Raw genomic sequence first — 72,089 nt, forward strand, 5'->3', positions numbered from 1 at the left:
AAGGATATTTGCCGCCGTAGGCAAAAAATTTTTTGCCGCCCCCTCCCCCCCCCCATATGTCTTGACTTCCCCTCCTCCTCCCTCAGTGGTCCTTACCTCCCCACCCCCGTGTTCCTTCACTCCCCCCCCCAGTGGTCCTGACTCACCCCTCCCCTAGTGGTCCTTACCCTCCCCTCCCCTAGTGGTCCTTACTTCCCCCTCCCCTCCCATAGTGGTCCTTATCCCACCCCCTCCCTCTCATAGTGGTCCTTATCCCCCTTCTCCCTCCCATAGTGTTCCTTATCCCCCCCATCCCTCCCATAGTGGTCCATATACCCCCCCCTCCCTCCCATAATGGTCCTTATACCCCCCCTCCCTCCCATAGTGGTCCTTATCCCACCCCCTCCCATAGTGGTCCTTAAACCCCCCTCCCTCCCATAGTGGTCCTTATACCCCCCTCCCTCCAATAGTGGTCCTTATCCCCCCCTCCCTCCCATAGTGGTCCTTATCCCCCCCTCCCTCCCATAGTGGTCCTTATCCCCCCCTCCCTCCCATAGTGGTCCTTATACCCCCCTCCCTCCCATAGTGGTCCTTATACCCCCCTCCCTCCCATAGTGGTCCTTATACCCCCCTCCCTCCCATAGTGGTCCTTATCCCCCCCCTCCCTCCCATAGTGGTCCTTACCCCCCCCCTCCCTCCCATAGTGGTCCTTACCCCCCCTCCCTCCCATAGTGGTCCTTACCCCCCCCTCCCTCCCATAGTGGTCCTTATACCCCCCCCTCCCTCCCATAGTGGTCCTTATACCCCCCCCCTCCCTCCCATAGTGGTCCTTATACTCCCCCCCCTCCCTCCCATAGTGGTCCTTACCCCCCCCCCTCCCTCCCATAGTGGTCCTTATCCCCCCCCCCCTCCCTCCCATAGTGGTCCTTATCCCCCCCTCCCTCCCATAGTGGTCCTTATACCCCCCCTCCCTCCCATAGCGGTCCTTATACCCCCCTCCCTCCCGTAGTGGTCCTTATACCCCCCCCCCCATAGTGGTCCTTATACCCCTTTTTTTTTTTTTATTATTTCTTTTTTTTTATTTATATTTTTTTTTTTCGTCCCCCCTCCCTGCTTGATATATGGCAGGGAGGGGGGCTCTCCTTCCCTGGTGGTCCAGTGGCAGTTCAGTGGGGGGAGAGGGGGGCTGGCAGAGCTGTAACTTACCTTTCCTGCAGCTCCTGTCAGCTCTCGCCTCCTCCGCGCGATCTGTGCAGCTCACTCTGTCAGCTCACAGTGTAAGTCTCGCGAGAGCTGCGGCTCTCGCGAGACTTACACTGGGAGCTGACCGAGGTGCTGAACGGACGGCGGAGGAGGTGAGAGCTGACAGGAGCTGCAGGAAAGGTAAGTACAGCTCTGCCAGCCCCCCTCTCCCCCCAGTCTGTATTATGGCAATGCAAATTGCCATAATACAGACTCTGACTCGAGTATAAGCCGAGTTGGGGTTTTTCAGCCCAAAACATGGGCTGAAAAACTCGGCTTATACTCGAGTATATACGGTATTTGGTGTTAATTGATGGCATGGAAATCCCTGTGTTAACATCCATAGATTTTGCAGTTTAGACAAACTATTTTTCAATTACTTTTTTTTTTTCTGAAAGAAATGCAGACTAAACATTCTGTTCTTTTTTTATTTGTTAGACAGAGATTTAGGTGAGGCTAGGTAATTGTAGATTTTGCTAGCTTTAGTGTACCTATAATCTTAATTTTATTAATGACAGGAGGCGAGTATTTGCTTAAGTCTCTCTTTACTAGAACTCCACAGCAGCACAGAAAAACAACCAATCAGAAAAAAGTTAGGTACTATAAAACTCCCCTCCCATGCATCATTTCCTCTTTCAAGCTGCGACAAAACAGAACAAAAGGCAGAAAAGATAATGGGGAAGAAACAAAGTCCTAGATATAACGAATATGACAATGTCCACCATCCGAGAAACTGCCAAACCAGATAGTGTTGATGGACTGTAAACTGAAACGAGAGAAAAAACAGAGTCGAACAGGTTGGTTAGCCAATGAAATGTACTCTGAACAAACATGTAGGTACCCAAAGTAGCAACCAAAATTACCGTAACCTGCATAGATCCCAACCTTACTTATGAAAAACAGACATAAGAACAAGTGACAGATAGCAGAGATGGCAAACAAGCAGAGTTGCATACGTACCTGATGAATTCAAATTATAAATTTAAACAAGGGAGGGATAAGAATGGGTGGGAAATACTCGCCTCCTGTCATTAATAAAATTAAGATTATAGGTACACTAAAGCTAGCATAATCTACAATTTTTTAACATGACAGGAGGCTTCGTATTTGCTGTTTTAACGCTAAGCCAACAAATCCAATGCTGTTTGTTTCGCTGGTACCCATTCCGTGCGATATTAGAGCAATCCTAAATGCACCTTCCAACTGCAAGAAGTGACAGTAGACAGATCGATGAAGATGCCAGCTGAGGAAGCACCCCAAATACGGAAAAACACCATCCGCTGATAGATCTATTGCACGTGGGGTTACGACCTGTGTCCTAGCAGCCGGTCCATGAGCTGCCAAGCTGACCTATTAGCCATTTTTACCGTAGGTGTAAACTGCCGAAGGTCATTTGCGGACTTAGGGCCGTGAGAAGAAACCGCCACCATGTCTCGACTCTTGATGTGGAAGGTGACTCCTCTGATCGTACCAGGATCACCGTGCGATGTGGCCTTGCAGCCAAACTCCAACCTCAAGGAATGTGCCTAAGTCCACCACCAATTCCATAATAGAACCGAGTAGAGTCTTTTCCTTCCCTCATGACCTACCCGGTGAGTTGTCTCATCCGATAATAAATTTATTATGCAGGCAAGCGTGTGGTCAAAACTAGCCGTATCCCAAGTGATTCCAGTATTCCAAATGGACTGTGTAATCCGCAGCTGAGGTATAGCAAGGACTCCCAAAGGACTTCCAATCAAGGTCCCATACTGAACTTGTGTGGTGAAAACGGTAGTCGATTATTCTGGGAATTGTGAATACCAGAAATATTGAAAAGGATGGGAATGTAAACCGGGTTGAGATCTCCATTCAGATATATCATCGTCTAAGATTGATAAGATGTCCGGATCCAATGGTGATTGGGACCTGTATAACAAAGAAGAGTCCTCATGTGTTGTAGTGAGAGAGTGAAATAATCCGATCACCCGTTTGTACGATCCTGTTCCATGCCCAACCTATCAAAATTTTTGTAGGGGTTTCTGGTCTACACGCCACCTACAAGATAGGGTAAAATATAGTGGGACCCTTAGATCCCTGTATCTCTGACTGTCCGGGCATGTATCTCCCAGAGTAGGCCCTAGGTTAAAGGACCCAGGAATGAGAATTCGAGAACCGAAGTCAAGGCCTCCCTGAAGAGGAATACCTCCCTTTTTAGCTTGGAGTACCGCGAACACCTAGCATTCTCTAATATGCAGGCAAGACGTAAAGTCCCTTCACTCAAGACAGGTGACTCCAGAGAGTAGATATAATGAAAAAACAAGGGTGAAGTTTCAACCATCCTAAGCAGGTGTAGTCTCATTTGAGAACGTTGACAGCCCTATCTGAGCCTGCTACACATCCTAAACAGTACTCCAACGGTAGGTTGCGTCCCAACTTGTGATGTCTGTGTAGGAGCTGGGATACACAGGGTTCCTCCATAGAGATCACCGTAGGTTCCTTGATGGTAGTTTAATAGGTGGGTAGTGAGAACTATAGAGTAGATATAGAGTATAGAAGGAGGGCCCATATCGGAACCATGTTCTCCAGATATGTGCTCAGAAGAGTAGAGGCAGGCCTGTCATCTTATCCCAAGATTGTAATGACCAGGGAATGCAAGTCAACCAAGGATTCCAGTCTTTCCATGCGATCCAAGCCCACGGTGTACCTGCAGACCAGGTTGCGGGCTTTCCCTAGTCTTGTTACCCGAGCAAGGCAGTGCCCGTTTGCTCTATGAAGGCCTCAGGATCTCATGTCATCTTGACATGGGAAGAACTGTCTGCGCAGCTTCTTCGCCATGGTCTGAATATCTTACACAGAGTGCAATTGTCTGTTTGATATAGTGCAGATTATACCTAAACCTGCACTCTTGTAATAACTGAGACTCATCTGTAGCCGTACCGTCTCCAGGAGTGTGTGTAAATAATCGGGGAATCCCCCCCAGTAGTACCTCTATTTCTCGTGTGGGATACCGTGGTCCGGATCCAGTAGATCCATTATAGGATGTGAAATAGAGGGATCCAGTCTAGCTACGTGTACCCTGCACGATCAGGCAGCCCTCTATAATGAAATCGGTAGCACGGTCGTTAGATCTAAATGAATGCCGGAGGCACGCCCTTCTATGCAGTCTCGTTGTCCTGTACAGGTACAAGCCTGTGTGATGAACAAACGGACCGCACCGTAGTGTGTTGAGAGTATGAGAGAGCCGCACTCTTATATAATGTGACCGGACTCCGTGCCAGCGTCCGGCTGATAGCATGAGCGGGCCGCACCGGTTAATAACCAAACATTAGAAGTTTCCTTCCATGTCCGGTTCCCTCTATGTGCATGTGTCACTCAAAACATGTCCTCTGCATCCAGCTCAGTATCGGGCTGAGGTTGAGCGAGGGCCGCGCCCTCTAAGCATGAGTCGGTGTCCGGTTCAGTGTATGAGAAGGGTTCGCTCCCTACTCGTGAAAATAAAAGTATCAGTCTCGGGCCGAGGCGATGGAGGGCCGCACCCTCTTGCAATCCAAACTAGAGTCCATTAGAGACTCAGAGTGACCAACTGCGGTGGTACACGTTTACTAATCTCAGCATAAAGGTGAGGTCCTGAGGTGGGCCTTTCTCTGACCACGAGATCTCCCCGAATGGTTCACCTGAGAGATTGTGTCCACTGGTAATACACCAGACCGATAGTAGATGGAATAATATACAACCTCGGGCCGTGTCCATCCTTAACAGGAAGGGATGATGAGAAAATGCGATCTTTGGAAACAAAGATGGAAACTATCAACGGACCGCCCGGATCCCGTGCGCGCGGGATCCAGGATGATCGTCGGTAGTCTGAGGAAAGCTGGAGACGTTCTCCGCAATCCACGAGCACCCGGGAGGTCAGAGGAGGTCAAGTCAGGCCTCTCGACGACCCGAGCCATAGGACAATAGAAAGGTACAAAAACAAGAAACGACAAATAATGTAGATAACGTAAAATACGTACCTCGGAGAGAAGTTAATTAGTCGATCGGAAAAGCAAGTCAAGTAAACCCAACTGAAGGGGTCAGGAGTTAACATGACATAGGAAATAACTACCAATACCTAAGATGGATACCGGAAAAGTAGCTAAAGTGTTAGTTGCTGAAGGCAAGGAAAACGTGCTCCCCTGTTGTCTTCTGAGCACAAGTCCCTGTTTGTGCGAAATTCCCCTTGGAGATGATCCGCCGCCGGGTTGGTGTAAACCATGGTTGCATACCCGTGAATCTTCATAAAAGCTTTGCCCCTCAGAGCATGAGGTGTAGGGCCTTTACCTTTCCAATCAGATTTAGGTGCCCGTATCCTGGTGTCCTCTTGGATAGTATGGCAGCAGTGCTTGCCTGGACACCCACCTATCTACATGTAAATAATGGGTACTGAGCATTCCTCAGTGATATTTCCCCAGGCCTGCGGCCAAAAGGGGGGTTCAGGCACAAATAGATCAGGCCACCAATGGTCTCAGGTAGATAAGGCCAGACAGAAAGGCACAGACATAGCAGGCCAATCAAATGGGCACAGACATAGCAGGCCAATCAATGGGGCACAGACATAGCAGGCCAATCAATGGGGCACAGACATAGCAGGCCAATCAATGGGGCACAGACACAGCAGGTCAATCAATGGGGCACAGACACAGCAGGCCAATCAATGGGGCACAGACACAGCAGGCCAATCAACCGGGACTGGCAGTCCCTAAATGCCCAGCAGGCAAAAGGTGGTATTTCAGCTGTATTGGGTATAAGTTGAAGTTGATCCAGTGATTATAGTGTCAATAAAAAAGATATACTGAGTGATACATTCCTTAGACTGAATGGGTACGCACCTGCACATACAGATCTGTTTGAGATTTCTTATCTTTATACATCATATCACCTGAAGAGTCTTGTACCCATGGTCTCTTTCAGGAGTAGGGCTAAACAAAAGCCAACCTAATGAATCTCCATATAGAATAGTATCAGCATAGACCAGGTCTGCTTAGCTTTTAACCTATGCCATGGACAGTGAATTCATACCAGAGTAGTCTCATCTGAGACTCCATAGCTGGACCAGCATATATCTATTGTGAAGCACATCAATCCTAGAGTTAACTAGCACATTGACTCTGCATACACCCTGTACAGAACCTGTATAACTGCGTTCATATATACTAGTAACTCACAGTAATCTGAGATATACACTGTCAGTAAAAATTGAGAGAAAGCTGTGATACACACTGAAAAAACTCACTGCAAGTGGTGATATATATATATATATATATATATATATATATATATATACACACTGTCCTTGAAAACTCACAGATACCTGGGATATAAACTGTATATCTATAGCTAAACTACAGGAAACCTGTAAAATCAGCCGGTGAATCCCTGCAGGGCAACCTTGACGAGATTATAATGTGCATATACTGCGTGTCTCCTGTGTGTATGAAATAGGGATAGTTCCATGACACACACCCAGAAAAACACATGTCAAAGTCAACCAGCACACTCAATAAAAGGTGATTTCTAAAATGGATATTATTCTAATAACATAACAAATAAACATATATAGTCAGACTGAAAAAGGGGCCAATAGTATGACAAATCTGGAGATTCCAGCAATGAGTTATTTTAAAATAACAGATCTTTAGCACATGGATTTCTGCAAAGTTAGAATCTTATTAGAAACTCACTGTAACTTAAATAACAGTAACCAAGAGCCTAAAACAGGGGGAAATTACAGGGGAAGCAAACTGAAAAGCAATCCCCAGGACCAAAAAGACAGATAATCCCAAATAAACTAAATATAAGTAATATCAATCATAAATAAATCCCAAAGCCACCCACTATAAGCAGGATGCAGTGGTACTCTGACCTGTACTGTCTGCAGAGGAGCAAAGAAAGAGGAAATTATGCATGGGGAGGGGAGTTTTATAGTACCTAACTTTTTTCTGATTGGTTGTTTTTCTGAGCTGCTGTGGAGTTATAGTAAAGAGAGACTTAAGCAAATACGAAGCCTCCTGTCATGTTATAAAATTGATGCTAACAGGTGATAACTTAACAGTAGGAAGAAAAGCAAAGTGGAAGAGACAAAGGATTCCTTGACCGTGGTTGTATTGGTGTTCTAGAATTAAAACTGACCGAGGTCATGATTGCCATGATTGTAGCAGAGTTAAGCTTTGAACATAACAACAAGTTAAAGCAAGCTATTGTCCTGGGCCTATTAATGGAAAAATCCATTCCATGTCACTTGTAAAGCAATTTAGAACGGGATCTGGGGTTGTACATGTAGCAATATTATCAGGGTAACCTGTAGTTATTGCCAAAAAAAAAAAAAAATTAGGTGATAGTCCTTATCTGATTGCTATCATGACAATTTCTAAAGATTCAAGAGTTTATGCATGTCTGAAATTGTGGAGATTTGAGAATGACATTCTAAATTTTATGTAAAAAAACAAACAAACAATTAGCAAACATTCTCCACCTTAACTAATTTCCAGTTTGGCTATTATGGTCTAGAATTTTCAATTCCCTCTACGATTCTCTTAGGTTTAGTTAATAAATCCAGAAACAGTAGCTAGGAATAGACTAGAGGGGGTGAAGCCAATAGTTATCTGGATGTGATGAAGGCGGGACAGATAAGGGGGTAACCCTTTGTTCAATATAGGAGTATGTGAGAGGAGGTCAGTCCGTGGGTAGAGATTTAAGAATTTAAATCTTTATTTATGATATATTAAAAATGGGAAAATGAACAACACATATGAACATAGTGAAAATTAACCTAGGTCAAATATTAATAGGGGAGAGGGAAAACATATATAATAATGGACGTAACAACGTGAATACGCTGGGTAAAGATTAGTCCAAAGGTAGAAATACCCTAAAAAAATTCCACAAATGCTGAAAATACAGATATAGTAGAGAGAGCAAATGAGAGAAAAGAGGAAACACTATAATTTTGCAAGGGATACAAATAATCTGATTTTAGTCACAACATCTTGTGAGTATATCATGAAAGAAGAAAGAAGATAGTGTAACATTGAATATGTAGTTGCAACGACACACAGGTGGTGATTAACCCGTGTAATGTGATGTGCTGCAACAAAATGTCAACTAAATTTAGTATCAAATGCTATTGTGGACCAATGAAATTTTGCCCAGATATCAAAGCCAGGGGTTAATTGAAACGGCTGAATCAATTATATAGGCAGGATCTGGATACACGGAAAATATCTTAACTAAACAAATATAGTGATGTGGTGTTTAGAGATAAACTGCCTAATAATCTGGTATATCGGTTGTAATGCTGTTCTGAGGAGGAGAAAAAATCCAGCTGTGCCTTCGAGGGCACCTATCTGGTGTGAGATGTCTAGCTAGCTGCCTTAATCAGGAACCACTATAGTATCAAATGAAGGTGTTAAGGCTGACTGTGCCTTCGAGGGCACCTATCTGTAAATCGATTGCTAACTAGCTATCTACCTCCAGGCAAGATCCGACGGTCCGAGAGTTGACCCTAATCACCACTTTGCTATTTATCAAGCAAGGTGCAGCAGGTATTTGCTGCTGGAAACTCGGGGAGATGATATAACGTTTGTCAAGGTTGGTGAGAAGGGTCTGAGTAGTGGAATGAGCCCCGACGCGTATTTCACCTGTCTGCGGCTCTTCAGGGGGAAGTGTCTCCTCCGGTGGTTCTGGTTTAAATAGCCCGCCCATTGCTACAGTTAAGATTGAGATGTTGCTTGATGACGTCATCCGGAGTCTGCCGGTTACAGTGGTTTCAAGGGGGGAAAAATTTATCGCAGACAAAATATTAGATGTTATTAATCAGGAGAACGAGGTGTCTGAGGCTAACTTACCGTAATTAGCCTGATGGTCGGGTGTAGCTTATATATACATAGAGCCGAGGATGTGCAAAAGTATATAGTCATTATGTTGCCTGAATATGTAGAATATTAATAACCAGGGGTTAGAATGAGCCTTAAAGAGGATTGTATAATAATATCAAACTGTATAATAGATGTGATGGGGGTGACAGGGCAGGGGGGGGGGGGGTGATAAGCAATATTTCTAGATATAACAAAATCAATTGGAAATAATCAGAAAGTCATGTACTGAAACACAAAATAAGTAATAACCATAGACTAACACAAACTGAGAGTGCCATTAATTGTGTATGAAAGAGGTATAATTAAACTCCTCGTTTAACCCTAAGGGGGCCAGAGTTTTGAAGGCCACTAAGATTGCTTTTGTACCTATAGCAGCTAGGAATACTCTCAGAGAAGAAATGGTCTAGAAATATAGAGCCATTGCTTTTCAGGAGAAGGAACATTGGAAGCTCATTCATAGGGGGAATGCCCTACCAGTTTTTAAAGGGAAAAAAAATTGCTGTAGTTGAGAAACACTAAGATTCGTGTTCTAGGGGAAGTAAACTAAAAAATATGTGATAAAAAGCAGATTAACATACAAGAGACATTGCCTATATGTGTGTTAACATAAAATCTGTGTCTTTAATTCTGAAATTGGTTTCAGTTATTCAGGCCCTTTAACATGCAAAGCATGTTAAAAAAAAATGGGAAAGACTTGAAATCTGTCCTGTTTCAGTAGGTTTTGCACATGCCTAGTCTCCTTTAAGTTGGCATTCAGGAGCTTCCCATTGTGTTGCGTGGAGTCATGCAACTGGCCTCTCTATTCAGATGCAAATCAATCTATAACTTTTTTGACATGCATTCTTCAGGATTGTTTTTTTGTTATTCTGTCTCTCACTGTTAAAGTACACCAACCATTCAAATTATAGACTGATCATTTCTTTGTCAGTGGACAAACGTTCAAAATCAACAGGGGATCAAATACTTTTCCCCCTCACTGTATTGGTTCATAACATACAGTATCTCACAAAAGTGAGTACACCCCTCACATTTTTTGTAAATATTTTATTATATATTTTCATATCACAACACTGAAGAAATGACACTGCTACAATGTAAAGTACAGGTAGTAAGTATACAGCCTGTATAACAGTGTAAATTCGCTGTCCCCTCAAAATAACTCAACACACAGCCATTAATGTCTAAACCGTTGGCAACAAAAGTGAGTACACCCCTAAGGGGAAATGTCCAAATTGGGCCCAATTAGCCATTTTCCCTCCCCAGTGTCATATGACTCGTTAGTGTTACAAGGTCTCAAGTGTGAATGGGGAGAAGGTGTGTTAAATTTGGTGTTATTGCTCTCACACTCTCTCATACTCGTCACTGGAAGTTTAACATGGCACCTCATGGCAAAGAACTATCTGAGGATCTGAAAAAAAGAATTGTTGCTCTGCATAAAGATGGCCTAGGCTATAAGAAGATTGCCAAGACCCTGAAACTGAGCTGCAGCATGGTGGGCAAGACCATATAGCAGTTTCATTTTGGTTCAATGGTCTTCCAGGGCAACCCATACGCAAAGTCATGCTAAAGTGCTTTCACATGATGAAAAACGCCCTAGGGCCTTATTTAGAGCCCTACCGTGGAACACAGGGGAGGCACTATGTCTCTCCAGTTTATCATTATATGTAGTGATATGTCTTCCCTCCTTTAAATAATATCCTTACCCAAGCCCATATGTGGGGGCACAGGGCTGTTTATGTTTTAATACAGTGAGCAACTGATGGCAGCTTGCTGTTTAGCATACATGCAACCATCTATGGCATGGTGACTCCACAGGCAATTTTTAACGAATGCCCACTGGCTGCTAGTGTTACCAGCAGGCAAATAGTTAAGCCCTAATTCTGCAGCAAGTGGCCATTTGGTGTTTCAGATGTGAAAGCTCGGATTTCAGTTTTTCAGTAGAATTGCCCAAACAATTCTCCAAGTCTAATCCTTATCTCTTTTTTCTTAATAATGCAGTCCAATTTAATTTGCATAGTAGAAGTTAGTCTTTATCCTCTCACCTACTAGACACACCAGCAATTGACAGTATTATATTTTAGTGGAATTTCAACATAGTTAGATATATACTGAATTGTCTGAAATGGAATATGTAAATTCTTGTCCAATCTCTGAATCTGCTTCTCAAATGCCTTTAGTAAATAACAGAAGTGTATGAGATGTGAGATACCTTTATGACATAATGCGGTAATGCTCCTTAAGGAGTTCTCTTATGTCATCCAGTTTTCTTTCTATATGATGTTTCCATGTAAATGTCTCAGCACAACCATATTTTAAACAGCTTTCCATTGTCTATCCAGGCAAATGATCTGTAATACAATGTATTCACTGAATACCCAATGAAGGCCTTTTGCATTTTCTTCTTAACATCCATGAGGTATAAAACTAATGGTCTATTACCGCTCAGCACCACAGGACGGGAAAAGGAATAGCAGAATCCCAGTGGGAGGTATATCACCTGCTGCATTGCTACCCCTCTATCAGATTTGACACACTGTATTTCTCACAAGTATATAGTAAACACAGTGCGCCTGCTGGGAGGATCTAACGTTTCTTTTAGAAACTCTGTTACTTCTATCCTGACTACCATGCAAAACAAGTTCATTTTCAGAATGTGTACAGCAGCGCGCCCTATGACGGCACAATGCTGCAAATGATCATTATTTATTTATTTACATATTTATTATTTTCTTTTAACACTGTGGCTAGTTTGCTTATTGTTTGGGAAGTAATTTCTGAGCTAGTCAGACAGAATTTAATAATGATTAATGTAAATTCAAAAAATGTATTTCTTTAAATTGGATAATGGAAAATTGTGTATATTTTACCCGTGTGGATGGCTTCCAATTGTCACAAATGATTTTGCCTGAATTTGTCGCTACATATAAATCCTTTTGTAGAATTTACATAAAGTAGATAAGTATAAAAGTCTAAACACGTTTCGCTTTAATTCTATATTTTGAGAAATTTAAATAAGGATATTATAGACACTTTTCATTTCATGTTGAACAACCTATGGACAGAGAATAATATTTGACCAATTTACTGATTCATGCTTGTTTAATGCGACACTATAAACAATACTACTTTATATTTTATACCTTTTGGACTAAATAATTAGCTATATGCTTCCATGCTCAATCTTACATTTTTAAAAACTTACAATCTTTGGAAGAGAAAGAAAATGCAAATGTTTTGAAGCGTTCGGCATATTAACCCAACATCCTCTGCCCCACCTCTTTATTTCTAGAATAATAATTTGCTGGTATCTGAGCAGCCCCGCAATGCAACCCTACGTGTCTCTTTTTTCTAAGTGGACTCTTTTTCAAAACACGGTTGTACATATGCTCAAGAGCTGTAGCAAATGCTTCTAGCAGTAGTTCATAAATACAAAAGGTGATGAATGACCTACAAAAAACTATTAAACCCCCATCTGAGGCTATAGATAGAGAACTTTGAAATATGCAAGTCATTCCATCCATCTTACACAGTGTGAAGAACAGGAAGTTTGATAAACATATAGGTGTAAGTTATATTGTGTAGGGTAAAGATTGCCATATTTCTAGGAAGAAAAGTATACAGCTAGCGCCCCAAGGCATGATTGGACATGATGTACACAGAGATCAATCATAAACACATATCCACCAACAGGTCAGTCCAAATGTACATCCACTGCTGCTGGATCACATGTAGTGTTATGATGGAACATGGAAAGCAGGCCATTAGGAGCATGCTCTGTGTTCTATCGTAACTCTGTCACTACACTAAGTGTTGGCCACTGTAAGGTGGAGTGAATAGTGAGAAATGCAAGGAGAGAAAAGAAGGGTATGAGAAAACACACAGGGAAATATAAGGGAATGAATGGGGAGATACAAAAGGGAGGGTAATTGTTTGCGGTTCCGCAATTTTTATTTTGTTCTGAAGCTCCAATTTCCTCTCGTAGCAATGCTTTCGACATCATTATTTTAAATCTTCTACATTCCAAGCATTTGGTAAATAAGAAGAGATGCTCATCTATCGTCATGATCAATAAGGGAGCCTAGAGACCCCTTTGGGTTATATTATGGATTACTCCAAGAAGAAAAAACTCACAGGCACTCTAACTTCAAGCCGCAGGCAGATTTATTATGACAGAATGCAACGCAACGTTTCGACCGTAAAGGTCTTTTTCAAGCTGAAAAATACCTTTCCGGTCAAAACGTTGCGTTTCATTCTGTCATAATAAATCTGCCTGCGGCTTGAAGTTGGAGTGCCTGTGAGTTTTTTCTTCTTGGATTATTGTACTGGGATTGCTGGTCCTGCTCTGGAGCACCCTTGGCCGTTGGGACTGAGTGCGGTTCTCATCACTTACTGTGCTCAATATTATGGATTACTGTCATTTCAATACTAAATGAGAGCAGCAAATTTGGTGTAGGGTGAGGGTAGTGAGTGTGGAATACTCCTACGAAAGTTACACTAGGAAACTAGGGTTAGTAATGCACACTACCGTGTACTTAAACCTGATTTCTGCTGTAGAATTTATGCTCACCATACTGACAATATTTCAATAAGTTGTAAATCATGTTTCTATAGTTTCTATGATTCTCTGGTGGATTATTATATATTTTTTTCCTTTTTGTTACACTACCAGAGTTATTCGCTATAGTTGAGAACACTAAGTAAATTCAATTTGAATTTCAAATTCAAGGTAGACATAGCTAACTGGAAACAATTAAAAAATAGTTACAATTCACTTTGAATTCTCACTTTAGTGAATAATCCTGTGCTAGTTTACGCTAGCTAGTAAATGGAAAATGTTTTTATGAATTTGTTTTTTGCAAAAAAAACACAGTATTTTCTTTTATTTGACAGACAATCACTACAATACAGTGTTAGCTTGCATCATTTCAGGTATGACTGTGTCCTTAAAAAGCTAAGTTATTCTATTTGATACTAAACCTTAATATTTGTTAAATGCATTTTATACTTTTGCCTCTGTTCCACATAAATATTAATTTAGGCCAGACTTAGATATTTTGCATTGACCTATTTTGAATTATGCTGACTTAGCATCAGCATTGCAACAAAAAAAAATAAACAAAAAAAAAAGGTAATTTCAACAGCTTTATATTTAGGTACACTTTTATAAAATGCATAATTCAGGGCGCGTTGGTAAAATGAATAGTGCAGGGGAGACAATGTAGCCACATCGTACACTAAAATAAAGTCTTAGTTTTGTGCAAGCTACTTCTTTGTGAACTGTCAAAGGGGTAATTTGGCAACTGATTTGGCTACGAATATCACTTTGGAGTATTTGTATTCATTAAATATGCATACAAACTTGTTTAAATTAACTACATATGTCAATATCTGTGTTTTACTTGTTGTGACTCAGATTTACATGTGTCAGTATAATTAGGTAATATTGATCTTTTGTCTGATTGCCCCAATAAATCATTGAACATGTCACTGTCATTAGGCCACCAATTAGTACTGACCTAAAGTCCATTTCAAATGCCACGTCTAATAATCTATTAAGCTGATATATTTCCAAGTGATATTGCTTTGACCTATTGATATAAAATCAAACAAGGAGTTTTTGTAACCTTCAATGGCTTTATTTTCTTTTTTTGCAGTATGTAATTTAACCCCCTAAACTCTCACATGTTTTTTTTTTCTCCAGTTTAATTTCTTTTTATTTTGCTAACCAGCAGCCTCAAACCCATTGGACATGCCCATGTGTTAAAGTACCAGGGGTGGTGGGAGGTACATTTCATTCTCAATGTCTTACATAGTCCTTTTACTAGTTTTAGTTTTATCTCTTGCGGCTACTTCCGAATGTAGCTGTCCATTGAGTAAAAAACATATACAACGACTGCATAGACTGTGCTACCAAACATTTCCCTTCTAAACCCATGCATGTATTGTCTTGGTTTTAGAGTTGAAAAGCATGAATAAAAGAATATTAATATATATATATATATATATATATATATATTATATATATATATATATATATATATATATATATATATATAAAACAATGGAAAATCCTTGCACACAGGCTGTAAATTTAACAGGTACTTGCCGGGTGCTCACCTTGGGACTTTCAATATCCAACAAGAAATAGTAATGATAGCACTCACGGTCTTCAGTTTAAAATATCTTCTTTAAATATCTAACATCCTTGTTAGCGAATCTACAATACATAAAACATTAAACAAGAATGGATTTCATGGGAGGATACCACAGAGGAAGCCACTGCTGTCCAAACAAAACATTGCTGCACGTTTACAGTTTGCACAAGAGCACCTGGATGTTCCACAGCAGTACTGGCAAAATATTCTGTGGACAGATGAAACCAAAGCTGAGTTGTTTTGAAGAAACACACAACACTGTGGTGAAAAAGAGCACACCAACATCAAAACCTCATCCCAACTGTGAAGTATGGTGGTGTTGGCATCATGGTTTGGGGCTGCTTTGCTGCATCAGGGCATGGACGGATTGCTATCATCGAAGGAAAAATGAATTCCCAAGTTTATCAAGACATTTTGCAGGAGAACTTAAGGCCATCTGTCTACCAGCTGAAGCTCAACAGAAGGTGGGTGTTGCAACAGGACAATGACCCAAAGCATAGAAGTAAATCAAAAACAGAAGCTCCAGGAGTTCATGACAAAAGTCCAGGGTAAGGAGTGTTTGTCACAACAAATAAGTAGGAGGCTTTTTTTTTCTTTTGTACATATGTTGCATTTGAAAAAAGCAAAAAAATTCAAACACAACAAATTGAGCTTTTTATGCTATTGTGCTTCAGAACTATGAAGGGATTTATTATATTTTATTGTATACCTCCACATGCACTTATTTTTGTTTTGTATGTACATATAAATGCTTTTATTTTGGTCGAAATATCATTAATTAATATTGTTAATATATGAAAAATTAGAAAAAATGATCGGATTGACCATATAGCCAAAATACAGACACCATTGACAAAAAACAATGTGTAATAAAGAAACAATGGCAAAGTTATACAGAAAAGAGAAAGTGGAAGTTGATGAAAGTTTAGTTTTACAGAACTCTACAGCAGCTCACTTTGTGACTTAACAAAGATTTACAGCATGATGACATGTTTCTATATAGTGAAGTTGTTAAAGAGCCTACAGTGTTCCTTTCATTAACCACAGGTGGCTCCTGCATGGTCTAGACCAGGGGTAGGCAACCAGGGCCGGACTGGGATAAAAATTCGGCCCGGGCATTTTTTTATCACAGCGGCCCACTAAGAAGGGGCGGTGCAGAGAGGGTGTGTTTTGTCGTCACTAACGACAAACACGCCCCCTTCTCAAAGTGCAGGCCAGGGCAGACCATGCGCAGAGCTCTGCTAAAGAGCTCTAGCATGAGAAAAAAGCCCTGTATTTGTTCTGCACAGTGCAAGCAAATTTAATAACATGCTTGCACTGTGTTTCCTTGCAACTTGTCTCTGGTGTCTCTATAAATGGATACCAGGAGACAAAAATGCCAGGAAAGAGTATTGTGCATGTGTTTGGAGCCTGCTTGTGGGATTGTGTGTGTGTGTGTGTATAGAGTGAACTGATTGTGGTGTGGTATTGTGTAATAAGGTCGGTTTTAGTCGTGTTGTGTTTGTGGTGTAATGTAATGCATATGTGGCTAGGGTCTGTAAAGAATGTGTGTATAGGGGATGTAGCAAGTGTGTGCATACAGGCTATAGTGTGTGTGTGTGTGTGTATATGTGATGTAGTGTTTGTAGAGAGTGTGTGTTTAGGGGTGTAGTATGTGTTTGCTTACAAGGAATCTAGTGTGTGTATAGGGTATCCAGAGTGTGTATGTCAGGAATGTAGTGTGTGTGTGTGCGCGCGTATATATATATATATATATATATATATATATATATATATATATATATTATATATATATATATTTGAAAGTATTGTGTATGTGTGTGGTGCAGTATGTTGGGGAGGTTCGGTGTGTATGTGAGGGGTGCAGTATGTGTGTATGATGGATGCTGTGTGTGATGTGTGTGAGGGTGCTGTGTATGAGGGTGCTGTGTATGATGTGTGTGAGAGTGCTGTGTATGATGTGTTTTGTGATAGTGCTGAGTGTGATGTGTGTGAGTCCTAAATGTGATGTGTGTGAGAGTGCCGAGTGTGATAGTGCTGTGGATGATGTGTGAGAGTGCTGTGTGTGATGTGTGTGAGAGTGCTGTGTATGATGTGTTTTGTGATAGTGCCGAGTGTGATGTGTGTGTGAGTCCTAAATGTGATGTGTGTGAGAGTGCCGAGTGTGATAGTGCTGTGGACGATGTGCGTGAGTGCTGAGTGTGATGTGTGTGAGAGTGCTGTGTATGATGTGTTTTGTGATAGTGCTGAGTGTGATGTGTGTGAGTCCTAAATGTGATGTGTGTGAGAGTGCCGAGTGTGATAGTGCTGTGGATGATGTGTGTGAGAGTGCTGAGTGTGATGGGTGTGAGAGTGCTGTGTGTGATGGGAGTGAGAGTGCTGTGTGTGAAAGTGCTGTGATGGGTGTGAGACTGCTGTGTGTGATGGGAGTGAGAGTGATGTGTGTGAGAGTGCTGTGTGTGATGGGAGTGAGAGTGCTGTGTGTGATGGGAGTGAGAGTGCTGTGTGTGATGGGAGTGAGAGTGCTGTGTGTGAAAGTGCTGTGATGGGTGTGAGACTGCTGTGTGTGATGGGAGTGAGAGTGATGGGTGTGAGAGTGCTGTGTGTGATGGGAGTGAGAGTGCTGTGTGTGATGGGAGTGAGAGTGCTGTGTGTGATGGGAGTGAGAGTGCTGTGTGTGAAAGTGCTGTGATGGGTGTGATACTGCTGTGTGTGATGGGAGTGAGAGTGATGGGTGTGAGAGTGCTGTGTGTGATGGGAGTGAGAGTGCTGTGTGTGATAGTGATGTGTGTGCTGTGTGTGAATGTTAGAATGGATTGAGTGTTGGGGGGGTAAAATAAAATAGTAGGCATTATGTCCCCCCCTCCCTTCTTATCTTTAGCCTGGGAGGGGGGGACCGGCATGCTGGTGAGTGGGTGGGGGGGACCGGCACTCCGACACCATCCCTGGTGGTCCAGTGGTGAGTGAACTCTAGCCTGAGGGCTAGAGTTCACTCTCGCGAGATCCGGTCGTTGCCATGGCAACGCGCCGGATCTCGCGAGAGGAACCCGGCGGAGCTGCAAGATAGAGCTCCGCCGGGTCCTCTACCTCCCTCCCCAGCCGCAGGTCTCTCCAAGGGGGCCGGTGAGGGAGATCTATGATCTCCTCACCGGCCCTTCATTGAAAACAGCGGGGCCGGTGCTCGGATAGTGCCGGCCCTGCATAGACCGGCAGGGGAGATCCTGGGACCTCCCCTGCCGGCCTCGGCCCATGGCCACCGCGGCCCACCGGGCATTTGCCCGGTGTGCCCGATGGCCAGTCCGGGCCTGTAGGCAACCTTTTAGCAGCACTGTGCCGATATAGGATTGTGATGTCCCGTAGCGTGCCGGTCCTATTTTATTTTAAAATGAGGTGTGTATGCTGCCGTATCCTGCTTGTGTTATTTTTACTGTAATTGCTTTGTATCGTTGTATTTGTGTGTATATGCAGGGCCGTCTTTAATATTGACTGGACCCTGGGCAAAGCATTTGTTTGGGGCCCCCTGGACCCTGTCCCCCCTCCCCAGGCATGCAATCACGTCCTCCACCTCAACGCAGTGGCGGACCTAAAGTAGAGAGGTGCAAGAATTTTTTTGGGCCTCCCTGTTGCACGAGTGATTAAAAGGTAGATCCCCATCTGTCGTGCAACTCCAGTAATGCATTGACAGCTGGGGCTCTACCATTTAACCATGTTTCCAGGTCTTAGCACTAAGCGTTTTTTGTGTGTTTGAATGTAAACAGGTTTTTGTATGGAATATGTTTGTATGTGGTGTTGGCGTGACTGCAAGCATGTATTTGTGTAGTGTTGGTTTTTGAATGCAGGGGTGTATTTACATATAATTTTGGTGTGTAACACAGACATGTGTTTGTAGTGTTGAAATTTAAATGTAGGGGTGTATTTGTGTGTAGTGTTAGGTGTGAATGCTGAGATGTATGCACATATACACGAACACAGAGATATATACACACTGAAACACACACACAGACATACTGACACACACACACACAGATATACTGACACAGATTTACTGACACACACACACAGACATACTAACACACACACACACACGCTGACACACACACACACAGATATACTGACACACAAACATACTGACACATACACAGATATACTGACACACAGATATACTGACACACACACAGACAGACATACTGACACAGACATGCTGACACACACACACACACAGACATACTGACACAGACATACACACATACAGATATACTGACACACACAAAAATTACACTTTTAAACCCACCCTCCAGTTTCCTACCTTTCCTGCTGGTGGCTGAAGGTGTTGGGAGTTGAGGTCTGGCTCTCTCGGCCAGCCCCCCTCCACTCTGCCTACTCTTCTTTCCCGCATGCTCCTCTCTTTGTGTGATAAAGTGATGCACGGCCGTCACTTCCTCTCAGCCTGTTGCCAAAAAGCAAGGGGCCCGCTCGCGCTGTTAAAGCGCCTCAGTGCGCCACCGGGACCCTGCTGACAGAAGCCCACCGGGTGGCCCTTTGTGCACGGGTCACCCGGTGGGCCTCCTTAGTGTGCGGATTACCGGCCGGGGGTTAGAAATAGTTGAGGCCAGCGGTGCTCACGGTGCAGCTGCCTAGTTTGCCCCACGTTAAAGACGGCACTGCGTATATTAGCTATTATATTGTATATGTTCATGAGTAGTTTATGGTATTGTGTATGATACATATGAATGTGAGTTGTGTATGGTGGCTGCTTGTGGAATTGTGTGAATGGATATGTCACATTGTGTGTTTGGTAGTATGTGCGGGGGCTGTTTGAGGTATTGCATGTGAGAGACTGCATGTGGGGTTGTGTGCATGTATGTGGATTGTTAGTGGTGTTGTGCAGATTATGAGTATGTTTGTGTGTGGAAACCAAAGAAAAACATGTTACTTGCGCTCTATCCTTTATCCCTATGTATTTTTAAAACAAATGGAGGTCTTTTAGTTACCTCCAATGGCCATGAGAGGGGTGTATATAAAAAAATACCCCTTTCTGTCTCATTAGAGATTTTTGCCAGAGGCTCAAGGAAGCAAGGTGAATGGTTAGAGGTAGGACCCACCCAGGGGGGTCTGCCTTGATGTGGCAGGTGGGCTCAATCCTCTCATGGCCATTGGAGGTAACTAAAAGACCTCCATTTGTTTTAAAAATACATAGGGATAAAGGATAGAGCGCAAGTAACATGTTTTTCTTTGGTTTTTACTATGTATTGGGGCTGATGTGTACTGTGGTCATTGCAGCCGCCCAGTAGTGATGGGAGTTGAGCGCAGGACTTTTCTTTCTGTCTATGTTTGTGTGTGGGCTGTCCGTACTATTTGGATGAGGGATTACACAGGAATCCAGGATTCTGCATTCCTGTGTATATCTAGCAGTCTGGGTGGCTTCCCTGGGTTCCAGTGGGGACCAGACTGGCCAGGTACATGTCAAGGACAGGAGCTGCAACAGCAACTGCGAGCTGCTCTACTACAGTGTGGATTCCTATTCACAAGTGCTGTGAGGAAGTGATCTGAGATCACTTCCTCTACGTGCTGAAATGCATAAATTGAGGATTGTCCTTCACCACCTTTTCGGATTAGCAGATATCTGAAGTTTTACTGGGACTCCTGATAGGCCAGAGCCTATTTGTTTCTTGCAGCCTTGAGTGCCGTGCAAAGACACCTCGAGTGCCGTGCATGGCACTAGTGCCGTAGGTTGCCTACCTCTGGTCTAGACTCTAGAAGGCTATTAACAGGAGATCAAACATTATAAATTAAACAGACTGTGCAATAAAGGAAGTTTAACCCCCTAAGAACACCTGACATGTGTGGCATGTCATGATTCCCTTTTATTCCAGAAGTTTGGTCCTTAAGGGGTTAAACATGACATCTCTCTTTACAGGAAGCATTTAGGAAGTCTTTGCAAGTCACATGCAGAGAGGTGTGATTAGGGCGGCACAAACAGAAGTGATTTAACTCCTAAATGCCATAGAATTGAGCAGTGAGTTCACAGGGTCTAGTCCAGGGATAGGCAACCTTTGGCACTCTAGATGTTTTTGACTACATCTCCCTAAATCCTCTTACAGCCACAATGCTGGCAAAGCATAATGGAACATGTAGACCACAACATCTGGAGTGCCTAAAGTTGCCTATCCCTGGTCTATTTTATACACTAAAGATGCTTCATTAAACTAAAGTTGTTTTTGGTGCCCATAGTGCCCATTTTGAGGTTAACCTATATTATATTAGTTATATGTTTTTAACTATACATTGTATATACATTGTACTGGGCCAGATTATAAATTGTATCTGTTTAAATGAATATTGGGGCTAAATATGTAGCGGTACTTACCCTCTCAGGGTAAAAAGCCTTAATAGAGTGTGACTTCTCTCTGTTCACTATGAAACCTAAATATTTTAGAAAGTGAACATTGAATCTAACCTGAGAGTGCAGTCTGGAAGCTGAATCGCAAAAAATCAATAAGTCTTTTAGGTATATAAGGCACCAAATGCTCTTGGATCGCAGGTGAACCAGGAATGGTTTCTGAGACCAATGGGATGACAAGTAAATTGGCAAGCTCTGGGCTCATTCTCGTTTGGCATTTGGGTCCAGCTGAGTGCCCTGTTACAGGGCCAGGGGTGAGAAATAGTTCTTTGTTAGTGCTCCAAGCAAGTCCAGAAGCTTGTCTTGGGTAGCCTTTAAACCCGTTTCTTTTTCTTTATGGGGATCACGTCCCATCCGGGACATGAAAACAATGACTGCTGTGTTAAATTCCGGTGTGTTGGCAATTTTATCAGGGAGTAGATGTTGCGGGTTGCATACTTCCCATTCTGGTGGCTTCCTGAGCCAGAAATTGACAAATCTGGCCAGATAGTCATGTAGGCTTATGATGACCTTGGGTGTCGGATAGAATGTGGGTCAAACAATGTGTAGCCAGGAAAATTCCATACTCAGCTTGAAAAAAGCACGTATGTGTATAACTCCGATGGAGGGGTTCACCCACAATGGTGAGATCTGTTTCTAATTTCTCCTGAAGTGGTATATCACTGTAGTGGTTGACTATTCAGTTACTGATATATTATTATTATTATTATCATAGTAATGATATCGACATCCTTTACTAGGGGGACCATCAGACACATCATCTGTTTTACACAAACAGATAAAAGGGACTTTAAAGCCCAGAATGTGTCCAATAACAGAAAAAAAATTACAACTGGCATTATTGTGGCATGTCTTGAGGCAGTCAGATTCATGAGCAGGAGGATTTATCAAGGAATACATGCACATTCATTACTCTTAAATAAAGAAAAACAGGATATCATTTATGTTAAAATTATATATGCATTTATGTGACAAAATGATTAATTCTTGCATTGTGCACTCACACAGTTGCCATTTCTCAAACTCATCTCTGAGGTTTGACCCCTCACGGCTCCTGTAATTGACCCATCATAGTTGCCTGTCTTACCACATATGTTGATAGGTATCACACGTCATTTGGATATCCAGGGTGAAAAACAATTTTCTTGGGAGATTGTATTCTCAGTTCAGCTTGAGTGAAGCTGATGATAGCTAGTATATTTTGTATTTTTGCCATTTAGAAGAAGGCTGGCACAAGCTCAAGCTGGCGAATGTATCTAGCTCTTGCCTTTAGACATGAGGCCTCTAAGGCCTTTATTAGGGCAAATAAAAAAGGAGGAATTCCATCCATAGCCTACATGAAAGGTCCTACATGAAAGGCTAGATTTCCCAGTCATAGTTTAAATAAACAGATGACCTTAAATGTATTAGGTTTCCCTCTTTATTTTTGCTTTGGTAGTGTGCTTTATTTTTGCTTTGGTAGTGTCAGGATTACTAGTTGATCCAGCACGCAGAATTATATCACACCTAGGACTAAGGATAATGTCTAACCGGACCTTAGAATGGCCGGACTTAACGTATCCAAGAATAGTCAGAATACTTGCCGAGGTCAGAGATACAGAAGGAGACACAATGATGAGGGAAAGCCAAAAGTCAAGTATACCAGAAATCAGGGAAGTCAAAACGAAGCCAAAGTCAAAAACCAGAAGAATAAGCTCAAGAACACACTCTCGGATAACCAGCAAAGGGAAACCACGACAGGGCAATGAGTAAAAGGAAAAATTTGTTTAAATAACCCTCCTGCAGATCCGATTGGCTGTAACTGGCCTTTGACCCCAAAACGTGCGTGCGCATCTTTTTCGTGACGTCACACGCACATCAACGCCGTCATTACCATGGGCGGATGTGGGGCTACAATATGGAGTGGATCCAAAGCAACCGGCGTCCACCAACATGCTGCAGAAGTCAGGTACACTGGCGCAGGACTGCTGAGCGGCACCTCCATTATTGCCAGGAAGGCAATTTCCACCACAAATGCCATAAGGTGAGGATGAATGCATGACAGATAGCTATCCTCTTTCTTGTCAGCTGTGGTAACACCATATCCACACACATACAGCACATATGTTGACAGCTAGCATGCATAGGGGATATATTTTGGTATTATCTTATTTTCAAAGATTTTATACATGGATTATGCAAATAGGCTTATTCACTAAAGTGACAATTAAGTTTGCCTACTTTGGCCTGAAAATGGAAATTCTCTTTGAATTCATATTGAATTACGGACAATTCTTACATTAGTGAATAACTAATGATTATCTTAATATATTTTCCAGATTTTTTTCAATATTTTTTACATGTTTTCCATTTTTCATTTTACTATTTCATCATGAGTTTTTAAATTATTCTTTATTTTTCCTTTTGCTTGGTTTATGATATGTTCGTCTTCATAGTTATGCATGCATGTTTATAGGGTTCTTCCAAGTATCGTATCGGCCCCAAGCTTCACTTCAGATCAAAGTATGTACACTATACGGGGATCCTGAGCACATTTTGGGTCGTGTCTAACTGTGTTCCAGTACCTCTGTGGAGTGCATATGCGTTGCACACCTCAATGAGTAGTGTTTGTGTGGCTGTCATACCTTCTACAATTGTGTATGTAGTATTACATATTGGTTATGCAAGGATCCTAATCCTAATAGCTCTGATCATGCGTGCATGTTTATATACATTTTGTTTATCTATTCATTGTAGGACTTATGATAGTATGTTTATGCTCTCAAGGTCTTTTCATTTTTGAAGGATTGGAGTCATTCTGATAACATGTGGGTGGCCACCCACTTCCCAGGTGTAGATTGTCTAGTGATTTTGATTTCGGTATATATATATATGCTACACTCCTTTGTGGTTATCATTCCACCCTTGACAAAGACTTACAGCCAGAATGGTTGGGAGCATTATTTTGATATCCTCTTGTTTTTCTTATCAGTTCCTGATATGTTAGGTAGGAATTCAAGGAAGCACAGCTAGATGGTAAATGTGCACACACAGTTTATTGAAGGACAAAACAAACTTTTAGGGTCTCCCCTTTATCAATGTCAGAAATGCCCTCCTGATAAGTAATCTTGTTCCTCTTGTACATCCATGTGTTTTGTCATATTTTGTTGTTAAGTATTTTGCAGTGTGTGCTTCATTGTGTCTTTTTGTCTTTTATTATTCATCTTTTTTCTTTTGAATTTTGTGATTTATGTCATCTTTGGATATTGACATATTGTTAGTTATAGTATTTGTTTTTTGGATAATTGTATACTTTATGTCATAGCAAATGTTAAATAAGGATTACTTATAATTTACAGGCTATTCGCCTCTTTATTTTTCATTGTGTTCTTTATTGACGCCATAGGGGCCAGGGTTTTACATGAGCACCTATTTCCCGTTTGGATATGTTGGTTTTGTTTATGCTTTTTTACTTACAGGTTTAACTGTGTGTCTTCCATGTTAATCTTTTGTAGTGATTCAAATGTTACCAGGTGTGTGACAAAGGTCTCAATTACATTCCTGGGAAATTTGGTATTATGTAGCAGATACTGAGTGCTCTTCTCTGAAGGATTTCTGCCTATTCCAGATTAAACTCCAGTTTTACAGCTAAATTGACTTTGGCAAATATCCAATTTGACCACTGTGTACAATTAAGATATTATTTATTAATTCATCCCTTGGGTGCACATTTAGTGCTCACATAACTTTAGCCATGAAACCCTTGGGTATTTTATATATTATATGTGACTTCTTGTGTTCCATTTAAATCTCTAAGTATGTTTTACGAGACAAATTCACAGAGCATCAATGTCAGATTGTTAATCTCTGTCCAGATGTTTCTTTTCGTCTTCTTTTGTTTTAATATGGAACACTAGTAAGAAGGAACAAGCGAGGTTGCATATATAAATAACATTTCTTTAAACTGTCTTCTAAATAAGTGACTCCCTGTACAGTTGGGTATCTCTTGAGAGGTCCAGAAGAAAGACTTTTTTTGTGGATACTAATCTCATGGGCTGTCAACAAGAACAACATTTTTAGCCTTTTGTACACCATCTTAGATGCCTAACCTTAGAAATGATGTGATCTATATCTTTTGTGCCCATCTTTGGAGACCTCAATGGCCTATGTATGACAAGCAAAGGCTCCTTGTGTCACAAGGCTAATTGGCTTCCTGTCCTTCGATGACATAGGTCAGATAGTCCACTTCTCATCTCTATCACTTTGCACAGACCAGTCATCAGCTGCTTTGCATTCATCCATGGTTCTGCCTTCTCCTCGTGCACAGGCTGTAACCTTGGAAATGCCATCCCCGCCTATCTGCCTCCTGCACCAACCTCGTTAATAGCATGAATTATTTAGCTAACCAGAATTACGTGAATGTTAATCGTGTTAAACTTTATTTATAGAGCTGCCTTTCGAGAATTCATCTCCCAGCTCTTATCAATTAGCATAAATACCAGAGTCAGTATAAACACACACAGCTGTCAGAGTGCAGTTTGACAAACACAGCTTCATCATTGTCTAAGATTTCTTTTTTATTCCCATAGCATTGTGCAACAATAAATTTATCTCTCCGCCCTTCATGAGACACTGTTAGAAAAATAACATTTGAATTTCCAAACGACAACAATAGTTAACATAATGCAAATATTATTATTCATATTACTAGTTTAGAAGCAGGGTTGCAAAGGAAAGCACATAAAGGTCATGGCAAATGCAGATACAAAGTAAAGCGAGTCTATATAAAAGCATCTAACGTGCATACGCACTCAAGAATGCAAACTGCTAGATAGTGCACCAAGTATAATTTTAATATGATTTGGTGTGTAGAAAACTTTACTTTTGAATGTGATATTTCTCCTTATATAGCTGGCTAGATTGAGGTTAGTAAGAGGGGTCATAAGAAGAACTTACAAGTTGCGTTGGAATTATTGTGTATTTTAAGTAGTGAATAAATAAGCATGGATTCATGAACAGGAATAACTCTAACACATTATGGAAATGTATTTCTTTCAAACACCTCTAACATTTACATTATCTTCAGGAATGCTCTTTTGGCCTGCTATTTGCATATGTTTAAAGATTCTCGCTCTGTGCTTTGCAATAGTGAGTGATTTGTGAAAGGCACGTAGATTATTTCTTTACTGACCCTAATGCAGATTCTATGCTTCACAAGTGTGTTACTGTATATAGTAAGGAGGAGATACATATATGTCCATAAGACAAAGTAAACATGGACACAGAAAGGTTCCTTGTAGAATGTAAGATAATATAATATAACATACAATAAGATACATTTTATTAAATCTCTGGAAAAAAAAGAACATATAACATACACCCATTTAAAAGAGCTATGAAAAAATATAAGCTCTATATTTAGACCAAGAAGGGGGAGAGAGAGAGAGACTCAGAAATGGACTGGATGGGGTGTTTATAAATTATTAGAGGGGAAGAAATAGGTAAACCCACAAGAATCCTCTATACCAGCTACAGTTAAACTATAATAAAAGATGATATACAGTCCTATAAACTGTGGGTAAACTGTACCAAGTACACCATATAGATAAAACAGGATACTATCCTAAACAGCTACAAAAATAAGCAATTAATTATAATGAGATCAGTTGACCTCTGATGGCTATAATAAGGAGTAATATATAACCCTAAATAACCAGATGCCATTATAGAAAATGAACTGTATTGAATACAATGTATCTAATGAAGCAGTTTAACAGCCTCAACTGCTACATACACAAGGGGATTTTTATACATCATCCTTCTTGACCCTCCCGCTGTACTATCATATTTGTTACCGCCCTCCTCAGTATTGCATTGGCGTAAGGGAGAGTGTGGGAGGAGCATGGTGGAAAACCCCCAAGTGGTGATTATACACACGGGGTGGGGACCCAAATACAAAAGATCGAACATTTTATACATTAAAATAATGGGAGGAGGAGGGGGGCAGGGAGGGAAGGGGGGCGGAAAGAGAGGAAATCAACCATATTCCCAATTTACATATGATAATAAACTGTTTGATCAATCTTAAAAATGCCCCCGATTGATCACCAATGACAGCAGTGGGGCAAACCATATTACTCATACACTATGTATCCCCACATAATTATGACGGTATAGGTGGAATAAAAGTACAAAGGACATATAAGTAAAAAGTAACTTCAGCTAAACAGTCCAAGTTACCTGTATTTACCATCAGAGGGCTCTGAATATTAATTATGTATGCATATTTGTATATTGTATTGGTCCTTAAATATATGGACATCGACTATAACTACTGATAGTGTGGTTAATACATCATATGCCATGTGTATATTTAATACTCTATATTGCTGTCGGATGTTAGGGATTATATTGTATAATATGAGGCCCTAATAGATAATACAAGAGACAGAGAGCGCTGTGCAGTGTGTAATGCATACCCTTCCAGAAGTACATGAACACTATATACATGACATAAAACAAAATATTTCAAAACTATAATCGATCTCAAAAAGAGGAAGTATATAACATATATCATATTTAACTGCCAATATAAGAAGAGAACGTGAAACCCTCATTGAGGCAATTGGGTGCCAGAGTGTCCAGTTTATAGATCCATAAGCACTCTCTTTTTTTGAGGGCTAAGTCAAGGTCACCCCCCTCCTACCTAGACATACTCTTTCTATGCCTGAAAATTTCAAACCCTTTGGAGAGTCTCTTTGGTACGCCCGCACATGTCTCGCCACAGGGGTATCTTTGAGGGAGGTAACAGAATGGACATGTTCCATAATCCTTCTTTTGAATGGGCATATGGTCTTTCCGACATATTTGAGTCCACATTTCCAAGTTAGACGGTATATAACTCCTGTTATGAATACATACAATGGTGGAACACACATCTGATGATTTCTAGAGGATAAAACAAAATAAAATAGTATAGTACTGTATGGTTAAAATGTATTATAAAAGATGAAGCAATATTACTCACAAGCCCAGAGCCAAATTAGCATATGGCTCTCGTGGGAAGCGTAGTGGGACACTTAATAGGATGTCCCCATCCTTCTTCTTGTTGCTCCTTAAATTCTCTTTGTGGTTGCTTGGTAAAGATGAGATGTTCAGGTATATTTCAATAAGAAAAAACCTTTATTGGTAAAATAAGTAAAAAGTGCAAAACAGCATAGAATATAAGAGTCCTGTATATACAGTCTGATCCAAAACGCGTTTCACCCTATGGTGGGGGCTTCCTCAGTTGGTGTCAGTCGATATCTTCAGGGGGGGCTTCCTCGGCGTTCATTTATGTTGCTTCTCCGTTATGCTTCCAGGTTCCCTGCTGTTCGCATATGGAACGCATGATGCGTTCCATTGCCGGCTACATGCACTCCACTTCCGGGTCGCGTACTGTGTGTCAATGGGGCACATAATAGACGTCACTGGAATGCATGATTGCCGGTTTATGCGTTCCACTTAGGGATAATTGAGAGTTCTATTTATCATAATCCATAAAGGGCATAAATCACCTAACATTCCTAAATCACAATGGATATGGATTGACACCTGACATATGACATATTGATATCTTGACATATGGATTGACACCTGTCCTCAGAGACCCTGATACACACTGACACAGAGCAGAATAGGGACTGTTCCCCCTACATAGGGTCACTTGGCAGATATGGATTGACACTTATCCTAAGGATCCCTGATACACACTGACACAGAGCAGAATAGGGACTGTTCCCCCTACATAGGGTCACTTGGCAGATATGGATTGACGCCTATCCTAAGGATCCCTGATACACACTGGCACAGAGCAGAATAGGGACTGTTGCCCCTACATAGGGTCACTTGGCAGATATGGATTGACACCTGTCCTCAGGGACCCTGATACACACTGACACAGAACAGGATAGGGACTGTTACCCCTACATAGGGTCACTTGGCAGATATGGATTGACACCTGTCCTCAGAGACCCTGATACACACTGACACAGAGCAGAATAGGGAATATTCACTAAATGCCAAACATTGTTATACAGGGGAATATTCAGTAAATAAGGATAAGGGGGGGGGGACCTGCTGTCCTCCTGCCCGCCCCCACCCGTGAGCGGTGGGTGGGGGCCATAAAAATAATGAGGGGGGACCTACTGTATGATGCTGTATCGATCAGGTAGTGTAAGGGTTACGCCCGCTTCACATTGACAGACCAAACTCCTCGTTTAACGCACCGCAAACAACCGCAAACAGTACATTTGCACAAGGTTGGATACCAAGCTAGCCATGTCCGTTCCTTGTCCTCACTGATGTCATTGAAGGTCTCTTCCTCCACCCAGCCACGTACAACACCAAGGGTCCCTGAAAGTATGCTAATAAACTGAAAAAAGAAAAAATCTCCCAAGAAGGAGATCTAAAACTGGCATAGGAAAAGGTTAGACAACTATAATAAAGTGACACCTACAAATCCTAGTGAGCATAGGTGTATAATAGAGGGAGAAAGGGAAAGCAGATTAATGCTTCCTAATACCGTGGTTAGTACCCTTTGTTAAAGTAAATTGAGTAATGGACAAAAGTCTTTATTGTATCATTTACAAATAACAAAGGGATACTATACTCATTCCCCTATAGTGGCTAATTGTGTAATAATGGTAATACTATTACCTGTTATATAATATTGGCAGTGGCAAGGCAATTCCCTCTAAATAGATGGGTATAGGCAGAGAGTATGGAGACAGGAGTGATAAAGTGTAAAAAAGGCGATATAAAGTTAAAAGTATCTTAAACACACAGACACCCTTTCTCTTAGCTAGTTTCCAGAAATGCTGGATAGGTAGAAGGGCTATAAAGACTCAGAGAGATCTAAGAAGAATCCTCTAAACTAGCCCTAATCTCCTTAACCCCTTAAGGACCAAACTTCTGGAATAAAAGGAAATCATGACATGTCACACATGTCATGTGTCCTTAAGGGGTTAAACACCTTCAACGGTGTTCTAAGCTAAAGCTCAATCTAAACGTTTAGATTACTGCCTGATTTCCCATCACAGATGCTGACTAGGAATAACACTGTGCAAGACACAGAGTGGGTCTAAGTGCCCATAGTGCAGTAAAGTGTCCCTAGTAAAGTGAAAAAGAGAATAACGAGCTGGCGCCCAAGAGAATAACGAGCTGGTGCCCAATCAGGGGACGTGTATATGGCATCGATTTTAGGAACCGGGAGATGGAAAAAGATGCTTGGTCGGTCCTCCTACTTCAAATTTGGGGCACTGCGCGTGCAATCTAATGTGCCACCAGATAGGAGTGGTGTGTTAAGTAGTACTATTCCTATCAGTTTAATCCCTGTTATGTGCCTTTTTTTTGGTTTGGTTTTTGAAGCCACAGTGCAGCACCAGAGGCCCGAAAAATTAGGCATGTACACATGCCTGAAAAATTAGGTATTGTTGCAGCCGCTGCTGTAGCAGCGGCCATAAAAATTGATGTTTGTTTCCCAGGCAGAAAGTGCCCTAAAACATTGCGGCTTGAACCCTAGTTGGTGGCGGATAAGTCACGCAAGTCAACCGGCATTCAGAGCTAAAATACAGCAGCGTGTGGACCATTTTTAGCCCAAGGCAGCTCATCTCATCAGTCCTTTTTTAGTCGAATGTATCGCCCACTGTCAGTCCCTTCAGGATCCATACCTCATTCATCTTAATAAAGGTAAGGTAATCTAGACTTTTTTGACCCAGGTGACTTCTCTTCTCAGTGACAATACCTCCTGCTGCACTGAAGGTCCTTTCTGACAGGACACTTGAAGCTGGGCAGGCCAGAAGTTCTATCGCAAATTGGGATAGCTCAGGCCACAGGTCAAGCCTGTACACCCAGTAATCAAGGGGTTCATCGCTCCTCAGAGTGTCGATATCTGCAGTTAAGGCAAGGTAGTCTGCTACCTGTCGGTCGAGTCGTTCTCTAAGGGTGGATCCCGAAGGGCTGTGGTTATGCGTAGGACTTAAAAAGCTCTGCATGTCCTCCATCAACAACACGTCTTTAAAGCATCCTGTCCTTGCCGGCGTGGTCGTGGGAGGATTACTTTCACCTCTTCCCCTGTTAGATTCCCGTTGTGCTGTGACATCACCCTTATACGCTGTGTAAAGCATACTTTTTAATTTATTTTGCAAATGCTGCATCCTTTCCAACTTGTTGTAATTTGGTAACATTTCAGCCACTTTCTGCTTATACCGGGGGTCTAGTAGCGTGGACACCCAGTACAGGTCGTTCTCCTTCAGCCTTTTTATACAAGGGTCCCTCAACAGGCACGACAGCATGAAAGACCCCATTTGCACAAGGTTGGATGCCGAGATACTCATTTCCCGTTCCTCCTCCTCAGTGATGTAATTGAAAGTATGTTCTTCCCCCCATCCACGTACAACACCACGGGTACCAGATAGGTAACAACGAGCACCCTGGGATGCCTGTTGTGGTTGGTCTTCCTCCTCCTCCTCAAAGTTTAAGTTGTAGCGTGTTGAAATGTAAATAGGGGCTGTAGCTGTATTGTATGTTCCTCTCTAGGAGGGTTGAGTGGCTCCTGGCTATGAAGCGTGATGTGAGTCTTTTCTCCTCCGGAGGGGAGTACCTCTCACTTCGTTCTGACTGCGGGGGTAAGTGATATGTCGCCATGTGTCGGATGAGGGGGGATTGATACTATGGCTTCTGGAGTGTCGGCTATTGGCATAGAGCGGTCTGTGATGGGCTCTTGTGTGTGTCATGTGGATCATATGTAAAGCCTATCCAGCATGTTGTGGGGAGTGAATTATAGGTAGCCATTTAATCACGTATATGTAAAGCCTATGTCTAGAAACAGAGACAAATTTAAACAAAATTAAACATTGAGCTTGAACTTAGTATAACTGTGCCGTCATGGGTTTTTGTTAGTGAGGAAACTGCATGCTGCAGGTAAAGTGTCCTTTAGCTTGGACGATAAGTCCTGGGTTGCCCGCAGCCGTTCATGTCTTCTTCCTCGGGGGTGTAGGTCGTCTTGTTGATCTGGGGACAAATTCTGGTATCGTTGTGGGATCTAGCTGTGAAAGTCCCGATGCTGTCGCCTGATTAGTGCCTGCAAGTCCCAGTGTACGTAGAAGGGTTTCCGATTCAGAGAGGTCTCGGGCTCGGTGTGTCTTGCATTGATGTTGGAAGATGAGTGCTCTTGGAGTCCCCCACCGATACTGGATGCTTTTGTCTCGGAGTAGAGGCAGTAGCGGCCGCAGGGTCCTGCACCACTCGATGGTACCTTTGGTGATGTCTGGGAACATGGACAGTGTGGCTCCTTCTAGTTGTAATGGAGCCTTCTCTCTGGCAGCCGCCATTAGGAGAGTTTTGTCCTGCATGGACTGGAAGTGGATGATCAGATCCGTATGGGCAGAGGCTGGTGTGGAGGCTGGCTTTGGTAGCCTGAACATGCCGTCGAGCCGTATCGCCTTGGCCTGTTTGGGTGGTATCAAAGCGCCTATCATGCACCTGACAAAATGAGGTAAGTCTGTTAGGCCAACAGTGTCCGGTATTCAGCGGATTTTGAGATTGTAATGCCTCTTTTGGTCCTCAAAGGCATCGACCCTGTTGCTGGTGGCTAGTTGCTTTTGTTGGAGTGCGGTTGGAGTGAGTCCAATCTCTGTTCTTGGGAACTTGATGAGGTTTCCAGCAGGGTGATCCTCGATATGACGCCATCTATGGCTTCCTTGATGCCGGCCATGTCTGCATCTATGTTCTTCCGTAGTTCGGCTAGCATTCCCTTTAGTTGGGGAGCGGTTTCTGGATCTCCAGTAGTGGCTTGCTGGGACTTGGGTCTGGTAAGTGGAGCACTTGTTGCCCCCATTCCCATCTCGTTTGACTCGTCGTCCGAGGAGTATGATGGCCCCTCCACCTCAAGCACCATTTTGTCCCACATCGGGGTCTGTGAGCGCCGCAGCATCTCCCCTATATCTCAGCCAGGGGGGGCTTTTGTCTGCTCTTGCTTTTTCGCCCCATAGCCTTCCCTGTGTAGGTTGAGGGTTGTATTGTTTGGCAGCAGTTTGATTTTCTTTCTTTAATCGTAGTTTTTCTCTCATAAGGCCTGGAGCTCGAGTTGGCACATCTGCTCTCTATTTATGATTTGTAATAATCTGGTTTTGTTTGTCTATTTATGATTTGTAATGCTCTGGCTTTGTCTGTTTGATTTGTAATAATCTGGTTTTGTCTGTTTATTATTTGTAATATTCTGGCTTTGTGTATTTATATTTTATAATGCTCTGTCTGGTTTTGTCTGTTTATGATTTGTATTGCTCTGGTTTTGTATGTTTATAATTTGTAATAATCTGGTTTTGTCTGTTTATGATTTGTATTGCTCTGGTTTTGTCTATTTATGATTTTGTATTGCTCTGGTTTTGTCTATTTATGATTTTGTAATGCACTTGTTTTGTCTATTTATGATTTTGTAATGCACTTGTTTTGCTTTGTCTATTTATGATTTTGTAATGCACTTGTTTTGGTTTGTCTATTTATGATTTTGTAATGCACTTGTTTTGGTTTGTCTATGATTTTGTAATGCACTTGTTTTGTTTGTCTATTTATGATTTGTAATACTCTGGCTTTGTCTGTCTATTTATGATTTGTAATACTCTGGCTTTGTCTGTTTATGATTTGTAATACTGTGTCTGGCTTTGTCTGTTTATGATTTGTAATACTGTGTCTGGCGTTGTCTATTTATTATTTGTATTGCTCTGGTTTTGTCTATTTATGATTTTGTAATGCACTTGTTTTTGTTTCTGTTTATCATTGGTAATGTAATTGTCTTTGTGTGTGCATTTGTTATTTATTTTGCACAGTTTGGTTTTTGCATTCGTTAATTAAATGACACTTGCTTAGAACATATTGCACTTTTGTTCCTTGTGTCTAAAGATTGCGTAGGGTATGGCTGGAGGCGGGGCATGGAGGCGGGACAAGGGTGGGGCTTGCGACAGAACGTGGGTGGGGCCTGTAAGGGGCCCTTGTTTTATTTTGCCTGGGGGCCCTGAGGGTTCTCAGTTCGCCCCTGAATGGAACATATCAGCTATGAAGAAAGGTTAACAAATTTAAACCTATTTAGTTTAGAAAAACGTCGCCTAAGAGGGGGTATGATAACATTATACAAATATATTCGGGGCCAATACAAACCATTGTGTGGAAATCTATTCACAAACCGGACTTTACATAGGACACAAGGTCACTGCATTCACCATACACAAACTAAAACCAAAACACAAACACACACTGCATTCACTATACAAACACAGAAAACTACATCGATTTTACACACAGACAGAGCATCCTTGTGGGCGGACTCAGAATGGGCCCCGTAGGCAGACTCAGGGGCAGCCCTGATTAGCAATAATCAGCATGGTTTTATGAAACATAGGTCATGCCAAACTAACCTAATTGCATTCTACAAGAAGTATAGATCAGGGTGTTGCAGTGGATGTGATCTATGGATTTTGCCAAGGCATTTGATACGGTTCCTCACAATAGATTAGTCTTCAAACTAAAAGAAATTGGTCTAGATGATTGTGACAGAACGCCTTGCACCCCGACCGGATACCTCTGTCAATCGCTGCTTCCTAGTACTTGCGAGTACCATCAGCACTGCACTGGAACACCATAACCACCGAAAACTCCACAAACCACCGCAGCTTGGTTGGGGTCTCGCCGTCCTCCACCCACCCTGGACCCAAGACCAGGATCCAGCTTCCAGTAGGTAGACCTCTCCTAGTCCAGAGAGCGTAGCAGGAACAGCTCTTACAAGAGCTTAGTAAATATACTCAGAAGAGTATAGTGATTATAGCAATCCCCAGAGTGTATATAGTTCTCCAATCCCCCAAACATTAGCCTAGACTTTATGAAGGGTAAAACAAGTATGTTTAATGGAAGCCACAGCTGGCCTTTTATGCAAGTCCCCATGCAAGGGGCACTCCCACATGGACCTTGTGGGGGACAGGGACACAAAGTTTACAGCCAATAATAATACAATGACAAAGTGTGACACTCCCAATACCAACAAATAATTCCCTCTTCTCCACCTGTGAGATAATTGAGTCAGATACTGTAATAACTCAATTATCTCCAGGCAGAAACACCACATATTTTACAAAGTCCCATAAGTACCCCAAAATACAACATATCCCCTGATAGCCCTGATCTGAGTGAACAACATATCCAAAAATCACCCAGATCAGAGCAGGGTTTCAGGAATTCCCTGGAAGTCTCTTTTTGACCGACCGCATGCATGGCTTCATGTCCAAAATAGTTCTATAGAATTAGGCTGTGCGGCCAATCTATTTCAACAGTCGAAGTAACATTCAAATAGTCGAACCATTCGTGCAGTCAGTGAGTGTATCTGGTTCGGTAGATTATTTCCGTTTGTGCAATGTTAGTCAAACCTAACTGGAGGTGGAAGTCCCAGCGGTGTTCGTGCCATCGAGTGTCCAATTTTAGTTCCATGTGCTCGACGACAAAACACCGCTGGATGCGTCCGACTAAACAAGATGGCTGCTGCCACGTGTTCGACTATACGAACGGCAACCACCCAGTCGTTCGTCAATTTGGCTGCGGTTAACTACCAGCCTGGGAGGTAAATAGGCTGCACACTCCACTTGCGTGTGTTCCGACTGTTTGGTTGTTTGTTCGGTAAATGAACACCATAAGCATAATCCATTCGGTAGCCCCATATACTGAACCGTAGAGGGGAAAAGGCATGAACAAAGCCTTTCCACAGTCGTGAAGCCAGGTCTAATACATGGGCCATAGTCCTGGTGCAAGAGGCTGGCAAACAGGCCCCTCCAAAAACTTGTGGCAAACTCACAGGAAAAGGGGAGTTTGTCACAATGATTATTCTTGTTCTTGGGTAGAACATTGGCTTAAGGATAGAGTACAACGAGTTGTTATTAATGATAAATTTTCAGGCGGGACAAAAATGGTAAGTGGTGTCCCTCAGGGTTCTGTTTTGGGACTGCTTCTATTAAACATATTTATAAATGATCTTGAAATAGGAATTGAAAGCCATGTTTTAGTGTTTGCAGATGACACAAAACTTTGTAAAGTAATAAAATGTGAGCAGGATATTGCTTTGCTGCAGAGGGATTTGGATAGTTTGTGGGACTGAGTACTAAAATGGCAGATGAAATTTAATGTAGAGAAATGCAAAGTTATGTACTTCAGGGTCAAGAATGCACAAGCAACTTACACCCTAAATGGTAGTGAATTAGGGGTAACCACATACAAGAAGGATTTGGGAATTGTTATATACAACAAATTAGGCAGCATTATGCAATGTCAATCTGCAGTTGCTAAGGCCAGTAAGATTTTGGCATGTATAAATAGGGGCATAATTCTCAGGATGAAAATATAATTTTGCCTCTTTATAAATTGCTGGTAAGACCACCCTTGAAAAATGCTGTGCAATTTTGGGCACCTGTTCTAAAGAAGGATATCATGGCACTAGAAAAAGTGCAGAGACGAGCTACAAAATTGATAAAAGTAATAGAGCATTTTAGTTATGAAGAAATGTAAAAAAATGTAAATCTCTTAAGTTTGCAAAGATGGCACATCAGAGGAGATATGGTAACATTATAGTTACATAGTTACACAGTTACATAGTTACATAGCTGAAAAGAGACTTGCGTCCATCAAGTTCAGCCTTCCTCACATATGTTTTTTGCTGTTGATCCAAAAGAAGGCAAAAAAAACAGTTTGAAGCACTTCCAATTTTGCAACAAGCTAGGAAAAAAATTCCTTCTTGACCCCAGAATGGCAGTCAGATTTATCCTTGGATCAAGCAGTTATTACCCTACATTGAAAGATTATATCATTGAATATTCTGTTTTTGCAAGTTTGCATCTAGTAGCTGTTTGAACATCTGTATGGACTCTGATAAAACCACTTCTTCAGGCGGAGAATTCCACATCCTGATTGTTCTTACAGTAAAAAAACCTTTCCTTTGCCTTAGACAAAATCTTCTTTCTTCTAGTCTAAACGCATGACCTCGTGTCCTATGTAAAGTCCGGTTTGTGAATAGATTTCCACACATTGGTTTGTATTGGCCTCGAATATATTTGTATAATGTTATCATATCCCCTCTCAGGTGACGTTTTTCTTAACTAAATATGTTTAAATTTGTTAACCTTTCTTCATAGCTGATATGTTCCATTCCTTTTATTCATTTTGTAGCCCGCCTCTGCACTTTTTCTAGTGCCATAATATCCTTCTTTAGAACAGGTGCCGAAAATTGCACAGCATATTCAATGTGTGGTCTTACCAGTGATTTATAAAGAGGCAAAATGATATTCTCGTCCCGAGAATGAATGCCCTTTTTCATGCATGACAATACCCTACTGGCCTTGGCCACTGCTGATTGACATTGCACATTGTTGCATAGTTTGTTGTCTATAACAATTCCCAAGTCCTTTTCGTGTGTTGTTATCCCTAATTTTACTGTTGTTATCCCTAATTCGCTTCCATTAAGGGTATACGTTGCTTGGGTATTCTTTACGCCGAAGTGCATAACTTTGCATTTTTCAACATTACATTTCATCTGCCATTTGAGTGCCCAGTCCTCCAGTCTATCTAAATCCCTCTGCAGCAAAGTAATATCTTGCTCACATTGTATTATTTTACAAAGTTTTGCGTCATCTGCAAACACTGAAACATGACTTTCAATGCTGTCTTCAAGATCATTTATATACATGTTAAATAGAAGGGGTGCCAGAACAGACCCCTGAGGGACACCACTTGCCACCTCTGTCCAGCTTGACCAACTCTTTGTACTCTGTTTTTAAGCCAATGTTCTACCCAAGAACAAGCATTTTCATCTAGACCGATTTCCTTGAGTTTGAACACTAATCTTCTGTGTGGAACTGTATCAAATGCCTTGGCAAAGTCCAAATAGATCACATCCACTGCAACACCCTGATCTATACTTCTACTTACTTCTTCGTAGAATGCAATCAAGTTAGTTTGACACGACCTGTGCTTCAGAAAACCGTGCTGATTTTTGCTGATAACCATGTTCTTCTCAAGGAATTCTTGAATTATACAAATATATTCGGGGCCAGTACAAACCATTATCTGGAAATCTATTCTGAAATAAGACTATACATAGGACACAAGGTCACACATTTAGGCTGGAAGAAATGAGATTTCATCTAAGGCAAAGAAAATGTTTTTTTACAGTAAGAGCAATATGGATATGGAATTCTCTGCACGAAGAGGTGGTTTTATCAAAGTCCATACAGATGTTTAAACTGCAATTAGATAAATACTTGCAAAACCATAACATACAGGGATATAATTTCTAATTAGTGGGGTAATAGCTGATTGATCCAAGGAGACATCTGACTGGTATTTTGGGTCAAGAAGGATTTTTTTCCTAGTTTGTTGCAAAATTGGAAGTGCTTCAGACTAGATTTTTTTTGCCTTCTTTTGGATCAACAGCAAAAACATATGTGAGGAAGGCTGAACTTGATGGGCGCAAGTCTCTTTTCAGCTATGTAACTATGTAACTATGTATCTGTAGCACGTTTATGCTTTTACATTTTTTTTACTGGAGTTAATAAAGTTTGGTATTCTTGTTCTTTATGGTTCACTCATATGGTTAATTAGAGGTGGCTTCCCAGAATGCATTTCAGATTGCAGTGAGTAAACCATTGAGATAATTTAGTTGCATTCATAAGGATGTGGCATCAGCCCAGAATTCACCACCACCTTTAAATGCTTTTTAAAATAATTAGGCAAAAATAATGGCGATTTAGTTACAGTTTATGAAAATGTAGTGCATAAGCATGCTATAACAGCAATATATATAATATATATAATATAATATAATTTGTGGCAGGTTCTACTCTAGCAACCTAATGCCTGCTATATTCTTCTATATTTCATCTTGTATTCAATCCTTTAACACAATCTGTGCTACAGTTGCCTGACACTTGTCCATGTCTCATGTCAATATCCTTTCAGATGTACATAGTCAAAGTGGTAATTCTAGAATGTGTACATTCGTACACACTTGAAGTTCCATGTTTTACATTGGCTAAGGCCAAACTCCCTTTATAAGCCATACTTTTATATGTATCAATTTGGATGCCTGATTTCCAATGCTTGAATTGCATTATAAAACTATAATTCAATTAGGACTATAGATGTAGGCTGGCATCCATCATATAACGTGTGTTCATAGCTGAGATTTGAGATATCATCCCTTGTACATGCCTATATTCCTCTCTGTTACGTGTACCAACTTTTCATGTGGTTAGGCAACTAGAGGGAAAATACCAAAACATTATACTTGAGGTAGTATCAAACTTGCAATAAGTTTTTGTATTCTAAAATGCTTCAATTTGTAAAAAGCTTTTACGTTGAAGTTGACATTGCGAACAATTTGTCAAACATCTAATCAATTAAAAAAAAAATACAAGATTCATGTAGCCTTGAATATCAAGTATTCTTTTCGAAGGTAAATTTATAGAACATTTTCTCAAATGGGTTTGGACCTGCTTACAACAAAAAGCTATTGTTTCCATGTAATAAATATGTCAGATATAAACATTGATATATGGTTATGGCACCTTTATAAGACGCGGAAGCACATTGTAGTTTGCTAATGAACATGGCCATAAGCCTGAAAAATAGTGTCTGGCTATAAATTAATCAGTTTCATGAATGCTTTTTCCCGCTGACTCTGCATGGATATCCGAACCCTGTGTATTGGGATCCAGATTTTGCCTGAGATTAATTTAAAACTTCGAGTATAATTAAGTTACCTCCCTGATAAAGCTCTTGAGTGATGGCCGCATGTGGGAGGTATAGAAACCACAATGGTTTTCTCATAAGATAATCAATCATGAAAGCAAGGTCCAGCATCTTTAGGCCATGGCAAAGGCACAATATCCTTGTAACTCTGGTTCCTTAGTCTGTCATTGACTGAGTTATCACTTTCATTTGGTAAAAAGGACATTATATTTTCATGGTCACTGCTGTCTACAAGAATTATTCAGTGATTCCTATTGCATATGTAAAAGAACACTTTGACGCTAGCATTTTTTGAGAATCAGTCCCAGTAAGACATTATTTTCCAGAGAATCAGTTATGTAATTATTTTACAATTAATAGAGATGAAGGGCACACATTTTACCATATAACTCAGAAATATATGTTAAGGTGCTCACTGTGAATACAATGTTTAGGGTATAAAATAATTCATCCCAATATAATATGAGGAGAACCTAGATATTTAAAATTACAAGTCTTAAATACCAGACCTTTGTATACCCAAGCAAATACAAAGTAGCAGTAGCACAATGTTACAAAAAAGATAAACAAATAACAACAAATCAATGGATTACATACCACTTTACAAAGTACAAAGGAGTAGAGCAGAGGCAATACCAAAGCAATAAACAACCCCTCCCCCCCCCCCCCCCCCAATGTTTTTAATCTATTAAAAACCCTTTATATTGCCAAAAAACAATACAGCAAACACCTAACCACTTGGGGAAACTCTTTGTGTGACGCTTTCCCCCCCCCCCCCCCCATCAGTCCATTTTGTGTGTCTCTTTCCTCCCAAGCCATAAAGACATAGATATACAGGCAAAAATACATACATGCCCAAAGACATAAACATACAGACACACAACCATACAGGCATAGTCATTCAGGCACATAGTTGCAAATATATACAGACATACAGTCATAAAAGGCACACAATTAAACACAGTCATACAATCTACACATACAGACACACTGTCATCAAACACAGACATACAGTCATACAGAAACACACAGGCTCTGTCATATAGAGACATACAGATACAATCAGTAATACAGAAACATAGATGCAGTCATACAGTTATACAGAGACATAGACGCAGCCATTGTCACACTCAGGGGGTCTTTATCGATGCGGTCGCTCATGGATACTTCAGATACAAGTAAGTCCCTGATCGGAGCAGCCGTACATGAGCAGGGCGGTACCTGGATCGCGACAGAGTGCCTCCCGATCCTCCAAGAAGACAGGTTCTGGATGGTGTGGCATTCTAAGGGATTCTGGTTGCTGCGGTCCCGTTCTTAATATTAAAGGGCGCACTGCCCACATTAGAGATGGTGCCAGCGTGCGTGTAACGTCACGTTATCTACGCACTCACACGTTTTAGGGTCAAAGGCTATGTAATAACCAATCACAGCACTGAGAGGCATATTTAAGCCCTGTTATGCCTTTTCTCAGTGCACTGTCATGGTTTCCACTTGTTGGTTGTCAGAGAGCGTGTTCTTGGTACTATAGTTCTGTTTTTTTTACTTTAGCTTATGTTTTTGAATTTCCCTTCTAAAGGTATCCTGACCCTTGGCTACTTTATTCGAATTGTCTCATTCTGTATCCATGACCTTGGCTTGTTATTTTGACCATTCTTTTTTACGTTTAGTCCGGACATTATAAGGTCTGGTATACGTTGATTGTGTTGATATAGTTTTGCTTATTGGGTCACACAGTAATTGTGACAGTCATACATGCAGATGTACAGAGACATATGGACACAGTCACCCAAAGATATACAGAGACAGACAAACAGTTATACAAATAATCACAATTAAAACAGGTAGGCACACTCTAATAGACTAATAAAGAACAGAAAATAACAACTAATCTTGGGTGCTCACTCGTATAAGGCCGTATTCCAAAAAGGCCAAAATAATTACATATATTGCTAAAACAAGGAGCACAACCCCATGAGTATATGAAAAAAAGTTTATTACATGGGTCAAAATAATAGGCTCTCATACACAGTATCAATGCTTAGAAAGGACAGTAAATGCCCAGTAAAGAGTACACTGTAATATCAATAGATTATTGAGTTGCATATAAGCAAACTACATAATGCATAAATGGTTACATATAAGTGTACTAAATGGTTATATGAGATGCCAAGTTCAGAAAACCCCCCAAAAAAGGTAATTCATCACACAAAAATAATCACAAAAATAACAACATACCAGACCTAGTGAGAAGAAGGACAAGAGTCAACCAATAGACCCCCAACGTTTCGGCAAAATGCCTTTATCAAGGGAGCCTCCCTTGATAAAGGCATTTTGCCGAAACGTTGGGGGTCTATTGGTTGACTCTTGTCCTTCTTCTCACTAGGTCTGGTATGTTGTTATTTTTGTGATTATTTTTGTGTGATTAATTACCTTTTTTGGGGTTTTCTGAACTTGGCATCTCATATAACCACAGATAAGACACAAACCTGTGTCTTATCTGCACTCATGTCGCTTTAACCCCTGTATCACAACACAACTTTGAGGCCCTTCATAACCATTCTAAACTTCCCAGGAATAGTAGCCCAACTAAAACCAATCAAAGACCAAGGCATGTGTATAATAATTCAGGAGAAACATAGAAACATAGAATGTGACGGCAGATAAGAACCATTTGGCCCATCTAGTCTGCCCAGTTTTCTAAATACTTTCATTAGTCCATGGCCTTATCTTATAATTAGGATAGCCTTATGCCTATCCCACATATGCTTAAACTCCTTTACTGTGTTAACCTCTACCACTTCAGCTGGAAGGCTATTCCATGCATCCACTACCCTCTCAGTAAAGTAATACTTCCTGATATTATTTTTAAACCTTTGTCCCTCTAATTTAAGACTATGTCCTCTTGTTGTGGTAGTTTTTCTTCTTTTAAATATAGTCTCCTCCTTTACTGTGTTGATTCCCTTTATGTATTTAAATGTTTCTATCATATCCCCCCTGTCTCGTCTTTCCTCCAAGCTATACATGTTAAGATCCTTTAACCTTTCCTGGTAAGTTTTATCCTGCAATCCATGAACCAGTTTAGTAGCCCTTCTTTGAACTATCTCTAAGGTATCAATATCCTTCTGAAGATAGGGTCTCCAGTACTGTGTACAGTACTCCAAGTGAGGTCTCACCAGTGTTCTGTACAATGGAATGAGCACTTCCCTCTTTCTACTGCTAATGCTCTCCCTATACAACCAAGCATTCTGCTAGCATTTCCTGCTGCTCTATTACATTGTCTGCCTACCTTTAAGTCATCAGAAATAATCACCCCTAAATCCCTTTCCTCAGATGTTGAGGTTAGGACTCTATCAAATATTCTGTACTCTGTCCTTGGGTTTTTACGTCCAAGATGCATTATCTTGCACTTTTCCACATTAAATGTCAGTTGCCACAACTCTGACCATTTTTCTAGTTTACCTAAATCATTTTCCATTTGGCTTATCCCTCCTGGAACATCAACCCTGTTACATATCTTAGTATCATCCGCAAAAAGACACACCTTACCATCAAGACCTTCTGCAATATCACTAATAAAAATATTAAAGAGAATGGGTCCAAGTACAGATCCCTGAGGTACCCCACTGGTGACAAGCCCAAGCTTCGAATATACTCCATTGACTACAACCCTCTGTTGCCTGTCACTCAGCCACTGCCTTACCCATTCAACAATATTGGAATCCAAACTCAAAGATTGTAGTTTATTGATAAGCCTTCTATGTGCAACAGTGTCAAAAGCCTTACTGAAATCTAGGTAAGCAATGTCTACTGCACCACCCGGATCTATAATTTTAGTTACCCAATCAAAAAAATCAATAAGATTAGTTTGGCATGATCTCCCTGAAGTAAACCCATGTTGCCTCTGATCTTGAAATCCATGTGTTTTTAGATGTTCAACAATCCTATCCTTTAACATGGTTTCCATCACTTTCCCCACTACTGAAGTAAGGCTTACTGGCCTATAGTTGCCCGACTCCTCCCTATTACCTTTCTTGTGAATGGGCACAACATTCGCTAACTTCCAATCTTCTGGGACTACTCCTGTTATCAATGATTGGTTAAATAAATCTGTTAATGGTTTTGCTAGTACACCACTAAGCTCTTTTAATAGCTTTGGGTGTATTCCATCAGGTCCCATTGACTTATTTGTCTTTACGTTTGAGAGTTGAAATAGAACCTCTTCCTTTGTAAACTCACGTGTAATAAATGACTCATTTATCCTTTTTCTTAACTGAGGTCCCTTTCCTTCATTTTCATCTGTAAATACCGAACAAAAATATTCATTGAGGCAGTCAGCTAGACCTTTATCCTCATCTACATACCTTCCTTCTTTTGTTTTTAATCTAACTAATCCTTGTTTTACTTTTCTTTTCTCATTTATGTATCTAAAAAAAGTTTTGTCCCCCTTTTTTACTGACTGTGCTATTTTCTCTTCTGTGTGTGCTTTGGAAGCCCTTATAACTTGCTTAGCCTCTTTCTGCCTAATCTTATAGGTCATTCTGTCTTCCTCACTCTGGGTTTTTTTTTTATAATTACTAAATGCTAACTTCTTGTTTTTTACTATTTTAGCCACATCTGCGGAGTACCACAGTGGTTTCTTGAATTTTTTGCTTTTACTGACAAGCCTAATGCAATTTTCTGTTGCCTTCAGTAGTGCAACTTTTAAATAATCCCATTTCTTTTGGACTCCATTTAAATTGCTCCAGTCTAATAATGACTCTTTTACACATATTCTAATTTTAGAAAAGTCTGTTTTTCTAAAGTCTAAAACTTTTGTTTTTGTGTGGTGTGACTCAGTCACTGTTCTTATATTAAACCACACTGACTGATGATCACTGGATCCTAAACTTTCACCTACAGTAATATCTGATACCAAATCTCCATTTGTTAACACTAAATCTAGTATGGCCTCTTTACGAGTTGGCTCCTCAACGACTTGTTTTAGAGACAATCCCAGTAGGGAGTTTAGAATATGTGTGCTCCTGGCACAAGTAGCTATTTTTGTTTTCCAATTCACATCAGGAAGATTAAAGTCACCCATTATGATAACTTCCCCCTTCATTGTCATTTTAGCTATTTCTTCAACTAGTCGATTATCTAACTCTTCAATTTGTCCTGGGGGCCTATAAATCACACCTACACGAGTTACTGTGTGATTACCAAATTCTAACGTAACCCAAACAGACTCTATGTTCGCCTCACTAACCTTTATTAGGCTAGATTTTATGCTATCCTTTACATACAGGGCCACCCCTCCCCCTTTCTTGCCTTCCCTGTCTTTTCTATATAAAGAGTACCCTGGTATTGCTATGTCCCAGTCATTTTTCTCATTATACCATGTCTCAGTAACAGCGACTAAATCTACACTATCAGTGTAGAGGTCACAAAGAGTCCCAGATGAGTTCATCGTGATTTGATATGCATGAAAGGATCATTGTGTATTAATCTGTAATGTATACATATAAGAAATATCTGTTTTAAGTACTTTTCTTGACTTACCTATTTTCATATAGGTAAGTCAAGAGAGGCATGCACTCTTTTGATGTAAACACATTAAAGATTCCTGATGCCATGTGAAAGTGCTGAACATCTCAAAACAGGGTTTGAACCTGGGGGTCTGAACCAGTCCCATGTGTTCAAATTGCCTATGTCTCAGACAATAATTGTTGTCTCCAACTAAAGAGAACTTAAAGGAACACTGCACTGCTCAAATGAAATCCATGTTTAGTAAATATACCTCCAGAGTAAAAACGCATGCATTTAATTTTGCATTTTTCCATTGGGGGTATGCCTAAAATAGCTTACAAAACCTGCAGCCTTTGTAAGCCCTCCCCTTCTTACCCAACTCAGATTTTTTGTGGCTATCCAATCACAGACTTCCCAATACAACTCAATGATAAGTTTTGTAAGTCAGGTGCTCTGGGCAATTCCCTGCTTCATTAGTTTTGCTCCACCAAACTAAACAACCAAGAAGTAACATGATTGGTTGCCTGATTGACAAGGTAACAAGAGATGTAACAATTCATTTATTTAAAGTGCCAATTTCTATAGAAATCTGCACTTTTTGAAAAATGAGGACACACGTTTCACACATAAAGCACTTCACAGCAAGCCGAAATTCTTTAGGAGTCTGGAGTGTCCCTTTACCCACAGCTGATCCCATCAAGCAAGGATAATCATGGAGATGCACTGCGAAAGAAGCATTCACTTATAAATACAGACAGTGCAAAATAATGCACAAAAACCTTATTAATAGTACATTTATTTTTTTAGATTCAATAGAAATAATTTAAAAAATGACAGTATTCCTTTAATTGCAAAAATAAGATGAATGTAACAATGAAGCACATGATGTTTCAGTCCAAAATGGAAGATTTGTTTTATTCAACTATTCACGACTTGAGCCATGTTTTATGTCCCCTTGATATACAAGATACAAGCTGCTAATCTCTATCCTGGCAGTATTCTGACACATTATCACAGCACTGTACACCATGGGATTGTTCTCCACAATTTGTCACATCTCATCATAGTTCTGGTTGATTTTATAACTCTTCACTAGATTTTTTGTAATAGTTTTCTTTCTTTTTTTTTATCTCAGGGCTTTCAGACATAAAATTATTTACAATATGTCTAACAGTGTTATTTATCAAATTTTAGCCCAAAATTATGAGTCAGTGCATGTGTGTATGAATGTGAGTGTGAATCTGTGTATGTGTATATGAACGTGTGTGTATAAGTCTGGTGTGTGTATATAAATGTTTGTGTATATAAGTCTGTGTGTGTGTGTGTGTTTGTGTGTGTGTGTATATGAATGTGCGGAAGTATGTGTATATGAGCCTGTATATGTATGAGAATGTGTGTTTAGGAGTCTGTGTGTTTGAGTATGACTCTGTGAAAAATACCCATTGCTGTCTCATTAGAGACTTTGCCTTTTAGCTCAAAGTAGCAAGCTGAATTGTTAGTGTGGGACTCGCCGGGGGGGGGGGGGGGGGGGGAGGGGTTGCCTTGATGTGGTATATGAGCTTACACTTTAATGGCTATTGGTGTAATAATAAAAACCTCCATATTTTTAAATGTGCATATGGATTTAGGTGGGCAGGTAACTTTTTTGTTGCGTGCTTGTTTATCAATGTGTCTGTTTGTGTGTATATGAATGTATGTGTATATGTGAATGAAAGTGCATGTGAATATGAATGTGAGTATGTGCATGTAATTATCCTAAACGTGTGTGGAGGGTTGCAGAGAAAGACACAAAAATACATTCTAATGGGAAGAGGGATGCCAAAATAAAATTTCACCTCAGGTTTTATATATCTTTGGTAAGTCTCTGGAAAAATTCAGGGGTAATTGACACTTTACTTTAAATTTGCCGCTTGAGTATTCTCACTTGATTTCAGAGTATATTCTGAGCTAAGGGATCTTATGTCTTTAAAAGATCATTCATGGCTATGTCAGATTGACATGGATCCAAAATTAAGTATTTATGGTTATTTCAAATTGATTTGTGTCGAATTCAGTTCTCATTTACATTAAAATTCTATAGCGGTTTCATAGATTTAGGAGGATATTGAATTTCATGAACTACCATTGAAATGTTGTCTATAAATACACGCTCTGCCTATTTTCTGCATACTGGCTGTGCACAAAACCTTTAAATTTAATGATTTTACGATTAGTATGATTAGGCAATGGATATGTAATTTTTCTGCCTTGGGGTGCCAAACATGTATTTCTCACACTGAACTCTCGCTACCAATTTAAAGTGTTATGTGGGTAAGCTTCTTTCTGACACTTTACCAAGCAAAAGAAAACAACAAATAAAATCCTCACAATTAAAAGTCATGTATAGATTTATTGTGATACTCCGTTAATGCACTTAACACATGTTTATCCATCTGTAATTAAAACACTCATTTGAAAAATGCTAGTTCTATTTATTTTTAGTTTTGCATATTTATATTCCTTGATATACAGGTATTTTCAGCAACAAGATGATTAGTGTTAATCAAAATAGATGTGTAGTCTTTTCACATATTTTCAGAGCTTTTGTTCCACTGCTGCACTGGGTAGTACTGAATATATTAATGTGTGCAGGAAAAGAAGAAATCATTTGTAAGTGAATTGAAAGCTGGCAGAAGGATAGTATTTGTTGTTTATAAATGGAACCTTTTCATACAGGACACAATTGTAAGTGGAGTATCAAAAGGTTCACTACAGGGTCCATTTATTTTAACCTTTTTACATAAATGACTTATGACTGTGGGAAAAAGCACTGCTGATGTAAATAAAATAAATTATGCTAGGCAATAAATTCAGAGAAAGATGATTATATTCAGCCTGAGGAGAGGACCCTTTGTATAAATGTGTACACAAACTATTGTCAATAATAGAAAATAATTTGCAGTTGCTAGGAATTGTGGGTAATTGCCTGCAAATGAGAATCCACATGGTTACTGTGCGTTTTTCCCTCCCTCCCATTATATACGTACATTTACCTCTGTTGTATAGATAGCTGTAAACATGGTTATTAGGTAATTTAATAGTTAATAAATGTGTCCATAGCAAAAATTGTGATAAACCATTTCCATTAGTATTTTGAAAATTAAAATGTAAATTTTGTTATGATTTAAATGTCATGCACTTTTTGAAACATTCCCAAGGCTTCGCAAAATAATGTTGCCAGAGGAACTCCCGGGGATATATGAACGCAAAAGATAGCAGGTAGCCTATCATTTGAGAGAATTTGCAGAGTGCCATACATAAATAATATATCTTTATGTAGTAAACATCATATACGTATTAATGTCACATGTATTATAATAAAGCAGAAACTGCAACAGTAAGTAAGTCCTCTGGTTAATTTTCAGAACCTTGGATAATTACCTTAAAAATATAAGTGAGGCCGATTTAATTATGCATGGTTAGTGCTTTAAACAGAGCCTTTAGTCCATTAATCAAGTAATATTTAAGCCACAAAAAAATAAATAAATCAGGCCTATGTTTCATGAGAACTAAAGTGTAACATTTATATTAGAAACCATAGCTAACAAATTAAATAAAAACTGATCAACACTTTCTTGTATTGATTTGCAAGGACATGAACAATTTAATTAAAGAATATATATATATATATATATATATATATATATATATATATATATACTTTGCTACTACTTTACATTGTTGCAGAGTGCCATTTTTGTCAGTGTTATCACATGAAAAGATATAAAATATTTACAAAAATATGAGGGGTGTACTCACTTTTGTGAGATACTATATATATATATATATATATATATATATATATATATATATAGAAGAATGCAGATTGCCTGCCAGTATTTTCTGATAACATGCTGCATTCATCTTTACATCAATTTTCACAAGATTCCTCTTACATTTTGAGCTCACACAACCCCACAACATCAATGAGCCACCACCAGGCTTCACAGTGGGAATGGCATTCTTTTCACTATAGGCCTTGTTGACCCTTCTCCAAACATAGCGCTTATGGTTGTGACCATAAAGCTTTGTTTTTGTCTCATCACTTCAAATTACATTGTGCCAAAAGCTGTGAGGCGTGTCAAGGTGTTGTCGGGCATATTGCAACCAGACTTTTTAGTGGCATTGGTGCAGTAAAGGTCTCTTTCTGGCAACTCAACCATGCAGCTTATTTTTGTTCAAGTATCGTCGTATTGTGCTTCTAGAAAAAAACATTCATCATAATAATTTAAAAAGGAGCCAAGCAACTATGGGATAATAAATAGCTTCATATGATCACTATCCTTCAATAAAAGATATTGTTTTTTGCATGATCAGTCATATTTTCAAAATCATTGCCAACATGTCACAATTTTTGCCAGGGTATCTAAACGTTTGAGAACAACTATATATGCACATCCAGGGTTATTTGCATTCTACAACAGCAATGCATAATATCCTTGGTGTAACTGTACTATTTGTGGTCCTTACACATACATATAGACATTTTTAAATCTTAAGAAAGCTGAAATTCCAAAATAAAATGCCATCATCATTTGGCCTTTTATAAAATATTCATAAGCAAAGTATATTACATATATGTATCTATATTTTTCAGTGGTTCATTAGAATCAATATTTTAGTTTCCTGATGCAAAAAATCATCAGTACCCCAGTGGGAACTGAAATGCTGAACTAAACTTCAAATTGAATTTAAAGAACATGTAAAAAGTACCTTGAAATATCTAAAATTGCTTTGAGAGAGAAAGAGAGCGAGTGAGCACCTGTGAGCCTTTTCTTAAAAATAAGCATTGTCCTTCTTACACAAAAAGCAGAGAAGAAAATTGAGAGATTGAAGCACAAGAACCCTTTTTAGGCTCCCCTTCCTACACACTATGTTTTGGAGAATGGGACAGAGAGATCAAGGAAGCAGCGACGGATTCGAATTCAGAGCGATGATGACATTTGTGTGAATTGTGCGAAATAAATCACAGTATTGAAGTCAACCCTGTGAATTAATGCGAATGATGGGGTTAGAGACCATTATTGGAGATAGAGAAATGTATTGTGTGTTGCAAGCGTGCATTTTCTTTTTTTATATATAGAAAATGTATTAATATATTTGTTTTATTATTATTACATACAATGTACCTAATAATCAATTCATTTAATAGACTTCATTCAAAAACAGCACTGCTTGCATCCATTGCCACATTACTGATACATTAACAAAAGTGTTGCAAACAGTGTGAAAACAAAATAGAAGAAATGGCAAGTGAGAATAGAATGACAAAATATTCACATCATGTATTGAAATATGAATACGTGTGTATTTATTGTCATTCTTAAAGAATTAGCATGATACCAAATGTTGCACAGTAAAAAGGTAAGTCAAAGCATAAGTAACTTTATAACAAGAGAAACAAATAGCAGAAATACAAAACCTCTTTATTCTTTTCAAAATCATTTAAAGTCTTATAAATTTTAAACATAACATAATGTAATTTCTTAAAACATATACAATAATATAACAAGGGGCAACAACAACAAAAAAAGTGAAAAAGGGTAAAATAGGAAAGGTGATACAAATATAATTTGTGCACAACCATGCCCATTATTAGCTTTAAATTGCTGTTAAAAAACGGTAATAAGTATGTTACAATGGCCCATAAACAAAAAGTTAAACTAAAATACAATACATTTATCTATTGTTATAAAAAGAAATTCAAAACGTTAACATAAATTTATTAAAGTTAAAATGCCTCTTAATCGCCAGAACTCAAGTAGCCTAGTTAAGCGTACATAGGCCTAATTGATTTTTTAAAGTTCCTTATAAGAAGACCAATTCAATATTTCCTGATATTCTCCCAATCCAATGGTCAAACAGTTTGATTGGTGGAAATATATTGTTAAGTTGGTCATACATTCCTCTCCAAGTTATTCTATTGTGAAAATGTATGTGTAATATGACCATTTTTCTAGTTTATGGTAAGTATTTGAATGTTAATTGTAAAATTGCAAATATATGTTGAGCACAAAAATTATAACTGTATACTTATCCGACTTCCGTAGTTTTTTTTATATCTTGAAAATGTGTATTTTTTATTTTTGTTGTTTACAGTTTTACAGGTTTATAACCACCTTTTGAAAGCAAGGTTTGCTGCATGTAATAGCACTTAATATTGACTACCATTTCCCTTTGCACTTTACAGGTATTTGGCACTTTAAGAATTAGCACTTACCTTTTTTTTGTCACTGCACTATTAGATTTGCACATATATAACACATTATTCTGGGTTGAGTAGTGTGTGACTTATATATTAATCTGCTTACATAAGATAACAGTTTAGTACTTTCGATCCTACAGAGGCAGGAGAATGTTATTAGGTATGTATGAATTTTTCTTATTTTAACTACTGTTTTATTTTTGCATCTTACATCATAATAGAAATACGATAGAAAATACAACACAATCAATTACATATGCATGACACTTTTGTGAAATGTGAAATAAACATAAAGCAGACAATATTGCATCACAATTGCATATGCATCATTTAGTGGAACGCTAAATGCTTCAAAGGAAATAATGTGAAAGGTTCAGTAATGGGTTGAGTAGTGATGCAGGGAAATAAACAGATAAAATAAAGTTGAGGAGTCCAACCTGTAGCTTAATAATAAAATTCAGCATTAGCAGATAGAACCAAACTGCACACCGCTCTAGCTCGGCATACATCCTCATCCAATTCCCAATATTTAGTCCTATGCCAGTGGAGACCTGCAGGTTGATATGATCTGCTTTGGTGCTGCACAATGATTCCGTGGGCCAACCCCATGGCAAAAACCACCATCTTGGAAGGCCATGTGTTAAACATTTTCTGGGCCTTAGGCCCCCTCCCAGCCCCAAGTCTCACTGGCTCAGTCCCTAGCATTTCAGGTGTAGCTATGTGGAGAAACATAGTTCACCTGTGCCTTCATATATAAAAGGGTTTACAGCAGATCAATCAAGTGTGTGTCAGCCTCACCTTAGTGGTATTCATAGACTTAGAGGTAAGTGTCATCTATGCTTCACATTGCACATTGACATTGTAGAGGACACTTTGCTTTCCACTGTCTTGCTGCTAAGTGAGATAGGAACTTCATATAGATGTGGTCCAGTCTGGACAATTGAGTTGGAATAGGCATCGCTTTTAAGTCACTGACGTTTAACCTCTGCCATCTTGGGAGCCACAAGGATCTGTCATAGCCGTAGGTATCTATCAGGATCAGTTGGGCTCCTGGAACTGGGATAACACCCACCAGTCCAAAGGAGGTAGTTGATATGCTAGATCTTTTCAGTTGAATTAGGTGTGATAGAGATAGAGATAGAGAGAGAGAGAGAGAGAGAGAGAGAGAGAGAGAGAGAGAGAGAGAGTGTGTGTGTGTGTGTGTATAAAACTGAAAAAAAATTCAAATTCTATTAATGAAAGTTCATGTCTTGTTTAATGCACTGGTCTAATTACCTGCAATGCAAATGTAAGACAATTTGTACTACATGCATAGAGGTGTAATGAAGACTATTAATTTAGAATCATGTTTATGAATAGGTTTTATTCAGCTCCTCGTGTTTTCCCTTCCCTTTTAATGTATTGTTATTTGTATTTTTTTGTTTTTACATTTTCACAATGGTAAATGATAAGTGATAATCATTATAAGTTGCAGTTGATATTACTAGCAGCCATCAAAAATTGTGACAAAGTTGGAAACTTCTCAACATTTTGTGGACACTAATGTCCACCGGCTGTTGTTAATTACAGCTTACAGCAGATATTTACCAGCATCACTGGAGACAAGCCCATATTTGGCAAATGTTTTACATTCATTTGGGAACTTCTGTTGGAGATTTGTTTACCCACGTGAATGCCATTATGCTGGCATTCAATGATCACTAATGATGACCTTCATAAATTATCTTCCACTGAAAACGCTATCCATAATGTATTTCAAGGGAGGAGATCGGATGTCTCTCTTTATTTCTTTTTTATTAATCTTGTTTTCACAGAGTTCTGTTATAATTTACCTAAACATATGAAAGAAATTGAGTACATATTGAATTAACAACATATGGACCTGCATATCTTCTCATAGTCTTGCAAATATACAAATGAGATAGTGCTACCTACGTCGTATAATGATGTGAATGTCAATTTGATCATTTCTCAGAACTGTTCCTCATGCAAAATGAGAAATACAATTTTGAATAACATTGTGACATAACATTAAATAAAATAATTTTGGTTTTAGCCAGATTAGCGCGGACAGTACTGTTCTTGCATGAATATTTATTTAAGTACATACATTTTATTGGGAATAATTAAACACTGCATTAGGTATATATATTTAAGATTTTGTTTCATGCGAAATTCATATTCTGATATTATTTCACTGAATATAATAAACAAATCCCTTACTAGCACATAGTTATTGCAGTTAATATTTTAATATATTCTAACTTTAGTAACTGAAATGTCTACTCGCTGATGTTTTCCCATGGACACAGAAAAAATGTTTCAAGCTAAATGCCGAAAGAGAAATTAATACGCAGTGCAGACCATATATGCACATTTATAAATCAGGCCAACACAGTACATATTGGATTAAAGGGCATATGAGAATTAGTTAATTATAATTCAATTTGAATGCCAGTCTCTCTGATAATTTATTTTTTTTCTACTACTAAATGTAGATAAGTCCCATTAAATAGATTGTTATTACGTGCATAGATGGCACTGCTAATAAGCAGATCTATTATCTGTTTCTTTAATAGGTCATTGTTGAGCAAAAAATTCCTACATCAAAGTAGGTATGCCTGAGAGTGGTGTGAAAAAGTGTTGGTTCACAGTTGAACAAAGAAATCCACAGCTGAATTATTTGTATATTTCATGGTGCATTGTGGAGAAATTACAGCTTGACTTACACAATGTAGATCAAAATAACCAAATTGCTACAATTTACATATCCACTGAGATAAAGATTTTTTTTCCCCAACTCATTTATTTTAGCTTAAACTTGTGTATTAACTCATCACAGGTCACGGTATAGCTTATCTAATATTTATTGAGCTAATATGTCCCATGATTTGACTATAGAGTGACACCTATTGAAATGTGACACAAGTTAATTCTTAATGGTTCATCTCTAAAACATATCTTTCTTTATAACCAGGTACGGTATACTGTGTTCTGTAATTCAAATACAATTAATGGATTACTCCAGCCCTTTTTGGTGGGGATGGGGGGGAGGGGGGTGGAGGGGTTATGTAAAATGCATTGACACTACAGTTTACAATAAACCTCTAAACAAAATGGTTTTCACTTATCTGTAACGCACCACCAGGCAAAGTGATTCCACACAATGTCAGCAAGGGGTTTGCACGGTCCAAACACAGACTTCTCATAAAGAAGCCTGTGGTTGGACTGTTTCCCCAGCTCAGGGTACGTGTGCAATCTGAGCTGGTGAGGGGAGGGCAAAAAGGGAGTGGTGACCGAGATAGGCATGTGTCAGGATCGGGACAGGGATCCAACACGCAGAATACAAACAGGAGCTAGGTACGTATACCGGACCTTAGAATGGCCGGACTAACGTAAGGAGAAAGCAAAGAATGGTCAGAGACAAGCCGAGGTCGAGGGAACGAGAGAACAGGTAAGCGAGAGACGAGCCGAGGTCAAAGGACACGAGAGATAAGCAGGAACGAAAATACAAGCCGAGTCAGAACCAAAAAGACAAACAGTAATAAGAGCACTGAGTGACCAGACAAGCTAGAACCACGACAAGGCAATGAACCATTACACACATCCCTATTTTATACCTTGGTTCTTTAATTGATGACTCCGCCCTTGCCGAGCCCTGATTCGTTGTTCGGAACTAGATTGACAGGTCGGGACGTGATTGCCGTCATGACGTCGGCTCCTGAGCGCCGCGTCATAAAAGGAAGCGGGGCTATCGCGGCCGGCGTGTAAACGGCTATGAGAGCTGTGAGGATTGGGTGCATCAGCCCCCCTGAGAGGACGGCCGTTTGAAAGTCTAACCTCCTCCGAAGTAGAGACTTCAGGTACCCTGACAGTACCCCCCCTCTCAGAAACGCCCACCGGGCGGAAGGAACCGGGGCGAGATGGAAAACGAGCATGAAATGCCCTGAGGAGACGAGGGGCATGCACATATTCCCGGACCACCCAAGACCTTTCCTCAGGACCATAACCTTTCCAGTCAACAAGATATTGCACCCTCCCCCGAGAAAGCCGAGAATCGAGAATGGACTTGACTTCATACTCCTCCTGACCTTCAACCTGGACAGAACGAGGGGAGGACACAGCGGAGGAAAACCTGTTACAAACCAAAGGTTTCAATAAGGAGACATGAAAGGAGTTCGGGATGCGCAGGGCAGGCGGAAGAGCCAGACGATACGCAACCGGGTTTATACGAGACAGAACCCTGTAAGGACCTATGTAACGAGGAGCAAATTTCATGGAAGGAACCTTCAAGCGGATGTTTCTGGTACTCAGCCATACCCTATCACCCGGGGAAAACACCGGAGCCACCCGTCTGCGTTTGTCAGCGTGTCGTTTGGACACCGTGGAATTATGAAGAAGAATTCGTCGAGTCTGATCCCACAACTTTCTCAGATTGGCAACATGAACATCAACCGACGGTATCCCTTGGGAAGGGGAAACCGACGGAAGAACGGAAGGATGAAAGCCATAATTCATGAAAAAGGGGCTAGAACGAGTGGAATCGCAAACGAGATTGTTGTGCGCAAACTCCGCCCAAGGAATCAGACCGACCCAATCGTCCTGGTGTTCAGAAACAAAACAACGCAAAAATTGTTCAACCTTTTGGTTGGTGCGTTCGGCAGCTCCGTTGGACTGGGGAGGATAGGCAGAAGAAAAATTCAATTTGATGCCAAATTGAGAACAGAAGGACCTCCAAAACCGGGAAACAAATTGGGGCCCTCTATCAGAAACAATTTCAGAAGGAATACCATGTAAACGAAAAATCTCCCTCGCGAAAATCTCAGCCAATTCGGGAGAAGAGGGCAATTTAGGCAGGGGTACAAAATGAGCCATTTTAGTAAACCTGTCAATCACCGTGAGGATAACAGTATGTTTTTTAGAAACAGGCAAATCGACAATGAAGTCCATAGCCAAACAAGACCATGGTTTCTAGGGGGTGCAAAATCCCACATGGAAGCGTATGAGGTTGTTTAGTCCTCATACAGACATCACATGCCCCGACGAAGTCCTTAACATCCTTACGTAACGAAGGCCACCAGAAATCTTTAGAAATCAGAGAACACGACTTGCGTATGCCAGGGTGTCCGGCAAATTTACTGTTATGAAAACACTGCATCAGTTCCAGTTGGAGTTCTGGAGGAACGAAGTACCGATCCCCCGGAACAAGTCTGGGAGCCAGATGCTGTAATTTCTTGATCTCAGCAAGCAACGGGGAGTGAATTTTGATGCTCGTGTTGGCAACAATATTACACTTGGGAACTACAGAAGAAAAAACCATATCAGACATAGTAGAAGGTTCATGTTGGTGGGACAATGCATCAGCCTTAGAGTTCTTAGAACCAGGTCTATAAGTGAGCACATAGTTGAAATGAGTAAGGAACAAAGACCAACGAGCCTGCCTGGCGGACAAGCGCTTGGCTTCCCCTATATATGACAAATTCTTGTGATCCGTCAAAATAGTAACCGGGTGTAAAGTCCCTTCCAACAAATGTCTCCACTCCTTTAAAGCCATAATGACCGCTAATAGTTCCCTGTCACCAATATCATATCTGCTCTCAGGCCCAGACAATTTCTTGGAAAAAAAACCACATGGGTGCAGCGGTTTATTCAAACCTAGCCTTTGGGACAAGATGGCGCCTATACCTGTCTCTGAGGCGTCTACCTCGAGTAAAAAAGGCAAAGAGGTGTCAGGATGAACTAATATCGGTGCTGAGGCAAACTGTTCCTTGAGAGTTCTGAAAGCCACAAGCGCCTCAGGAGACCAGGTCTTGGTATCAGCACCCTGTCTAGTCATATTGGTAATAGGAGCAATAATAGACGAGTACCCCTTAATGAAGCGCCTGTAATAATTGGAGAATCCGATAAACCTCTGAATGGCCTTGAGTCCCTTGGGCAATGGCCAATCTAAGATTGATTGGAGTTTAATCAGGTCCATCCTAAACCCGTCTCCAGAAATAACGTAACCAAGAAAGTTTATCTGAGATTGGTCAAAGCTACACTTATCCAATTTGCAGTACAAACCATGTTGTAGAAGTTTACGCAATACCCTTCTGACTTGTTTGTGGTGAGTCTCAGGCTCTCTAGAGTGTATTAGTATATCATCCAAATAGACTATAACACATTCATGTTGAAATTCCCTAAGAACCTCATTAATTAGGTCCTGGAATACAGCAGGAGCATTGCAAAGCCCGAAGGGCATTACCGTATACTCATAGTGGCCGTACCGGGTATTGAAAGCCGTTTTCCATTCATCACCCTGCTGAATTCTCACCAAGTTATAAGCTCCCCTCAGATCTAACTTGGTAAAAATCTTGGAGCCTTTCAGACGATCAAATAGCTCAGTAATCAAGGGAATAGGATAAGCATTTCTGATTGTTATCTTATTCAAGCCCCGATAATCAATGCAAGGCCGTAGAGTGCCGTCTTTCTTATCTACAAAAAAGAAACCGGCCCCGGCTGGAGAAGAGGATCTCCTAATAAATCCCTTGTCTAGGTTCTCCCGTATGTATTCCTCTAAGACTAAGTTCTCCTTAGTGGATAGAGGGTATACAGTACCCCTCGGAGGCATAGTACCAAGCAGGAGTCGAATCTTACAGTCAAAGGACCTGTGTGGGGGTAAAGTATCAGCCATCTTTTTATCAAAGACTGCCTTTAAATCCAGGTACTGAGATGGTATCCGTGAATCTGTGGACTGGTTAGAGTTACTTGGTGACCCCTGCGCAAACCGGTGAGATTTTCTGTAAACAACCTCTCTGGCAACCCTGACCCCAGGAGACTATCTCACCTTGTTCCCAATCAATAATAGGGTTATGCTTCTTAAGCCAGGGATACCCCAAGACTATTGGAACTGAAGGAGATGAGATAAGCATGAGAGATATTCCCTCCTCGTGTAGAATACCAATGGTTAACTTAACTGGTATAGTCTCACAAAAAATAGCAGGGTCTGATAATGGTCTACCATCTATGGCCTCAACGGCCAAGGGTGTATCCCTTAGCTGAGATGGGATAGAGTGGTTAGTGACAAAGGCTTGGTCAATAAAGCTTTCAGCTGCTCCGGAATCTATCAATGCCATAGCATTAAGTACTCCCTTTTCCCAAGCTAAAGAAACAGGTAACAGAAGCCTATGATCCTTGTAATCATATGTAGAGGACAAGATAGAAACACCCAAGGCCTGTCCTCTTGAGAAACTTAGGTGCGAGCGTTTCCCGGACGGTTAGGGCAATTTAGGCGTAGGTGACCTCTTACTCCACAATACATACACAGACCCTCCCTTCTCCCTAAGGTGACCTCTATTTTCTCCCTTTTTAGATAGGTATCTTGTGCATCAGTCATTTGGGCTACAATACAACCTGGTTGGGAGGAATTGAGGACATTCAGGAATACCAGAACTATCTGAAGAGATCTTTCTCGTTTTCCACGCGTTGGGACCCGGATGCGACTCTTCATCGATATAGGACATCTAGCTGTACGGTCTACCTGGACGGGCTTGCCGGACCCCCTGAGAGGTACCTCCCAGACCGAAAGGTCAGACGCTCCCTGCGTTTTCCCTTGTTAGAGTCCCTGGATTTCGTTTTTTTCAACCAGGGAAATATCGACCTCCTCTACATCTCAAGGAGTGCTGGAGGGCGGTTTGGACGCAAGGGGGTGACCCCTACACTCTCCTCTTCCTGAGTTCTCGTACATATGGAATAGTTTTCTCTGGGAGGACCCGGCGTCAAGACTTTAGTACACGGAGGAGGACCCATCAGGCCTCGAGCAGTTCGGCTGGATGACGGACCCGTTTGCTCAGCGATGGACGCTTCCCTCCAGGAGTGTTCGACATTGAGATGCGGACGAGTCTCCTCCGTTTGTTTGGTCTCAGGACCTTTCTACAGGTGCCTCGGTCTGCTTGTACTTTGGAATTATGATCTCCGTTTCGGCAGAGTCGAACCTAGTTCCTGGTTTCCTTGGACCCTTGCTCATTTGATCTCGGGGATTGTGAGACTTTGGTCTGCATGGCGACCCTGACGTAGTTGGATCTCCTAATTTTGCTACCGCTTTTACAGGGTTCGGGTATTGTTCGGTCACTTTATAACCGGGGACTGCCATATTAATTAGATTAGGTAGCGCGTACGACTGTTGTCGGCGGGCCTCGCTCTGCTTAGAATTCCCTCTACGATTCCTGAGGACGGGTATTCATCTCCCCAGGGGGTACAAGCATTTTTGTCATGCTCCTATGGTGGGTTCTGTCGGGTTTTGCCCATTCACTGATTCTGGATTCATTTCAGTTATTATACCTTGTTTTTCTTTCAGATGGGTTCGGCGGTTCGGACCTTAGTTGTCTATCAGCCTTAGTCGGACCCGAGGGTCATATTCTTACTTTGGTAGCGCTCCCACCTTTAGGCGGTGTTCGACGTCACCGTTTGTTTAAATGGTTCTTCCCTTTTTCTCGCCCTTCATGTACCGCTTTGTTGTGGTTGGCATTGGCGGGGCGTATAGGTTTTTTTGGTTCACTTCAGTCCGTAACACGGGACTTCAGGTACCGACATGGTGGGCATTTTTCTCCAAGACATTCTACACTTTTCTGCCGGTTACGAGGAGCTATCTTAATAGAGTTTAGATTGGTACGGCGGATCGTGTTTCTTTGGTCTTTGCTGTCCGAGCGTTAAAACAGCAAATATGAAGCCTCCTGTCATGCTATAAAATTGTGGATTATACTAGCTTTAGTGTAACTATAATCTTAATTTTATTAATGACAGGAGGCGAATATTTCCCTCCCAGTTTCTTCCTCCCCTTATAGTTTGTTGGTTTTGACTGACTTGTTGTTTATTAACCTGGTCTCCTGGGCTAGGTTGGTTATCTGGGGGAGTTGGGATTTATCTGGGATATGGTACCGTCAGTATTTTATGATGGGGATTCAGGTTTTTTCACTATCTGGGATATTATACTGTCAGTATTTACGATGGGGATTCATGTTTTCTCAGTACATTTCATTCGCTTATCAGTGTTTTCGACTCTGTTTATCTCGTTTCAGTTTAATGGTTTGGCTACAGTTCTTAGATCCGACTACTCTACAGGATAAAGGTCAAGGCTTCACCCACTGGTTCCACGGTTTCAAGTTTGCATGGCATTCATCGTTATGTTATGTTTGTTTCTTCTGTTATTGTATTTGTGGTGTATTGTTCATGTACTTTATTTGTCGCAGCGTGAAAGAGGAAATAGATAGTTGGGAGAAGCCTTTTATAGATTCCTGATTTGTTTGTCTCTGGTGTTGTTATCTCTATGTTAATGTGCTGCTGTGGAGTTCTAGTAAAGAGAGACTTAAGCAAATATTCGCCTGCTGTCATTAATAAAATTAAGATTATAGTTACACTAAAGCTAGTATAATCTACAATTTTCTTGGGATGCGGGAGGGAAAGAAGAGAGAAAAAAATCCTTCCCCTTGCAGTCACTGACTGCAAGGGAGAAGACCAGTACATCCATTGCTGGCAAGATGTGCACGCTAACGATGGATGCATTTTATGCACAAAACTGACATTTGAGCCTGGAGCTCTGTTCTGGCTGCCAAAGTCACATACGGTGGGCGTGTAACCAGTCCCCGTTAAAAAAGTGCAGATTTCAGAATGCTGCATATACAGACTTGTAGCACCATGACCACTTAAAATCACTGAAGTAGTCATGGACATTTGAGTAACCCTTCAAATACATGTTTCTATGTGTGACCTCTAAAAAACAGTAATACCTCTGACTGTGTACTATATCTTGCAAGTTCTTGTAAATTGCAGCTACACCACTGGATTAAACATTTTAATCAGTTATTAAAGTAATACCATTGTAATACCAACCCACAAAAAGACTGGAAGAGCGACTGCAAAAAAAAAAAAACATTTTTATACCAGCAGATTTTTATTATGGAATCTTCCTTGAGTTACTTTTTCTTCATTGTTGGCAGAGTAATCTGAGAACCTTGCAGGTTAAAGCATTATTTACACGTGTGTTCTGTGTGTGGTTCCCTTTGTGAGTGTGAGATAATGTACCGTATATACTCGAGTATAAGCCGACCCGAATATAAGCCGAGGCCCCTAATTTTACCCCAAAAAACTGGGAAAACGTATTGACTCGAGTATAAGACTAGGGTGGGAAATGCAGCAGCTACTGGTAAATTTCTAAATAAAATTAGATCCTAAAAAAATTATATTAATTGAATATTTATTTACAGTGTGTGTATATAATGAATGCAGTGTGTGCGTATGAGTGCAGTGCGTGTATGAGTGCAGTGCGTGTATGAGTGCAGTACGTGTATGAGTGCAGTGTGTGTGTGTGTATGTGTATGAGTGCAGTGTGTGTGCGTATATATTAATTGAATATTTATTTCCAGTGTGTGTATATAATGAATGCAGTGTGTGTGTATGAGTGCAGTGTCTATGAGTGCAGTGTCTATGAGTGCAGTGTGTGTGAGTGCAGTGTGTGTGAGTGCAGTGTGTGTGAGTGCAGTGTGTGTGTGGTGCAGTGTGTGTGTGGTGCAGTGTGTGTGAGTGCAGTGTGTGTGAGTGCAGTGTGTGTGAGTGCAGTGTGTGTATGAATGCAGTGTGTGTGTGAGTGCAGTGTGTGTGAGTGGAGTGTGTGTGAATGCAGTGTGTGTATGAATGCAGTGTGTGTGAGTGCAGTGTGTGTGAGTACAGTGTGTGTATATGAATGAAGTGTGAGTGTGTGTGAGTGCAGTGTGTGTGAGTGCAGTGTGTGTGTGAGTGCAGTGTGTGAGTGCAGTGTGTGTGTGAGTGCAGTGTGTGTGAGTGCAGTGTGTGTATGGATGCAGTGTGTGTGAGTGCAGTGTGTGTGTGAGTGCAGTGTGTGTGAGTGCAGTGTGTGTATGAATGCAGTGTGTGTGAGTGCAGTGTGTGTATGAATGCAGTGTGTGTGAGTGCAGTGTGAGTGTGTGTGATGCAGTGTGTGTGATGCAGTGTGTGTTTGTGTATGTGTTGGTGGGGGTGGGCATTTAATATATTATTAAATATTATTATTTTTTTATATTATTATTTTTTTATTATTATTATTTAATTATTATTATTTTTTTATAATTTTTTTTTTCGTCCCCCCTCACTGCTTGATACATAGCAGGGAGGGGGGCTCCTTCCCTGGTGGTCCAGTGTCATTGGTAGTTCAGTGGGGGGAGAGGGAGGCTGGCAGAGCTGTACTTACCTTTCCTGCAGCTCCTGTCAGCTCTCTCCTCCTCCGCGCGGTCTGTGCAGCTCCCTCTGTCAGCTCACACTGTAAGTCTAGCGAGAGCCGCGGCTCTCGCGAGACTTACACTGGGAGCTGACCGAGGTGCTAAACGGACCGCCGCGGAGGAGGAGAGAGCTGACAGGAGCTGCAGGACAGGTAAGTACAGCTCTGCCAACCCCCCTCTCCCCCAGTCTGTATTATGGCAATGCAAATTGCCATAATACAGACTATGACTCGAGTATAAGCCGAGTTGGGGTTTTTCAGCACAAAAAATGTGCTGAAAAACTCGGCTTATACTCGAGTATATATGGTATATGTATTTTATTCTCAGTAGATGAACTGAAAACATAGCTGACTGAGAGTATTTCCTGTTTGGCTATTTTGAACTTAAACTTGAAATTCACATTACATTTTCACTTTAGTCAATAAAATTTGTAATCTATTCTAATAATTATTATGAATACTGGACAGCAGTGGCTGGTGAGGTTTTAAGATGGTGGGGCCCCAGATATTATCTTCTATATCCTCCTTTTATCCCTAAAGTTTGTACTGAGAGTTTGCAGTTGGCGACATGACCACTTTACCGCTACTTGACATAGGTGTAAAGTTGAGTGAATTTGTGACAACATCTGACTAGTGATGTATCGAACTGTTCGCTGGCGAATAGTTCCCGGCGAACATAGCGTGTTCGCGTTCGCCACGGCTGGCGAACACATGCGCGGTTCGATCCGCCCCTATTCGTCATCATTGACTAAACTTTGACCCTGTGCCTCACAGTCAGCAGACACATTCCAGCCAATCAGCAGCAGTCCCTCCTTTCCAGACCCTCCCACCTCCTGTACAGCATCCATTTTACATTCATTCTGAAGCTGTATTCTTAGATAGAGGAGGGAAAGTGTAGCTGCTGCTCATTTGATAGGGAAATGTATAGCTAGGCTAGTGTATTCAGTGTCCACTACAGTCCTGAAGGATTCATCTGATCTCTGCTGTAAGGACAGCACCCCAAAAAAGCCCTTTTTAGGGCTAGAACATCAGTCTGCTTTTTTTTTTTGTAATCTAATTGCAGTTGCCTGCCTGGCTGCCAGCTTCTGTGTCAGGCTCACAGTGGATACTGTGCCCACTTGCCCAGTGCCACCACTCATATCTGGTGTCACAATAGCTTGCATTCAAAAAAAATAAAAAAAATTTCACTGTAATAGATTGAATAGCAGTAAGTTGTCTGCAAGCGTCTGTGTGTCAGGCCTACAGCGTGTACTTTGCCAACCTCTGCCAGTGCACAGTGCCACTCATATCAGGTGTCACAATAGCGTGCATTTAAATACCAAAAATGTGTTTTCACTGTTATAGATTGAATAGCAGTTAGTTGTCTGCAAGCGTCTGTGTGTCAAGCCAACAGCGTGTACTCTGCCAGTGCACAGTGCCACTCATATCTGGTGGCACAATAGCGTGCATTTAAAAACCCAAAAACTTTTTTTTCACTGTTATAGATTGAATAGCAGTTACTTGTCTTCAAGCGGGTGTGTCAGGCCTACAGCGTGTACTCTGCCAACCTCTGCAAGTGCACATTGTCACTCATATCTGGTGTCACAATAGCGTGCATTTAAAACCAAAAAACTTTTTTCACTTTTATAGATTGAATAGCAGTTAGTTGTCTTCAAGCGGGTGTGTCAGGCCTACAGCGTGTACTCTGCCAACCTCTGCAAGTGCATATTGCCACTCATATCTGGTCTCACAGTAGCTTGCACGCATAGTACCACTAATCCAAGGACACCCAATCTTCTACAGCTTCCGCTCTGAACCTTGACGCATCATCCTCCTCCAGCTTAGCTTCGGGCACCTCTCAAGATACCACTCACCCGCCTGCCGCCACCACCAACACTAGCACCACAGCCGCTTCACTTTATCTATCAGAGGAGTTATTTACACATCCGTTTGAAGAAATGAGTGATGCGCAACCATTATTGCTAGAGGATGTAGATAACAGGGATATGTCTCAGTCAGGCAGCATTACACACAAGGACGTACAGTGTGATGATGATGATGTTGTACCCGCTGCTGCTTCCTTTGCTGAATTGTCAGATACAAGTGAAGTGGTTGATGATGACGATGCGTCCATGGATGTCACGTGGTTGCCCGCTCGGCAAGAAGAAGAACAGGGCGAAAGTTCAGATGGGGAGACGAGTTGGAAGCAGGGGGAGGTCGTCTTAAGGAGCTAGTGGCACAGTCAGACAGCATGCATCGGCACCCGGGGTCAGCCCGACAGCACGCCAATCAACGCATGCTGTGTCCACCACCATGATGCCGTCATTGCAGAGCTCAGCAGTGTTGTATTTTTTTTGTGTGTCTGCCTCTGACAACAGCGATGCCATTAGCAACCTGTGCCAAAAGAAACTGAGTCGTGGGAAGTCCAACACCCACCTAGGTACAACTGCTTTGCGAAGGCACATGATCGCACATCACAAACGCCTATGGGATCAACACATGAGTACAAGCAGCACACAAACTCAAAGCCGCCATCCTCCTCCTGGTCCAGCATCTTCAGCCACGTCAACCACTGCTGTCCTCCTTGCCCCCTCTCAACCATCCGCCACTCCGTCTCTCGCCTTGAGCAGTTCCCGCTCATCTGCCACAGTCAGGTGTCTGTCAAGGACATGTTTGAGCGTAAGAAGCCAATGTCATAAAGTCACCCCCTTGCCCAGCGTCTGACAGCTGGCTTGTCTGAACTATTAGCCCGACAGCTTTTACCATACAAGCTGGTGGAGTCTGAGGCGTTCAAAAAATTTATTTTCACAAAATGCAATCCCCAACCTGTACTCGATTGTGCAAAAGGAAGTAATGGTATGTCTGGCACACAGTGTTGGGGCAAGGGTCCATCTGACCACTGATACCTGGTCTGCAAAGCATGGCCAGGGCAGGTATATCACCTACACTGCGCATTGGGTAAACCTGCTGACGGCTGCCAAGCATGGAATGTGTGGCTCTGCAGAGGAGTTGGTGACACTGCCACGACTTGCAGGCAGGCCTGCTGCCACCTCCTCTACTCCTCCTACTCCATCCTCTTCCATAACCTCCTCGGCTGAGTCCTCTTTTGCTGCTGCGTCTTGCTCCACATCAACGGCACACCCCCAGCTCCCCAGGTACTATTCCACATCCCGGATACGGCAGTGTCACACCGTCTTGGGTTAGACTTGCTTCAAAGCAGAGAGTCACACCGGACAAGCACTCCTGTCTGCCCTGAATGCACAGGTGGAAAAGTGGCTGACTCCGCAGCAACTGGATATCGGCAAAGTGGTTTGTGACAACGGAACAAATTTGTTGGTGGCATTGAAGTTGGGCAAGTTGACACATGTGCCCTGCATGGCACATGTCTGTAATCTGATCGTACAACGATTTGTGCATAAGTACACAGGCTTACAGGACGTCCTGAAGCAGGCCAGGAAGGTGTGTGCCCATTTCAGGCATTCCTACACGGCCATGGCGCACGTTGCAGATATCCAGCAGCGAAACAACATGCCAGTGAGGTGCATGATTTGCGACAGCCCGACACGTTGGAATTCAACACTCCTAATGTTCGACTGCCTGCTCCAACAAGAAAAAGCCGTTAATTAATATTTGTATGACCGGGGTGCTAGGACAGCATCTGGGGAGCTGGGAATTTTTTTGCCACGTTACTGGACGCTCATGCACAATGCCTGTAGGCTCATGCGTCCTTTTGAGGAGGTGACAAACCTAGTCAGTAGCAACGAAGGCACCGTCAGCAACATCATACCATTTGTTTTCTTCCTGGAGCGTGCCCTGCGAAGAGTGCTGGATCAGGCCATAGATGAGCGTGAAGAGGAAGAGGAAGAGTTGTGGTCACCATCACCACCAGAAACAGCCTTATCAGCATTGCTTGCTGGACCTGCGGCAACGCTGGAAGAGGATTGTAAAGGAAGAGGAGTCAGAGGATGAATGTGGCTTTGAGGAGGAGGAGGAAGACCAACCAAAACAGGCATCCCAGGGTGCTCGTTGTCACCTATCTGATACCCGTGTTGTTGTATGTGGCTGGGGGGAAGAACATACCTTCATTGAGATCACCGAGGAGGAGTAACGGGAAATGAGTTGCTCGGCATCCAACCTTGTGCAAATGGGGTCTTTCATGCTGTCGTGCCTGTTGAGGGACCCTCGTATAAAAAGGAGAATGACCTGTACTGGGTGTCCACGCTACTAGACCCCCGGTATAAGCAGAAAGTGGCTGAAAGGTTACCAAATTACAACAAGTCGGAAAGGATGCAGCATTTGCAAAATAAATTAAAAAGTATGCTTTACACAGTGTATAAGGGTGATGTCACAGCACAACGGGAATCTAACAGGGGAAGAGGTGAAAGTAATACTCCTACACCCACGACCATGCCGGCAAGGACAGGACGCTTTAAAGACGTGTTGTTGATGGAGGACATGCAGAGCTTTTTAAGTCCTACGCATCGCCACAGCCCTTCGGGATCCACCCTCAGAGAACGACAGGTAGCAGACTACCTTGCCTTAACTGCAGATATCGACACTCTGAGGAGCGATGAACCCCTTGACTACTGGGTGTGCAGGCTTGACCCATGGCCTGAGCTATCCCAATTTGCTATAGAACTTCTGGCCTGCCCCGCATCAAGTGTCCTGTCAGAAAGGACCTTCAGTGCAGCAGGAGGTATGGTCACTGAGAAGAGAAGTCGCCTAGGTCAAAAAAGTCTAGATTACCTCACCTTTATTAAGATGAATGAGGGATGGATCCCGAAGGACTGACAGTGGGCGATACATTCGACTAAAAAAGGCCTGATGAGATGAGCTGCCTTGGGCTAAAAATGGTGACGCTATGTAAGAGGAACAGTCCCTATTCTGCTCTGTGTCAGTGTGTATCAGGGTCCCTGAGGACAGGTGTCAATCCCTATCTGCCAAGTGACCCTATGTAGGGGGAACAGTCCCTATTCTGCTCTGTGTCAGTGTGTATCAGGGTCCCTGAGGACAGGTGTCAATCCCTATCTGCCAAGTGACCCTATGTAGGGGGAACAGTCCCTATTCTGCTCTGTGTCAGAGTGTATCAGGGTCCCTGAGGACAGGTGTCAATCCATATCTGCCAAGTGACCCTATGTAGGGGAAACAGTCCCTATTCTGCTCTGTGTCAGTGTGTATCAGGGTCTCTGAGGACAGGTGTCAATCCATATCTGCCAAGTGACCCTATGTAGGGGGAACAGTCCCTATTCTGCTCTGTGTCAGTGTGTATCAGGGTCTCTGAGGACAGGTGTCAATCCATATCTGCCAAGTGACCCTATGTAGGGGGAACAGTCCCTATTCTGCTCTGTGTCAGTGTGTATCAGGGATCCTTAGGATAGGTGTCAATCCATATCTGCCAAGTGACCCTATGTAGGAGGAACAGTCCCTATTCTGCTCTGTGTCAGTGTGTATCAGGGTCCCTGAGGACAGGTGTCAATTCATATCTGCCAAGTGACCCTATGTAGGGAGAACAGTCCCTATTCTGCTCTGTGTCATGTGTATCAAGGATCCTTAGGTTAAGTGTCAATCCATATCTGCCAAGTGACCCTATGTAGGGGGAACAGTCCCTATTCTGCTCTGTTTCAGTGGGTATCCGGGATCCTTAGGTTAGGTGTCAATCCATATCTGCCAAGTGACCCTATGTAGGGGGAACAGTCCCTATTCTGCTCTGTGTCAGTGTGTATCAGGGTCTCTGAGGACAGGTGTCAATCCATATCTGCCAAGTGACCCTATGTAGGGGGAACAGTCCCTATTTTGCTCTGTGTCAGTGTGTATCAGGGATCCTTAGGATAGGTGTCAATCCATATCTGCCAAGTGACCCTATGTAGGAGGAACAGTCCCTATTCTGCTCTGTGTCAGTGTGTATCAGGGTCCCTGAGGACAGGTGTCAATTCATATATGCCAAGTGACCCTATGTAGGGAGAACAGTCCCTATTCTGCTCTGTGTCATGTGTATCAGGGATCCTTAGGTTAAGTGTCAATCCATATCTGCCAAGTGACCCTATGTAGGGGGAACAGTCCCTATTCTGCTCTGTGTCAGTGTTTATCAGGGTCCCTGAGGACAGGTGTCAATCCATATCTGCCAAGTGACCCTATGTAGGGGGAACAGTCCCTATTCTGCTCTGTGTCAGTGTGTATCAGGGTCTCTGAGGACAGGTGTCAATCCATATCTGCCAAGTGACCCTATGTAGGGGGAACAGTCCCTATTTTGCTCTGTGTCAGTGTGTATCAGGGCTCCTGAGGACAGGTGTCAATCCATATCTGCCAAGTGACCCTATGTAGGGGGAACAGTCCCTATTCTGCTCTGTGTCAGTGTGTATCAGGGTCCCTGAGGACAGGTGTCAATCCATATCTGCCAAGTGACCCTATGTAGGTGGAACTGTCCCTATTCTGCTCTGGGTCAATGTGTATCAGGGTCTCTGAGGACAGGTGTCAATCCATATGTCAAGGTGTCAATATGTCATATGTCAGGTGTCAATCCATATCCATTGTGATTTAGGAATGTTAGGTGAGTTATGCCCTTTATGGATTAAAACCAGACTCTGCATCAACTGTGTAATTTTTCCATGGGAGTTTTGCCATGGATCCCCCTCCGGCATGCCACAGTCCAGGTGTTAGTCCCCTTGAAACAACTTTTCCATCACTATTGTGGCCAGAAAGAGTCCCTGTGGGTTTTAAAATTCGCCTGCCCATTGAAGTCTATGGCGGTTCGCCCGGTTCGCCGGTTCGCGAATGTTTGCGGAAGTTCGCATTCGCTGTTCGCGAACCGAAAATGTTATGTTCTCGACATCACTACATCTGACCTCTTGGCAATAGTTACCATCTAACCTTGTGTTACTTAGCAATTTCCATTTCTGATTATAACCCATGGGACATTTTAAAACTTATGAATGGCATTTCTTTATTACCGGATTAGCAGCATTGAAACAGGTAGGAGTCAGAAAGAATACCATAGCCATGTTTAGCAATTTGTTGGTAACTGACTGTAACAAGAAGAGATTTATGGGAGATAAACACTTGGAGAACGCAAGGAACTGATTATTCAGATATATGATCTAGAGATTTTATGCTGACTAGTGATGACTTATTCTGGTATATCAATCATCTCCACTGATTAGTTTACATACTTTTGTTACAAACTCTATAGATACATATACTAAATAAATTGCTAGTAGATTTTTCGCTTGTTAAATTGACCAATCTAGAAAGCTTACAAAACTTGCAAATTTAATTAAACTTATATCCTTTTGAGCTACGGTTTAGACTATGGCATATTATCTAATACGATAGTACTTTCGCAGATAGATATTGCAAATTGTGTAAGTTACATACAAATAGCATGCAGAAACTTGTGGTCATGTATGCCTTTGCAGGATATAATGCCCATCTCCCAGTTAGTATGTTAATTTGGTATTACAATGAAGCAAGCGTAAGAGAAAACAAAAAAAAACAAAAAAAGACCTTTTCCACCTGCGACTCATTGCACAACAGAAATACACATGCCCTGCAGTGTGTTGAGTCTGTTAGGAAATGATTGGTGTCGTGTTAATAATTTGATTGCCGTGTATGGCCGGTCAGGCATAAAGAGAAAACATTAGCACAACATTCTGCAACTGACTTTACATTGATTTAAAGAGGCACCACAACACTCCTAGTCAATTTAGATCCTGTAAACTGCTAAATGATCAATTGGCTTTAAATTATAGAGGGCAAGACTTACTCTCTCCCAGTCTCACCACTTTGGTGCCATAAAAGGAATTCAGTACATTTTAAAAAGACAAATGACAGGTTTTGTAAGATGACCAATTTTGTTATATATATTTTTTTTCCTTGATATAAAGGAAAAGCTTGATTTATATGAAAAAAAAGTAATTATAAAATAACAATAATTGAATTGCCATATTCGCTCAGAGCTTCATATATTATATCATATACTTATCCTGCGGCTAACCAAAAGGATGAGATGTTCAGATTTGTTCTAATGAATAAATCCACCTGATTCATATCATTGTCAGGTAGTGTAACATAGTCGACACTGTTTGCTGTGAATTAAACTGTTAAACGCGTACAAGAAGTAACAACTTAATAATATTGTAAGTGCTAACGGCAAGCTGCTAATCACTAAATTGGGTTTCCCTAAGATTGGTTACTAGTGATTGTTTCCATATTGCAAAAACTTACCGACTGCAAACAGTCATTCCTAGGTGACAAGCATATTAAAGAACCGTATAAAAAAATAATAGGAATGGTTAATTGCTATTTACTGTAGCATTATTGTAATGCTAGATGTTAAATTTGACCAGCTACTGCCACCTTATCAAAATTAAAACATGCCTCGGACAGGTGTGGAGGGAATTCAAAAATGTCTATTCTATAGGAAAGAAGACATAGATATATAATTACATTTAAGGCACATCCCAAAGATAATCAATAAATCAGCAATAAAAAAATATAAAAAATTATGAGTTCAAAAAATAAATACTTATACATAGAAATGAATCTCAGAATTTAAATAAACTACTGGTACCCACTGGGATCATATGTAATAAACATGGTATGCACAGGCCCTTAGGCCTCTAGGTGCTCTGTTTAAAAAAAATTTGCAGTG

This window comes from Pelobates fuscus, chromosome 3 (assembly GCF_036172605.1).
Source record: "Pelobates fuscus isolate aPelFus1 chromosome 3, aPelFus1.pri, whole genome shotgun sequence".
Taxonomy (NCBI): Eukaryota; Metazoa; Chordata; class Amphibia; order Anura; family Pelobatidae; genus Pelobates; species Pelobates fuscus.